The 72,089-nt window shown below is 31.2% G+C and overlaps 1 protein-coding gene across 1 annotated transcript; it reads right to left on the reverse strand.

Moving 5' to 3' along the window:
• Positions 1 to 21,858: 21,858 nt before the first annotated feature.
• On the reverse strand, positions 21,859 to 47,853 carry LOC113380904 (cohesin subunit SA-1-like). The gene is made up of 10 exons (XM_026619957.1): positions 47,841 to 47,853; positions 47,087 to 47,134; positions 46,804 to 47,030; positions 24,700 to 24,878; positions 23,869 to 24,064; positions 23,563 to 23,778; positions 22,802 to 22,981; positions 22,399 to 22,623; positions 22,144 to 22,320; positions 21,859 to 22,071 (listed from the first exon to the last, which is right to left on the reverse strand). The coding sequence occupies exons 1-10, from the start codon at positions 47,851 to 47,853 to the stop codon at positions 21,859 to 21,861; spliced, it is 1,674 nt and encodes a 557-aa protein (XP_026475742.1).
• Between the last annotated feature and the right edge of the window lie 24,236 nt (positions 47,854 to 72,089).

Consider the following 72,089-nt stretch of genomic DNA (forward strand, 5'->3'; position numbering starts at 1 on the left):
CACTTGTAAATTGATTTAATATGGCACCAATAACCTAGTACATGTTCTATTCAAGCATTTTTTCAAGATGTTTATTCAAGTATGGATCTAAATGGTAACCAGCACAATAATCAAAATCAAATAAAATGATACTGTTCTAAATTCATTTTAAACATTACTCGGTTATTAACTACTCCCCGAAGGAGAAGTTTGTTTTCATAAAAAAATCCGATTCTCGACGATTTTATGTTTTCTCGACGTTTCTAGCCATTCTGTATAGAATGCGACCAAATTCGGAAAAAGTAGGTTTGTGTGTGTGTGTGTGTGTGTACAGATTTTGTGCCATCAGTGCCGTTCGGATGTCTATTTCTCTCAAAAACTGCCATTTTTCGAACATTTAGCTCGGTATCTCAGAAACGGCTGGATCTGTCTTTGCCAAAAACTAATCAGCACATCTCTCTAACAATAGGAATCGAATATTTTTGAACCATTCAAATCGGTTGATCCGTGCGCTCGAAAACGTGGGCGAAAAATTGTATCCATACATACACAAACACACATCTATTTTTTCTGATGTATGCCAAAATGTTTAGAAACCTTCAAAACGTCGAGAAATGCAAAAATTTTCAATTTCGATTTTTGGACGATTACAATAACTTACTCTACGGGAAGTTAAAAAATAAAATTTATTTTAATATAAAGACTATTTACAGATTTACAATTGTCTACATATTATATATTAGCCAAGCTCAATATAATGCAAGGTGAGATTTCTGTACTAGCATTTCACTCCGCAAAAGATGAACTTGAATCTGGCGCCATTGACATTTTGCCTCCGTTGGCAGACCTGGGTCTAGTCGAGTGAGTGCATCTATTAATCTGTGGTCGTGTTCAAGTCACGTGTTCTGTGTGATCATTAGTTGCTTCGTGCTGCGCATTAGTTTCAATGTTTTTGTGTTTTGGTGTTTATTTCTATTTTATTTAAATTCAGTGCTTTGGAAGACAAATAATCAAATGGCCTAAATTGGCGATAAAATTGTTTGCAGATTTTTGGTTAGTATTTCGATGAATTGTTAATTCAATACGTGAAACAAAAACAAAGAATTTGACAGCATTCTATTTCGTATTCGCTTTGATTTTATATATGAAATATTCGTTAAAAATGTTCGTGCTTTTCTGCTTTTGTTGCAACACGCTGTTGATTTAATATAAAACACAATGTTTGTTTTATTTATGATTATTATGTAAATACGCACGTACTTTATTTATTGATATCATTTCCAATTTCATAGAAACGCTATGACTAATGATGCATATTCTATTTTAACACTGTAGTTGACATTAATTTTCTTCCTTTTGAGACTATTTTAAAATATTTTATTTCTATACATGAATTACTATAATATTCTTTACTTTCAGATGTCGTGAAGAAATTTTGTTTAACATAATGGAGAGTCCTGTTAATGTCTTGTCGAACAAAATATCCTACATTTTATAGCAATGCAAGGTACATGAGTAATAATTTTTAGCAAGTAAGTGCTTGCAAGTTTTTTTTATTGCGATGGATATAATCCTGATTAGTATTATCAAAAATACTTAATAATAGCAAAAATGTTATCGAAACACTTAAAGGCACATTCTGCCAGAATTCCATGAATGAAATTCTAGACATTTGATCTGCTTTTATTGTCGGATCCTGCAAGTAAAAAGTATGTTTATATATATAACTTTATATTTTCTCATGTTAAAAAGTAGACCTCACATGAACTTTATGATTTTTTTTTCACATAGTCTCTACTATACTTAGACGGTACTTTGCTTTCTGGTCACCCCATAAAATTAATATTAACAAAAATTACACTTACTACATAACATTTTCTCAATTACCTTCTTTTAAATTTTGATTCCTGATACATTTATGAAAATATTTTCAATTTAAGACATACTTTTGCATTGTAAAAATTGTTTAGGAAAAATTTGTTCGATGCTATAAAATTTAGCAGAAGCTGCCATTGAATATTTTTTTTTCCATTACCATATATATAAGTATATATATATATATATATAATATATTAACACACACACATAAATAAATTGGCTGAATTTTTAAAATTTATAATAGATGCCACTCTATTGAGTGCACAACTAATCTCTTTCTGGTCACCCCATAAAATTAGTATTACAAAAATACACTTACTAACATAACATTTCTCAATTACCTTCTTTTTAAATTTTTGATTCCTGATACATTTATGAAATATTTTCAATTTAAGACATACTTTTGCATTGTAAAAATTGTTTTAGGAAAATTTGTTCGATGCTATAAAATTTAGCAGAAGCTGCCATTGAATTTTTATTTTTCATTACCATATATATAATATATATATATAATATATATATATATAATATATAACCACACACACATAAATAAATTGGCTGAATTTTTAAAATTAATAGATTGCCACTCTATTGAGGTGCACAACTAATCTAGCTGAGGTATATATCGAGGGCAGAGTCAGGTCTTTTTCGAGATTGATCTATCTTCATATCAAATGGAACTTGGATTGAAATTGAAGTGTATTAACAGATACTCATTGTAATAAGTTTATAATAATGGTTTCTTTTTTAGGCAATAATTGAAAATGATGATTTAATAGTGAAAATCAATGATCGATACTTATATCTTGCACATGTAAACATAAATATAAATATGTGGTTATGCGTAACTAAATTCTTCTGGAAGAAAATTATTGATATTTTATTTTAAACAGATAGGTAATACCATATTGAATCATTACTAAACACATTTCAGTTTTGGTATGAGATTTAGGAGAAGTGCTTTATCCTTACATATAGAAACACAATAACTTATTAAAATTACAGTTTGTTGTACACTACAGCACTGTTATTTTTATGCATACTCTCAGTTGATCAAACAAATAAATCGCATTCATAGAGCATCCGCGCATGCATCGATTGAATAAAATACAAATGCATAGTGCTGCATTCTATTATTCCCATTAATGTTTTTAAGGTTAGATACATTAACTAATATCATCAAAGCCATGGTTGGTCGCCACCAGTAATACAATCAGCCCCGTTCTTGTGATATTGAACTTCGACAATTTTTGTTAGTTTTCTATAGCCTTGGATTTAAGTTCCAATCCATACTGCATATTTTCCTTTGCTTGGTCAATAGGATCTCTGTTGTTTCAAAAAAATGTTGATTATAAATTCAATACTTTTATACCTTTGGGTTCGAGTTCCAAACCAGAAACTCAACTGAATCATTGCCATTCATCTTTCCAATTTTCTGCGGCAGTGGTAGCACAAACGATCATTTTTTAATAATTCACATTTTTCAAGAATTGATTTAGATTCTAAATTTTAGAAGGACGTCGTAAATTTTATCTGTACGAATTGATTGGCCAGTGGTGTCTCTGAAATTCAAAATAAGCATTAATTGCATATTTGATACTACTACTTTTCTCTTTTCATGTTTTGATTTGCAGAAATTCTGTAAGTAAAATAATAGATCCAATCAATATTTGTTCAGCTGATAACACAACATGCGAATTATAAAATTCCGATGGCCATGGCACACAGCTTGTCGCAACTCTGGATTTTCATATGATCTCAATAATTATCTAGATGTTGTGGTATTATATAGGAATTCTGTTCAGCAGGTTCTTCTACAAATTGTTTTGTTCTACAAATAAAGCAATGAAAGTATATCAGTTTAATATTACAATATCGTCGAATCACGAAATATACAGTACAGGCCAAAAGTTTCCGGACACATGAAAAAAATCTCATTTTCTGAGTTTTTAGCTATATTTTTCATATAAAAATAATTTTATTCAAGTGCACTCTTGCACTCTTTGCTCCGTATGTCCGAAACGGCTGGACCTGCTTTTACCAAAAACTAATCAGCTCTTCTCCCTATTAATAAGAATTGAATGTTTTTTGAACCATTCAAATCGGTTGATCTGTGCGCCCGAAAGCGTGACTGGAAATTTGTGTCCATACATACATACACACACACACATCCATTTTTTCTGAGGTATGCCAAAATGTTCAGAAACCTTCAAAACGTCAAATGTAAAAATTTTCAATTTCGATTTTCGGCCCATTACAACCCAGTAAACCACAAAACGTAATGAAAACGTTAATAGAACGTTACATATGTTACGGGAAACGTAGCGGTTACGTAACCTAGGAGGCACACAGACGTATCTATTTCCGCCTCAAAAACGTAACGGCCTATTTCGTTACGCGAAAACGTAACGGTTTCATTTTTGTTACGTTTCCCAGTTGCGCGAAAACGTAACGGTTTTGTTTTTGTTTCTAAATTACTAAATTAACGTGTAGTTGTCTTTGATGTAACTTAAAAATTTAATAGAATTTGTTGTAAATATAAAAACCATTTTTTATATTATTTTTTTTCATATTTTAATTAGGAATTTACAAAATTTACATAATATATACTTAAAATTACAAAACTACAGAATATAAATTTGAATTTTATAAATTTAATTAAAGTAATACAAAAATTAACAATGCTAACAAATTTCTACTTAACAGGATGAAATTAACTGTTTTATTTTAACTATAAAATTTGAAAATAAGTATTATGGAATGTTCTTGGGAACCTTTGTTTATCCAATTGAAACCATTTCACTGCGTTTTGTTGGTTAATGTATCTGAAACAGAACCAAACAGGTTAGAAACAATTGGAACAAATTGTTTATTGATAATATTGAAATTTTTTGTAACTTTACCTCTAATAATATTCATTATTTTCAAGTTATTGACAGCTAGGCAGTCCTTTCAACCATACCAAAAACATATTAATTCTTCATCGAATTACACTTTAGGCAATAAAGAAGATTTTAGTCCTTGAATTTTTAAATATTTTTTTGCTGAAGTAAAAACAATAGAAAGTTATGATTTGGAAATATTGTGATTATTAATATAAATTGTAACAATACTTCTAATTACCTCTAATTACTTTCATTATTTATTAAGAACATATAGCAGCTTATTCTTTTATGAACATATTGCTCAAATATTGTGTTAATTGTTTCTTGTCAGTTCAGCCGAATTTCATCCGCCGACCTTTAAATCATAATTTTGCTAACACTAAATCATAATAAATTAATACTAAATCATCAAATCATCTCTAACTACCATAATGGGGTATACCAATTCCACGACACACAACACGAGTGTCATCATTTAATGTTGTAAAAAATGTTATTCTTCTTCATATCATTTTCTCTTGATGATGGTGGATTATTATTTTATATTCTAACTTTGCATTCATATTCTTTATTTGAGCAGGTTATTGACAGCTAGGCAGTCCTTTCAACCATACCAAAAACATATTAATTCTTCATCGAATTACACTTTAGACAATAAAGGAGATTTTAGTCGTTGAATTTTTAAATATATTTTTCTGAAGTAAACACAATAGAAAGTTATGATTTGGAAATATTGTGATTATTAATATAAATTGTAACAATACTTCTAATTACTTCTAATTACTTTCATTATTTATTAAGAACATACCCAGTAAACCACAAAACGTAATGAAAACGTTAATAGAACGTAACAGATTATACGTGAAACATAGCGGTTACGTAACCTAAGAGGCACACAGATGTATCTATTTCCGCCTCAAAACCGTAATGGCCTGTTTTGTTACGCGAAAACGTAACGGTTTCGTTTTTGTAACGTTTCCAAATTGCGCGAAAACGTAACGGTTTCGTTTTTGTTAGGTTTCTAAATTACTAAATTAACGTGTAGGTGTCTTTGATGCAATTTAAAAATTTAATAAAATTTCCTATAAATATAGAAAATTTTTCGAATATAAATTAAAATAAAAAATATATTGACTGATTTTATTATTTTTATTTAGAATATTCTAAACTTAGATATATATATATATATATATATATATATATATACTAGCTGACCCGGCAAACGTTGTTTTGCTACATAAGGTATATTCTAAACCATTTCTAGAGAATCAAAAATATTAATACTTTAAGTGCATAAAGATGTGTTATTTGAATGCTGTATACAATTAGGTATTATAAAAACAATAAACCCCATTAGTTTGTCTATATTTTGTCAATACAATCAAACTGCAAGTTTTATACACTTTCTATATAAAACATCGTATAATCCAATCCGAGTCCTTTTTGGTCTTTCGGCTTATTAATTACTTTTCAAGTTTTTCAGATTCTTTTTTGATTCTGGATTTTGTGTATAATTCTAAATAATACTACTGAGCTTATACAAAATTTTCAAATTTTTGCGAGGAGAGATAAAAAATAAATTAAGTATTTCTTCTTTGACCTGCTTTTTGAAAAGTTTCAAGTTACATTCGATGAATTAAAGTAAATTTAATAAAAAGTATATATGTAGAGCAGGGCGAGACACAAAGGTCCAATTTGACTTTGAGCAAATATAAACTATATTGTGAAAACCATAACAATTATATCACAACAAATAAGACATATCAAACGAACAATTATCTGACTACGTTCAGTAAACTGACTTCTACTTCATCATTGTAGAAATGTGCTTGTTTGATGTCTTCCAAAAATTTGTTATCTAGACCTTTTTATCCTATATGCGTGGCAAAAGGTTTAAAGCCTTATTATAATTTTAAAGGTATTTTACAAAATAATTACATTTTTAACTAATGCTAAAACTACCAACGGAAGAAAATACTTTTATTATGGATTTTCAAAGATTACCGTTTATCTCCCCCATTTCAAAGATTATCGTTTTCAAATCAAGTTTGTAGCTGGCTATACATCTTTTTTCCTCTACTTTCAAATATTGTTGTTAAACAATGCTCTACTTTACTGATTTTTCATATATTACTTTACGGACCTTCATATATTACTATCTATTCTGCGATAAATTCTGGGAAATTATAACTGGAAAAATGTTATTAGACAAAATGCCCATTTGATCGATACCAAATTTAGGTTCTGAATTTAAATAAGATAAACAAAAAATAATATAACCTAGAAAATGTTTTATAAATACCAATGAGTATATATTTATACAATGAAATCTTTCAGAGCACCGTGTTTGAGAAAAATATGCCAAAAAGTGCATTTTCATATTAACATATCAAAAAAGTTTATATTTTGAGTCTCTAGTAACACTTGCGGCCCGTTTACTAACGTTTTTGTATATAAATAAAATATTTTGTATATAATACAAATTTATCATAAATAAATAATATTCGCGTAAAACATCCTATTAAACGTAATTGAACATCATCTGTCAAAAGCGTTTGACATTTCACGAAATTGCCACCGTCCATTGTTTTATTTACATGATGCTTCAACAAAAATTTTCAAATTAAAGATGTAAAGTTTCTACGCGATTTTGAATTAATATCTCACCGTTCCGACCATCTCTGGATTGGCACGAATTTTTCAAGACTAAGACTGGCCAAATCGGTTTAGCCGTTTTCGAGTTTTATTCGGACATTTGAAAGAGAGCTTCATTTTTATATATGATATATATATATATATATATATATATATATATATATATATATCCAATTAATTATATAATAATTAAACTAATAAAATACCTAATAACAGTAATAAATTTCATATCAACATGACCATAACTAATGCAATACAATATTAATGTAATGTAATAACAGTAACAAGATACACACACACACATATATCTATATATGGACCAAGAGCCAGTGAACCTTTTGAATAACGGTGTTCCTGTAAGGCTAAAAAATTTTGTACAGATGATTCTTAACGTGCTACGTACGGAAACGACAGTCTGGCAGGTTTTAGCCCTGCACATCATGGTCGTCCAGGCGTTTGAAAGTGTAAAAAATACCCGAAAATTAAACTTGTTCCTGTAAGGTTCAAATTTTTATACGATATAATTTACTCATTGAGAAGTTCGAAAATCAATCTGCCAGACCATTTCGACCTGCACAAGTACCTGCCAGACGAGCCGGAAAGTGAGCAAAAAATGCCCCAAAATAAACTTTGTCCTGTAAAGCTGAAATTTACATATGTGTTTATCTAAGCAATTCTAAAAAGGTCTGTGCCATTGCCAGACCATTCTGGCTAGCATAAGCCCTTGCCAGACGAGGGCAAAAATGCTATGGCGGGAGGCGAGTAATAGGCGTTGCGTGAAAACATAGCATATATTCAAACTATATTATGAGAAATTACAAATTATGGTCAAAACTAGTGGGGTGGGTGGCATCGTGCCTTAAGGCAAATTGCTGGAACTTCCCGTACCGTAACGAAATGTTCAAGGAATACTGAATGTTTTCAAATAGATTATTATAAATATTGTCTAATATTTATAAGAATTATATAAACTGAATTGCAAAGTTGAAATTATTTGTTTCAACAAAAAACTAAAAAAAAAAAAAATGGAACAAAATTTTTCCAAAATCAATTATTTTGTTAAGACAAGCAGAAAGTTTTTGAATCATTCAAATCGGACGCTTAGTTCTCTCAAAAACCATTTTTTACATATTTAGCTCCGTATCTTCGAAATGGCTGCCTTTGCCAAAAACTAATAAACACTTTTCCCAATCATTACTAATTGAATGTTTTTAGATCATTCAAATCGGACACTCCGTCTCAAAAATTCGATTTCTATTTTCCGCACTCTTTGCTCCGTATCTCCGAAACGGCTGGACCTGCCTTTGCCAAAAACTAATCAGCTCTTTTCCCTATCAATAGGAATCGAATGTTTTTTGAACCATTCAAATCGGTTGATCCGTGCGCCCTAAAACGTGACTGGAAATTTGTATCCACACACACATACACACACACACACACACACACACATCCATTTTTTCTGAGGTATGCCAAAACGTTCAGAAACCTTCAAAACGTCGAGAAATGTAAAAATTTTCAATTCCGATTTTCGGCCCATTACAATAACTTACCCTACGGGAAGTTAATAAACTTAATTAGTCACAATAAAATATATATTATCATGAATTAATCATCATTATCAGATATATCGCTAATTAATACTTCATTGTCATAAGATTCGGCATTCCTGACTTATCGCCTATAAAAAAAAACAAATTTAAATATATTAATAATATAATAAATATAAAATATTACAAATTTAAAAATTTTAACATTACCGCCTATGTGTTGATCAGCTCCGTTTGCATCCTCCTCAGCAATACGAGAAGAATGTTGTGATATTATTTCAAAAATTGAAGAAGGAACGGTATCTCCCACAAACTAATTGAAATCAAATATTTTTTTAATCAATATCCAGCCAGTATTTTGAGGTTCAAGAATTGTTGGTACTTTTAAATGACTATTTGAAAACTATATCTACTCGTGCAGCATGTGCTGCCGTTAAAATAGACATTATTTTTTCGAAATATTACCAAATGTTTTTGGTATATTTTTCATTGAGTGCAGTAAATAAAATCCATCGAAAACAATATTTATTTATAATTAAACTAATAAAATACCTAATAACAGTAATAAATTTCATATTAACATGACTATAACTAATGCAATACAATATTAATGTAATGTAAACAGTAACAAGATACACACACACACATATCTATATATATTTATCTATAATTAAACTAATAAAATACCTAATAATAGTAATAAATTTCATATCAACATGACCATAACTAATGCAATACAATATTAATGTAATGTAATAACAGTAACAAGATACACACACACATATATCTATATATATTTATTTATAATTAAACTAATAAAATACCTAATAACAGTAATAAATTTCATATCAAGATGACTATAACTAATGCAATACAATATTGATAAATTTGTAATGTAATAATAGTAACAAGATACACACGCACACACACCTATATCTATATATATTTATTTATAATTAAACTAATAAAATACCTAATAACAGTAATAAATTTCATATCAACATGACTATAACTAATGCAATACAATATTGATAAATTTGTAATGTAATAACAGTAACAAGATACACACACACACACACACACATATATATATATATATATATATATATATATATATATATACTACTGCTATTAATAACTTATTTTTGTTTTTTTTCTGTTGTCTTATCAGCTTCTGCTTTCCGAAACGAAACCATTCCACTGCTATTTTGAAAAATTCTGTTTCTGTTATTTCTAATTTATTTGTTAATGTTTCTAAAATTGAATCAATCAGATTATAAACATTGTCAACATATTGTGAATTAGAAACATTTGTACAATTATTTGTAACCTTACCTATGACTATTTTCATCATGTGAAGGTTGTTGACTGCTACATTCTGCTTACGACCAAACCACGAGCATGTGGCAGCCAATTCTTTTGTTAACATTTTGTTTAAAATGTTCCTAACATAGTCTGCAGGTGTCTTACCACCTACTTTCAAAATATAATTTTTCTAAAGTTAAAATATAAAAAGTTAGTGCAAAATCATCTTATTTATATTATATTTTAAATACAATGTGAGTATACCAATTCTGCAATGCAGTCATCCTCTTTGAGCAAGTCCTCACAACAATTTAATTCCTGTTGTGAATTTATAGGAAATAAAGCATTAAACATATTGCTCTGGTCTACATCTGGTTCTTTGGTAGAAGTAAAATTCTCATTTATTTTTTGGAGTATAATTTTTATATCTGCCAGCTCTTTCATTAAATAATCGAATTTTAAATTTATATGTTCACCTCCAGTACATTTCACTACAATTGGTTCGGAAGAACAACTATGATCCGTCTGCGTTCCCCTTTCACAAACTTCCTTCACTGGCAGAACATATGGCTCTGGAGTTATTATAAGAGGGCTTAAATAATCGCCCACATTTGATGATGTAGCACATAAAGGCGCTTCGTCGCTAGTACTACACCGTGGAGATTCATGAAACATAATTAGTGATGGGTCAACATGATGGCAATCTAAAAGTTGTTTTTTATTTATCTGTAAATATATATTGCATTTTTTCATGATATGAAGGTTGTTTTACTTACTATCTTCAACATTGAAATCTAATGTTTTAGGTTTTTTAATCCGGCATCCTTTTCCCAAATTTTCTTCTTCCGAAGTGTAATCGCTGTCTTTGGCGCAAGACCTCGCTTTGAAGTAAGAAGCTAAACAATGCAATTGTTTTTAAACTGTAACATAGTTGTTTTTCTTTGCTTAAACAAGTACACTTACTGAAATATCGCATCACCGAAACGACTTGCACCGTCCAAGTAGTTTGATCTGGCACTGCATTTTTTATAATTAATGATGATATTACTTTTGGCGGCCACCAGCACTTTGTCACCTGATCCCCTTCTTTGATCAACCATCCAACAGGCACTTCTGACCTATCAATCTCATTTGCAAAATTTACTACGGCGTGCGTGTACATTTTCTGCTTCTACTATAAAGAGGTTACATAAACATTCGAAAATGTTGTAAATAAGAATAGTCACGTTTGCTAAGATGTTACCAACATTTTTATCTATGAATAAACCAAGAAAAATTAACTGAATTTACTTATTAAACTGGATGATTTTAAAGATAATTTAGGATTACACAAACTAGAAAACCATTCGAAACTAAAACGAGCTCAATGAAACGAATCACGGAAATCACGTAGATGTTGGATGCATAGATGAATAAGCAAGATGGGTGGATGATCATGAAGTCAGGATGACCAACGTTCGACAACACATATAGAGAATGTATAGAGCATGTATAGAGACTTATTTTGTGGCGTTTTATAGAGCTGTCAACTACAAGTAATATCAAACAAATAACAAATCATTTAAGTATTTTTTAATAAAATAATAAAAAATGGATCGTAGGAAGTTGAATACACGCAAACCATTAAGGGATTTATCCAAACGGAGGATTCGACAAATAATTTCGCAAAGAATGCAAGAATACAGAAGACATTGCTATCAAGAAGCGAGCGAAGAAAATATTGCACATATTAAAGATGTAAATAGCGAGGTTATAGTAGAAAATAGTGTAGAGATTGCTAACATTAACATTAACATGCCTTCAACGTTGTATAATAATGATTTTGAATCACATAATATTAATAGTAATTTGCAACAATCGGACAACAATAACATGGAGTACACTGCGTCACAAACCCTTCAGGATGATTTGCGTAATAGGGTAAATAATCAAAACAATACCTTGCATAGCGTAAATCTTTTATTGAAACTTCTTCGTAACCATCATGGACTTGATGATTTCCTTCCATGTGATGTACGAACATTAATGGGAACACCAAGGCATGCTACTGGAATTATTCAGGTAGTTAATGGGGGTTCATATGCACATTTTGGCGTAGCAAGTTCTATTATTAGAGCAATGACTAAAATATACAAAAATTGCCCTAATAATATTAAATTACAATTAAATTGTGATGGTATGTCTATAACACAAAGCTCTGGTAGTACGTTTTGGCCAATCCAGTTAATGATCGAAGAACAAAATAGTAAACCTTTTGTTGTTGGGGTGCATCATGGCCAAGCAAAGCCAAATGATGCCAATATATATTTATTGGAATTTGTCAGTGAGATGAAAAGCATTTTATTGAATGGTATAGTGTTTGAAAAAAATAAATGTCAGGTAGAGATTTCGAAAATTGTTTGTGATAGCCCTGCAAGGTCTTTCATCACATATGAGAAAGGTCATGCAGGATATTTTAGTTGCCCAAAATACATTCAGGAAGGGGATTTTGATGACCATGTCATAATGCCAGATATGAATTGTCAACTGAGGACCGATGAAAGTTTTAGGCTGCGCCTTCAACCCGAACATCATACAGGTAGTTCTATACTAGAAGAGCTAGACATTGGAATGGTGTCACAAGTTGCATTGGACTACATGCACTTAATTTGTTTGGGGGTGACAAAACGTCTCCTTGGGATTTGGATAAGTGGTCGCAAAGATTTGCGTTTAAATGATATTGATAAAAGTAATGCCATCAAAAAAATAATTGAATTTAAATCTTTCATACCAAAAGAGTTTTCAAGATTACCTCGAGTTTTGGATGATTATAAAAGATGGAAAGCAACTGAATTTAGACAATTTCTGTTATATACTGGATTGGTTATATTAAAGCCTTATTTAGAGCATTGCAAATATATAAATTTCATTCATTTGTGTTTAGGTATTAGAATATTATGTGATGAGGAAATTTGTTTATCCTCAAATGAATTAGCCAGAAAACTTTTAATTCGATTTGTTAAAAGTTTTGCTGAGTTATATGGACTAAACAAATTTACTTTCAACATTCACAATGTAATACATTTGGCAAATGAGGTCAAAGTATTCAATTGTAGTTTAGATAAGTTCAGCTGTTTTCCATTTGAAAATGAATTAAAACGCTTGCGAAGAAAAATAAAAAATTGTAGGAAACCGTTAGAACAACTTGTTAATAGAATGAACGAAGAAAATAAATTATCTGTAACACAAAATATTAGTATTGCATATCCAATTGTCCATCAAAACAAGGATGCAAAAATAACTAAAATTGAATTGAATGATTTTTTAATTTCTGATCAGCAACCTGATAATTGCTGTATGACATATGACAATAAAATAGTTATGATAAAAAATATAATAATGCATGACAGTGATTTATTCCTAGATTGTAAAGAAGTTATTGAAACGCATTCTTTGTTTTTGATTCCAATCGATTCAAAATCACTTGGTATACATGTTTTTAATAAAGCGAACTGTACAGATGTAAAAGTAAAATTAAATAGTATTAAAAACAAATGTATGAAGTTACCACATTTTCATGAAAATAAATATATTGTTATTCCATTATTGCATCATTATAAAAATTGTTTTATTTACACATATTTTTTGACAGGTTTCATTTTGATTATTATTACAGATCATTCTTCCACTAATTTATAAAACTAAATATACTCTGATTATATAAGCATTAATATGATCGCTTCAATAATTAAAATAACTTAAGTTATTATAGACTTAAATGCAATTATCTTTAAATCTTATATAGTGCAAATACACATAGAGTTAACCTAGTTTGATTTTTGTTATACGTACGCACAGTTGTATAAATTTTGACATTTCTGTCCAACAGCTGTTTCATATTCGCCATTTTGTATGTTAAATTTACGAAACCATGTAACGTAACGTTTACGTTATAAAGAATAACGGTGCGTTACGTTTAAAGGTTATAATTAAACGTAACATTTACGTTTTATTAACGTAACCATAAAAAACGTATTAACGTTTCTTCTGTGCTACGTTATTTTTACTTTTTGTGACGTTTGTGGTTTACTGGGTATAGCAGCTAATTCTTTTATGAACATATTGCTCAAATATTGTCTAATTGTTTCTTGTCAATTCAGCCGAATTTCATCCACCGACTTTTAAATCATAATTATGCTAAAAATAAATCATAATAAATTAATACTAAATCATCTAATCATCTGTAACTACCATAATGGGTTATACCAATTGCACGACACACAACACGAGTGTCATCATTTAATGTTGTAAAAATGTTATTCTTCTTCAAATCATTTTCTCTTGATGATGGTGGATTATTATTTTATATTCTAACTTTGCATTCATATTCTTTATTTATTAGTAGAACACGTATTTATCTTTTTGACAGTTTTGTGAAACAGCTGTACCACACCGTCCATTATGTATGTTCAATTTACAAAACAGTGTAACGTAACGGTTACGTTATAAAGAAAAACGATGCATTTACGTTTAAAGGTAATAATTAAACGCAACATTTATGTTTTATTAACGTATCTTCTGTTCTACGTTAATTTAACTTTATTTGACGTTTGTGGTTTACTGGGAATAGAAGTTAATATTTAAAAAATAGGTAACTACTTACTTGCATAACCCACCATGATAACTGGATAATATTTCCAATTTTTGGATGGACTTTTTAAATTCTCGAGCCATTTACGCATTTTCTTGTATTCGAATGGCTTAGGAAAACATGTAAAATCTTGACCTTCTTCGTGGAATAACCACGAGGATGGCACAAGATCTACCACATTTTTTTCTTGTTCATGTACGAATTGCACAATCGTTTAAATTTTATCGGAATCCATTCCTAATAAATAATTTGCACACTTTCTGCACTAAAGTCTAAACGCAACTAAATCGAGTAGACGAACATGTGCTCTTGCTGTACTAAATGGTCATAATACACCAAAACAATCCCAAAACAGTATTAGTATTGAAAATATGCAGATCGTTACATGAAAGTAAATTTAAAAAAGTTCTAAATCATATGTAACTAAATATACTACTGATTCATATAAACAAAAATTAATCATTAATAAGTTAATATATTGTTTGTTATATTGTTTAATGTAAGAAAGCTATGTTGTGGTTTGTATCTGCATTTCTTTTTCTGAAAATTGTGTTCAACATATATTCCTATATCCGATGCATGTGTTGGAAATGTGAAATAAGGTTTTTCAGGCGTCATTCTATTTATGCATACAATGAGATCATTCATATTTTCCTTTTTACAATCACTCCTTTTAATTTTTTTTTTATTTGTGCTACTCCATTAGGATCTAATAAGATAATGTTATTTGGAAATTTATTCGAAAATATGTAAGATTTATAAAAGAAATTTTGATGAACGTCTGTTTCATTCACATTATCTAATCCTAGGGTGTTTTCTGTTCTAGTAAAGATCTATGTTCTGTGTATTTACTATAAATCTTTCCTAAATAAGTATTGAATGCTTCAATTTGTATTAAATGATTTGCTCGTCATGTATCTTGCGAACGTGAAGATATAAGAAGCTGCTGCACTTAAATTGCTTGAGGCAATGTGAACACACAATTTTTACTACTCATGTTACGACGACCACTATAATGCAGCCTGAGTAAGAATTATAAAGCCTTTAAATAAGCATTATGAGAAGAGCTACCTATCACTATATATAAAACTGAGCCTTAACCCATTTAATAGGAAAACCAAAACCTACTTTGTAGTTTAACAAGATAGCATATAAAATTCTCAATGTATTAATCTAAAGAATAGTAATAAAATAATATAAGTAATCTTAAAAATACGGCATATAAAATTATGTATCTAAAAATAGTAAATATAAGTATTCTAAAGGAAAGTATAAACTTGATAATCTAGAGGTTTGTGGAAAAATAATCTATCTAAAGGTTTGTGAAAAAAACGGCGATACTTAAATCTAAAATTGTTGTCTAAAAATTTAGTAGAAAACTATAAACTATCGATACCCGTCTGCCCTGCTACTAGGGACGCCGACGCTAGGTAGGTTTGCAAGATGGCGGCCAGGTTCGCGCGCGCGTAGTATATAAGGTAATCGGCTTACTTACTTTTTCCAGTGTAATCGGCTTACTTGCTTTTTTCCAGTGGAATCAGCTCCCTTGCTTACTTTTCTGTGATTTCCTCATTCTCCAGGCCTGTTTTTTCCGGTAGTTTAAGGTTTTATCCCACCGCTGCCACCAATGTTGTATTAAGTTGCCTTGCATCGGAGATTTAATAGAGGAAAACACTTCAAGTCCTTATAGACTAATGGACAAACTTTTATTTAGTTTAAGTACAATAATCTCAAGAATAAATGATATAAAATGCTATTTAGTTTGATTTGGTATCGCCGATCCGTGATTCTAAGAGATAGTGAATCCTGCATGTGAATCTTAGGTCTGACTCCTTTGGATATCTTCGGGTATCTCCGATACCCTTCGCTTGTCCTAGCTAGTGGTATGCATACTAATACAATATTCGATATAGGGGTGTGCAGCGGGCGCAACAGTGCTAATTATGAATGAATATACTACGAAAAACTAATATGTACCTATATTTTCTTCGTCAGATTTCTAATTTTGCACTAATGGAACTTAATCCCACGATTATAATAGTACTACTAAAATAATTTTAAGCAATGTTTTCTATATATAGGGTTCGCCAAATAACTTTTTTTTTGAGAATGCTATAAAAAAACAAACTACTGAATATTTTCTCAAATGTCTTTTTTTATTTCAAAGTACAATCCTTCCGGTTAATAATGGAAAATAATTTCATTGAAATGGCTGCCTCGTCGGTCGGTCTAATTTTTAAGTACATTATCGATTGTGTGCAGCTGTATTTCACCAATGGCTTCACGAATATTGTCCTTTAAAGCGTCAATTGTCTCTGCCTTGTCGGCGTAACACTTATCTTTGACGGCACCTCACAAATAATAGTCCAACGGTGTCAAATCACAGCTCCGAGGTGGCCAAACGACATCAGCTCTGCGGCTGATAATGCGATCTTTAAAAACAGGGCGCAAAACATCGAGTGTAGCTTCGGCTGTGTGGCACGTAGCGCCGTCCTGTTGAAATCAAATGTTGCCAATATCCTCCTCTTCAATTTTTGTGAACAAAAATTCGTTCAACATGGCCCGATAACGATTGCCATTAACTGTAACGGCCACTCCTTGATCATTTTCGAAGAAAAATGGGCCAATTATGCCTCTGGACCAAAATCCGCACCAAACAGGGTGCATCGGCTTTCCAATGTATGCGTGCGGGTTTTCTGTGCCCCAAATGCGACAATTTTGCTTGTTTACATACCCGCCAAGATCAAAATGAGCTACCTCTGAAAAGATGATTTTTTTTTGGCAAAATGTATATATATCCCAGTATACAAAATTACATCTAAACAATGTGGATACAATATTGCGCCTGCGATGTGAGCTATCGCCACGCCGCTGTCATTTTTGTTGCGTAGAAAGTTAAACGAGCGCCAAGTAATGTTACATTTGCGATTTTTGACGCGACATTTGCGATTTTTGTAACGCGTTTAATCGCATGTTGAACTGATGTTGATGAAACATGAAAACAACGTAATTGTTTACATTAACCCAATATTAATAAATTAATGCTTTAGAATATTCAATTGGCTAATAGTCCTTTTATTCAGAAATTATTTATTTAATATCGTTACAAATTTAATTTAATATTTACAAAGTTTTGATATCAATTTATGAATTAAGTTATAAAGGGTCTGGGCGTGTTTCCATACAGAATTGGCCCCACCCTGGTATTTAAATTATTTTGATGCCATTTTATAGGTATTTTCGAGAAAATTCGAAATACCAAATTTCAAATCAGTAGCTTATCATTTGGCCGAGATATCAGTGAAAACATGTGAAAGTGGCCCCTTTTTTCAAACTCACTTTTTGTCGGAAATATGATAGATATCTAAAAACTGTTTACGTCATTCCATTTGTACTGATCTTGTCTATATTACTTATAATGAATAATGTTAAAAAATTGTCAATTACTGGATGAAAAGTTGAAAATAAATTTTTATTTGAAATTTTCGACCAGTACGGTTAATTTGACTACTTTCTAAATAGCATCATTTTAAAGCCTGTATATTTTACTTTTATTATCCAAAATTATATTTAAATAGAAAAAATTATAAAAAGTTGAAAAAACCGAAGGTAGTACACGCGGAACCCGTAGAATATCCGTGTAAGTTGCGTCTCTCAATAGCAAACCAGTGCACATTGCGCTTGGCGCGCATCGGAACATATTCTATATAAAGGTAATACTTATTTAAAAAATAAAACTAGATATATACATTTATGTCTTCTTTATTCATATATTTCTGTATATAATTATTGTGGTTATATATTTATATACAATGTTTTTTTTTGTTTTCAAATTATACCTAAAACTTTATTTGCTTTTTATATTTTATATTGTTACTGTATATTATTTTATAACGATAGAAATACATAAATAAATAGTCACTATATTTACCATAGTAATATGGAAGTTAAGTTACGAAGTTATTAAGACACTTTTAATCGTAGCCGCTATCATTGTTAATAGAAACTGTACTTCTTTCTGTTATAAATATTTTTGATAATATTTCAGCCGGGCGAATAATTCGTGCTAAATATCTTGCAAATGACAGATAATATATAATTGCCGCAGTGTGGGAGCAGCAACCAACAGTCCTTAATCCATTAGGACAACTGCAGCAATACCTCAAAATACTTTTATAATCGGTTCCGCCTGGAAAATAAAAAAAAATATAAAAAAGTATAAAAAGCAAAATTTCCAAAATTTCAAAAATATATTCTATATAAATTACCTCATTCAAGATATAATTTTATAAAATTATTTATGAATAATTTTTAAAACATTTGTTTTTGAAATGGTTAATGTGTTCGTAACATATAAAAGTAATAAAATTCAAAATTGTGTTCTGGAATTTTTTCATACATTTCTCTATGTATGTTGTTAAACCCCGTATATATATATATATATATATATATATATATATATGTGTATATATACACATATATATATATATATATAAATTATTATAAATAATAATTTAAATTATTTATATATATAAAAAAAACTACAGCCTAGTACAGTCATAGCCTCAGAATATTCTAAGGGACATGAACATTCATAATATTTTTAGCTCTTTTCATGTAATAAATGTAATTAAAATAGCAAATGGTGACAGTTTTATTCGTATGACGACTATACTCGTCAATACAAAAAATTCTGCCACATCTTCATGACGAGTATATCCGTCAATTGCAGTTATCTGGTTAAATTGCATAAGTTTTGTACATTGGACTATTCAATTTCATCAATTTTGAAATCAGACTATACAAAATTTAATTTTCTGAAATACGTGGTTCCAATTACGTTGTAATATTATTTCGTACTAAATTATTAATACGTTAATTAATTAATGTGCATTTGCATATATTTGTTTTTATTATATAAATAATATAAATTATTATTTCAATGATAAATTATAATTTTTCGACTTCATAAAACTTAATTTTTTTGCAGTTTTTGGTATAAACTTGAAACCGTTCAAGTTGAATGCACAATCTGTGTATAGTTGTTTAGATGTAAATATCTTTTTCGATATATAAGATTTAAAATAATTTTATGTGGATATGTTGACCTCGCTTACATTGACATTTCGCTTATAATGACCCATTTTTGAAAAAAAATTTGGTCCAAGTATAATGACCGACATGATTTTACACCTCCGATAGCATAGAGTTCATGTTTTTCATTGCACATTGTTATGGTATGGCACCACTGTGAACTACCCTTGTGTGTCAGGTCGCTACATACCTACCCACATACCCACAGGTCTCTATGTTGCACGAGATTCGCGCTATGGAAACTTTGGCAACTTCCGGCATGGACGACCTCGTGCAAAAAATAAGTAGGCTCATTCTTGGTGTTCAAAATTTGGAAGCGATAACATCTGCTATAATTTACTGAATTAGTAAAGTTCTATATTTTTTACTATTTTTACCCAGTAATTAATACTCAAACAAAAATTACAGATTTTTTACATTAAAAAATGCATTGTTATGTCATATTTTTAATTAAATTTGTCAATTTGTTAGTATGTGTCATTTTTTACCTTAATTTTTGTATTAAATTACTGAAATTAATAACATATTCGCCAAAAATTGTTTTTTTTTTTCAGTACGCTTAGTATGACGACCGCTTAATATGACGATTTTTCGCCGTCCCTTGAATGTCATACTAAGCGGATTCTACTGTATATATATATATATATATATATATATATATATATATATATATATATATATATATATACATATATCTTACGAGGTCCAAAGCAAATTTTTCATTTTTCAACCTTTTTTCAAACTCCTCTATTTCGCTTAGACTCTTCAATGGTATCACTGCCAATTGCTCCTCTTCGTCTGAAACTGAAAACATACAAATTTCAGTTTGATTTTCCTTCATTTCTTGAAGATGAAGTGTAATTTTCTCCAACATTGTCGACAAGTGATTCAATGGCTTTTCGGGCTTATCTTTGCTTGATAAAATGAACTTCACGATTAATATTTTAATACAATAAAAACGTTGACATTGAAAAATTTAGTGGCAAATTGTTCAAAATAACTTGAAACGTTGAGAACACAAAATTAGCAAATAGGATTTGCTGATAAAAACATATTCTTTTTCAGAAAGTTGGAATGAAATATTGTTTATTAAACATTATAATGGAGCAGTCATTGCAATACCCCAGAAAGGGGCTTCAACCCATAGCGTCAACCATTATACACATTTATATAATAAAAAATTATAAATTATGTATTTATAATAGCATTAAAAATATTTATAATATTTTAAAAACAATAATGTAATTAAAGTCATACTTCAAATATGACATGATCGGTTTGTCATTGTAATTATCATTTAGAAATAAACCTTCATTAGAGAAATGAAGATGTCGTCCAAACCTGACATGACGCTTTCCCATACATTTTTGATTAGGCTTGGATTGGACATAGTAAGCGTTACTTCAATCAATATTTTTACCAGAAATGGTTAAAATTATGAACAAAATAAAAATCATTTGGTATGAATTAGCCCAATCTACTATTTATGAACCTTATTGATAATACAATTTAATAAGGATACTTTTTTTGGACAACCCCGGAGCCACCGATTATTGGATTTGAATTATTCAAAAAGCATTTGATTCCCATTGATGAACAGACTGATAGAGCTAAATTGGTTTTCAAGTAGACTTGTAGGTAGCAGGTTCATACATAGACAGGCAATCAGATGGACAGTTAGACGTGCGAACTGAAGAGTTGTGAACAGGTTAACAGGTTAACAGGTTGGATAGTAAACAGGCAGCAAGGTAAAACTGTTGACAAGTTGAAGGTTGAAGAAGTTGGAGACAGGTGGACAGGTAGACAAGTAGTTCATGTATAGTTTAAAACAATATTGAAATTTGCCTTACAATTAGTATTGCTTTAAAATTTTGATTTTTTCAAATCAACTTACAGCTTGTTGCAGATCATCATGAGTGACATTTTTTACGATGTCCTTGCAGATTTCAATATATTTTTTCAATTTTAACTTCAATACATCGGCTTGTTTCATACAAGCCATAGCATTGAGTACCATATTATTTAGATCCATATCTTTTACTTCCATCAATTTCCAAGATAAACATGTGCCGTAGGAAAGTAGGCAGTATATCGATCCCTAAAATATATTTTGATAGTAGTATGAATTAGTTAAATTAGTTATGTTTAATCTTTGATCTAATTGACATACCTCGATAGGAAGATTTCTTTCAATGACACCATTCCTAAACACTTTAAATTCTTCTAAAAAATCATCCCATATATTTAAATAATTTATGTTATGTAAATAGTGGAAAATGTATATTTTCTTCAGAGAATTTACAATCCGATGAAAATACTCTTTCTTAGCATATTTTGGATCCATTTGCTAGAAAGAAAAATTATTTCTGTTCAAGAGATGAATTGTTTGACAACTTTCTACACATGACAAAAATGTAATTCGTACCCCATTCACAATACTTAGCCATACAAGATATGGCTCCATATATACAAATGCGCATTCGTCGACAATGGTCGATATGGCGGCATCGCAATCTGCAACAATGCTTCTTGCCCTTTTCTTTATTCTTTTATAAAGGCAATGCAAAGTCTTGCTGCAGTTGTCTAACACTATTGTGTCGGTACACTCCTGGGCGATGTTTTGCAGAGCGCCCAATAAATTCCTTAAATGCTGTAAACATAAAACACTAGATTAAAACTAGTAAGTATATATTAAAAAGTCAGAAAAACTACAAATGCAAGATGCATCAACATTCCCATATGCAATTAAAATTTCTCGTTAAAATATATACTCCTGCTGGTGGCAATTCAAGCACAAAGACAAGTAATTAAAAAATTAAAATACTAACCAGATCTTCCATCTCACTTATATTTTCGAGGTCAAAATATTGAGGTATTCTGATCAAATGAATAATACAATTCACATTGGTTTTGAAGCGAGCCAACAGAATTGCTATCATAGGCATTAGATGTTTTGTGATATTTAATTTTTCTTCCTTCATTTGTTTTCTTTGTTTTAAACTTGGGACCTGTAAATATGAAAACTAATGAAATTTAGAAATAAAAAATAATGTTTAAACATATAATCAACACACTAGAAGAAGAAACAACTGGATAGTTTTACCCATTTGCATGTACTGACATTAAAACCAGGGCAGGGTACTTTTACTTCATCGGTTTAGATTTAGTTAATGTTGTACTTCTAATTGGACTTATAAATTATTGCCTTAAACGTTTGACGACTATCATGCTATAATATCACATCAAGGAAACAGATGTGTAGTACTAAAAGCAACAAACTGATTCCCACAAAACTATTCCATTGGTCATGAGTTCATACACCGTCCAAAAATCAAAAAAAAATCAAATTGTCTGGAGACCAAGAGCGTTTTGTTTATTTAATTGACCAGAAGAGCAGCTGCATATCAATTAAGTAGAGTCCTGTACTTGTAATTATCGACCATATTCGGGTTCGTTGCGAATATTGCAACTTGAGATCATTTCTGGAAAATGCTTATTCTTGTCGCTTCCGTAAGTACCCCCCGCCAGTACATTAAAATAGGTCAAGTTACCTCAGTTTTATATATGCATCATTGAAATGCAATATTACCATATTATCAGTTGCTCTCTCCCCTGGATATTCACCAGTACTTGAAAGACTTGCACACCAAAACATAATTTCAATTAAAATTTCTTGGGGTTGGGGGATTGGGGTCAAAGGATCATCATTTTCTTGAGTTAAAATATGTATCATCGAATTCCAATCTTTTATTATCTCAATGTTTGCAACTAGGGCATCCACTAGATATGAAATAAAATTTAAACCCTGAAAAATAATCAAAATAAAGAATAAAGATTCAAAACAAAATATTTATACGACATCCACATGACTATCATATATACATATTTTACTTACTTGCAATTCAATGGTGGAAGTTGAAACATATCTGAACCATCGAACCCCAAACTCGGCCCCATTTGAATCTTCATCCAATCTTAAAAAGACATGATGAAAAAATGTGCCTGCTGCCACTGCAACCTTTCGATTTGGAGAGAACATCAAACTTGAAACCGTGTTCAAGTCTTTCCTACTGAATAAGTACGGATAGGATCTGAATGGACAAAAATGGATAATTAGCTATATCAGTCTTAGCAGGTAATTACAGGGCATTCGTAGAAGTTGGGTTAAGAAGTTGAAGTACACCTTTCGTAATGGGGAAATGCTAAAATATAATAAGCGGCAGTCATTGCAATACCCCAGAAAGGGGCTTCAACCCATAGCGTCAACCATTATATATACACATTTATATAATAAAAAATTATAAATTATATATTTATAATAGCATTAAAATATTTATAATATTTAAAAACAATAATGTAATTAAAGTCATACTTCAAATATGACATGATCGGTTTGTCATTGTAATTATCATTTAGAAATGAACCTTCATTAGAGAAATGAAGATTAATAAATTGCTGATTAATAACTTCTATATTTGTTGAGACAGTGGATTATGTCAAACAACGCCTACACAAATATTGTTTTTGCAACTTCACTCTTCAATTAGAATTAACATACATTCATTCATTGCTTGTATTTTTTTACTTTATCGCTGGCAATATACTATTATTTTTTGAACAGCTGTAATATAAGATTGCTACTACCGTTGGGTGTTTACTGGGTTATCACCATCAAAAGTTTCATGCATATGTCTATTAAGTGAACATTTTTATTCTGAACTCTCACCTGAACATGGCTGTGACTAGCTTTATTGCAATCGCTTGATTGCATCGGCTCTTGTCCCAAGATAAACTAAGAAGTCTTTGTTGATATTTATGTGTGAACAATTTTAATTTTCTTCCTAGTTCATCGTCCTCATATAACGGGATCAAGGCTTTCAAAGCGTTTGCTCGTACTGATGCAGCCTGTGAAGATATGGAAAAAATCATTATTAGTAACTGCCTGAGGAGATTTTTATGTTCTCTTGACATTTCAAGATCGGCCTTTTCAAGAATCCTGAAGAAAGAAGGAAACTGGATTGGACCCGTTCTGTTCTAAAGAGTGCCTCCTGCACGACGTCGTGGATGGTAAAATAGAAGGGCTGAAGGGATTGGTAAAGAGAAAATACAGGGTACTGAAAACCGAAGTGCAGGATCAGGAAGCATGGATGAAAAACTACCATTTATATATATATATATATATATATATATATATATATATATATACCTCGTCATAGACGAAATATGCAATAAGTCACAAATTCCACTCATTTTGAAACAGTCCCGGGTGTTATCTCAACCAGCGGCCCAATTCACATATGCACACACTTCTTGTCACAGGTACAGTATCTCTGTAAATAAACTGATGTTTAAAAAATATTTTTTAACTTATGCGGTTCAAGGAATTATGGTAGGTATAACAGCTATTCCTGGTGACATATTTTATTTTATATGGCAAAATGATTGATCTAGTGGTAATATCAAAAAACCAAACCGAGCTGCAGAACATGATGGACAGAATCGTCGAAATGGGTAGAAGATATGGAACGGAAATCAGCATCAACAAATTGGAAGTGATGAGAGTATCAAAACGAGATGATACTCTGAAGATAACAGTAGAAAATCAAAAATTGGTAGACGTTGATCATTTCAAATATTTAGGAAGCATTCTGACCAGAAACGAATACAGCACGAGAAACATCAGGACAAAGATCGCAAGCGCCAAGGTGGAGTTTGCGAAGTTGAGAACACTACTGAGAACCAACCAAGTCTCGACTTGTGGATGATATTGATAAAAAAAATGTTATGTCTAGAGTATAGCTCTTTACGGATCAGGGACACGGACTCTAAGAAAAGCCGACAAGAACTATTTAGAGAGTTTTAAAATGTGGTGCGCAGGAGACATGTGAATGGAGAAAATAAAGTGGACTGACAAGATAACAAAAGAATAAGTCCATAAAAGACTTCACTGAGAACGATCATGAAAAGAAAAGGAAACTGAATAGGACCCATTCACTTCAATCGAAAAAAGAGTGCCTCCTACACGACGTGGTCCAAGAATACATAATCCTGAACATATGCTTATTTAAGACATGATATGTTAAAGCAGGAGTCTACAAACAAAACTTAGCTGTGTTATCCGAGAATTAGACCATAAATGTCAAAATATCTTACTTCATGCGTTTATAAATTATATTCCTGTATAGGGACTTGATACACAATTCTAGTTCCCTATACTTTTCATTTAATTTATTCCTTTCTGAGTGAAGGGATTTTAAAGCGACTCAGATCACGCTTCGTCTCCTTCGCTTCTTCGGCCTAAATTAGCTTCGAGTACCGATTCATTTCTGAAGCCGCTTGTTGAAGTAACCCTGCCAACTCTGTAGTTATGGACAAGCCTGAATAGACATATAAAAAATCAGTAATTCAAATGGTAATTTTAAAATATTTTTTCAACTCTTTTGCCAATGTATTAATTTTTAATGTCTAGTGATGTTTAAATGTAACTTAAAAAATTTTAATATGTACAAAAATGTCTAGATATACATACATAAATGTATATGTCGCCTACTGGCAAGGGTTAAAAATGTACAAAAATTTAAAAAAAATATCTATAAATGGCTACATATTTTTGAAATTGTCTAGAAATGTGTAAAATATATAGATATCTAAAAATATCTAAAAATCCATAGAAGAGTCTACGTATAAAAATCATTCTCACGAATACAATTTACCTGCCACTGTTCTCGTGTATCGTATATTTTTCTGACCCAATCTTGACAAATGTTTCAAGATTGAGGTCAGATTTTGTATAAAAAATCATCATAAATTATTTCTTTTCCACCCCTATTTATGACATTTTTGAAGAACTGACAAAACTCAATTTTAAAGCTTCTATGTTTTTTATTTTTTGAGAGGAGCGAAGGAAATCCTTCATCTTCCTACAAAAAAAAAAAACAATAAAAATAATAGAAGTGATACTCTGCAAAAGAAGAGAAACTTCGTAATGTGAAAATGAGATCGCAATGCTTACGGGCAGTCTGCAAGACCTTCAAAGACTATGCAACACTTTCAAACAGTTTACAATGTTCTAATAAATATTCTACAAATTATGGAATAATCCATAACATTTGAAAAACATTTTACATTCTAAAAAAAATCTAAAACAAAATTCAACATTCCTAATCTATGGCATTCTAAAACAATCATTATTCAAATATTAGCTCACTTTGCATTGAACATTTAAAGCAACCTTGTTTAAAGTCGCCTAAGAAGTTTCACTCGATAGTAATCGTTTGAGACAAGTTTTGGAATAAGTATGTTTGTGAGCCATTTTTTGAGCTTTTGTCGATGTTTTGTCAATAAATGCTGAACCGATTTCAAAAATTTAAAAGCTTTTTGAATTAGCACGACCAGGATTGATTAGTTTTTATTGAATTCTTAACTGGCCCAAGGAGAAACAGTATGGATAGAGGATCTGCTTTTTTCTATAGCAAAGAAAATGAGTTTACCTATACCAGACCAGTGTTTTTTTTTAAATTATAATTTAAAAGAAAGTTCTCGGATTACTGCTATAGCAGAAATTGACACTATGATATATATACATATATATATATATATATATATATATATATATATATATATATATTGTCTACTTTATTAAATATTTAAACTCACACATAAAATGCTATCACCATGCCTTAATGCTGAATGAAGGCACACTTCCTCAATTTCAAATTCATCAAAACCTTCAAACATGTCCATTGATAATTTATTTGGTTTGCTGCCTCAATATTAAACTCATCCTCATCTAATCTTTCAGTTTCTCTTTTCAACCGAATTATATTTGGAATCATTCCTCTAGCATATATTTCTAATGAAGGTAAATGCATTTGCAAATCGTTTACATCTACGCTTAATACCTTTTGCTGTTTGGCATTCGAAATATTTTCTATCGTATTCAACTCTTCGTTTGAAAGTTCCAAATATATCGGTTGAATGAAACATTCCAAAATTGTCCCATATTTGCTGTGAATATCATCTGATCATATAAATTTTGATTTTTCTGCCCGCATTTCTACATTCAAATTTACGAATATTGGTAGAGCAAATCGCAGGAATTGCAAATATAATTCTGTTGTCGAGATTAGAGATTATTATTATTAGAGAGATTAGAGATTGCTATTTATATATGATATATTGGCGAAACAGGACTAAAACTTTTTAAACGTTTGAAACAACACGACAAACGATGATCGCAGACATTTAAAACATAACAACCATACGTTCAATTTTTTGACGCAAAGGTTTCTTTATCATGAGTCGAAAGTCTCACAAAGACGCTATGCGGAATCGACTTTTATTTTCTTAGCCAAACTTAGTATTAATAAGCGAACTGATACTCCCTTTCTCTACGAAAATTACCAATATGTTTCAAATAATGTTTCCCAATTTGTATGTATCGAATACCTAACACCGCTCTATGCTTGATGTTACGCCCTTCAAGAAATTAATTTATAGATAACACAAACTTTTTAACAGTCATCTATTCAGATAATGAATAGAAAGAAAACTAAGATATGTTTCTTAAAATACATTTATTAGATCCATACGTTTCGAGTTCCAATTTGACTCTTCTTCAGTGGAAACAAAACACACTAGTAATTAATACGCAAAACGCAAACAAAAACATGTCTAGAGAATGTTTCTTTGTAACAAAGCATGTTAGTGTAAAAATAAATATGAGTTATACTTCGTAAATGAATTAATTGGAACAGTAATAATTCGGAACATCATATCTTGCAGAATAACAATAATTAATTAGTACATTCCTGAAATAAATACTTCAATTATAAATATATCACAGCAATAATTACAGCAATATAGAACTATAATTAAATAACAAAAATTTGCAAATGTTTTTATCAGAAGCGCGATTTTCGTTTCAAAACTTCATATGCAATTTGTTAATCCATAATGTTCGAGTTTTATGAGAGTAACAATTAACGATTTTAAGTGAAATGTAATTTTTGAGGAGGCGACAAATCATGTACCCAAAATGTTAAATTACACATATAAAAGAAACTGAAAAGTTGTATGGAAAACAAAACCTGAAATATATTAACCAGTAAAATTTATTCAAATGTTAAATTTGAATAATATTGTATATCGATTTGATAGAATTTTGCAAGGCAGACCACCACATAAAAAGCATAACTTTTTCTCGAAAATGGTTTGCGAGCGACAAATATTTCCTCATAGATAATTAATTATTGAATCGTTTAATTTTATGTGCTACTGTATGAACGTATTGATTTTTATTTGTTCATGAGTTTCTTGTTGAGCGTAAATAAATCTAAAAATGAGTTGTTAAATTAGTTCAAGTACAATATGCCAAAGTGTTCAAATTATGTTTTGTATTGTTAATCGTAAAGTGTCGGTAGTTTTCTCGAATTATGATTTTCGTTTCGTGATGTGTGTGTGGTCTTTGAATATGTAAAATTGTTAAAAAGCATGGGAATTGAAACAAAATTTTATTTGTTGAACGCAAACAACAAATTTGAAAATATTACTAACAGGAGATTTTATAATGAAACGAATTTTAATGGACTAGTGAATTGAAGTGAAAGCAATGTTATTAATTATACTACTGCAGTTATATCAAAAATAGATACAATAATATTAATTTTAACAACAATTACTAATGAATGATGGATATTTAATCTTTTAAATTGTTCGACAGTAGTAAGCAAAATGATTCATATTTATTATAAGGACACATTCATTTCAAGATGAAAGACGGTATGAATATGGTATAAAGCTGATGATACACCTCTTTGCTTCTACATGAAATAATATGAAAAATAAAAAATGTCATGGAAGGAATCAATATTAATTCAAATGATACGAGGATTTAGTGCGTAATGCAAGGTGTTTTCCGCACAATTTGAAATTAATATATATTGTAATTGAATTATATATCAAATGAGATGTGATCAGAAACTTTATGGCTGAAGGTCATTAGAATTTTTCATTTGTTCATGAGTCACAAGTTCAGGTGCGATGAGGTAAAAAGAAATTTGATTTATAATGATTGCTATGATTGCAATGATTGCTACGATGTGCCTGACTATTTGACACATGTATATGTTATCTTGGTAAGCTTTCATTCCAGTCCAAGATATTCAAAGGTTCTCTCATTCCTAGTGATTATGAAATTAGCTTTCAATCAGATAAGAAGACACCGCTCTGTCTTTGTCAATTTGTCTAGGCGGGTGCCTAGAATTTCAGTTCTTATTGTGAAGGATATATTTTTCATTGAACATAAAAAATTGTTTCCCTGCTTTGATCAATACAATATATCAAATGAAATGATAACCGAAGAAGGAATTTAAAACATCCAATGGTATTTTGAGGTATGAGGAAAAAATATCATTACAATTAATAGTATTATATCAAACGCATTAATTGACCGACCATCCATATATAATCAATCAGAAGGATATTTTTAATTTGTACGGACTTCTTAACCATGGATCAAATACAATTTATTGTCAAACGAAGGTATTTCAATACTTTCAGAAATTATTCAAGTTAGTGAAGATGGATTTGTCCAACTCAATTGTAATGATGATAAAATTTTTGGACCTTCGCCTGACTTGCCTGATATCTGGTACAAGTTATTTTCAATCTTCAACAAAATACTCATTTGTATAATATAAATCGCCAAATTTGTGAAATTAAATTAACTTCGAAGGAAATTGAGAATATCATGCAGCATGGATGTTATGTAAAGAAAAAGTAATATTGAATAAAATCAATTCGTAATCACTCGACAATTGATAGCTGGAAGATAATTACTGATGCAATAAATTACATTTAACGAATTTTAAATATTCAATGAGCAACACGATGTAACGCGTAAGATACGATGGTATTTTCTTTTTTTTACCAATATTTATAAGTGGAAAACTACCAACACACAAATACTAATCAATAATACATGCAATTTTTTCCTGTTTATTAATATAATTAACAAATCTAACGTCACATAAGATTTATTTTTGCCGATATATGATACTGCACATCGCGAAAGTGAAGTTTGACTTTTTATGTCGTTGCTTGTCTCATATAAACTTTAGTCGAATATGTTATTACTTTAGTCGAATAAGTAACATCCACGTGCACGTGGATAAATAAAATACATATTTCAGGTTATGTTTATGGTACAAAAAGCTTTAAGGTTTCAATGAAAAGCAAAGCAAACCAATTTTTTATAGGCCGTTTTGGATATACGTTTTGTCTTCTGCCTCAATAAGGGTTTCATAAAATGTTTAAATCGTTACACCCAGCTTTAATTAATCCTTTTAATGTGCAACTGTAATTTGCGTTCTCAAATTTGTTTTTTTTTTTTAACATGAGAGAAAATGTTGTCTTGGAACAGTAGGTAATTCCGAGCCAGGAAAGTAAACGGTGAGCTTATGTCGAAGGCATGGATATTCAACATTATTTTTCTACATTTAAATGTGATTCCTTTGGATTCCTCACTATATGACTTCTAAGTCAAGTGGCACTTTGCCGTTTATTGCTTGGAGTACATTGTTTGCCGTAGTACGACATGCCTTATTATTTAACACAATTCTTTCCAAGTCATCTCTGGAGTTTCCTTCGATCACAAGCGCCAACTCATCTGCTTATGGAACTGGTTCTACATTTTCTTCCACCTGAGTTAGGCTCTTTAGAAGAGCGTCCATGCAGAAGTTCTATGCAACATGTCAAAATTTTTTATTCTTGTTGACATCTCTTGTGCATGTTCTTCTTAACCATTTTGGTGTTGCCTGTTGCATAGGCTTTATTCTTTTTAAAGTAGTCTTTAATTATATTTACCATGATGGCGGGCTACCATAGTTATCAAAGGTTTTCTAAAAGTTAGCAGTGCGTCTTCCGTGGAGGCGCCTGCCTTGAAGCCAAACTGTCGTGCGTTGCACATACTCATTTCTCTATACTTTTTGTAGATACGCTCTACCAGTATTTTCTCGAAGACCTTTTAACACGTTCACGTCGGTGTGTACCACCGGTGTACCACATGTGCCATCGGGCGGCGTGTACCACCGGTGGCCCACGCTCGACTGTCTCACCAATCGCAATTGTACCACATGAGGTACAAACTTAATTTTACTTTGGGGTGCTGAAAATTAAAATATTAAATATATAACACACCTTTTATTAAAAAATATTTATTTTTTGTTATGGTATATAACCCTTAGTTATGCAATGGGATGCTGTAAATTAAAATATTAAATATTTAACAGATTTCTATCAAAAAATATTTATTTTTATTTGTTATAATGTACATAACATAGAAGTTCGATAGTTCAATAATATAAACATGGTCAAATAGTTGTATAAATATATTGCAAGTTTTACAAAAACATTATTTGTATAATTTGTTGAAACACTGTAAACAAAGTGCTGGTTTTCCCTTGCAATGCGCGCAATAAGTTGTAACTCTTTTTGCCCTACTGGCTGCAAATGTTCTGCCCTTTTTCAAAGTTAATATTTTGTAGCAATTCTTGCAGCGTTTCCGAGACTTTCTTGCCGATTCCTCAAATGATTCCAGCATATGTTTATTTGATTGGCCATTGCACTGATTTTTTCTTTTGATAAAAGCCGATCAATGATTTATTCTCTAAATTTTAAAATATTTAAACTTTTTGTGCCCCATTTTCTATGAATGTACCAAGCATTTGCAATCGATGTTCCACAAATTAGTTGTATCACTATTTTTCGATACCATTTTATTGTTTTGCGTAGGCAACTATAATACCCCGATAGCTGATCCGATACGTCTACGCCTTTTTTTTTGCATCGTTATAATCGAATACAACATCGGGCTTTATTTTGCCATTTGATGCTTCTATAAATTGGTATTGATGATGGTTTGCAGTGGTCAGCATGCACACCGATCTTTTGTCCGTCCATTTTAAAAATTTGATTCCGCTGCGATTTTCCAGAGCCAATAATTCACCACGTTTTTGATTTTGTTTTGCTTGGGGTGGTAAATTCTTTATGTTAATAAATGTAATATTATCTAAAAGAAGTTTACCTAAAGCAACACTAGTGTAAAAATTATCGATGAAAAGAGTGCGCCCCTCAAATAACAAGCCGTTCAGCAATCTCATTACCACATCTTGAGAGTGGCATTTTTCAACGATCGTTCCATTTTTTCGATATTATGCGTATATCCTTCTGGTAAACATAATTTATATAATTTTACGCCATATTTGTGTCGCTTTCATGACGATCACGTTTCATTGCATTTTTTATTCTAGTGTTTGCGTACATGTCGTTTTTAGACCAGTACAAACGAATTTCTGGTAACTGCACGATACCCATGATAAGTAATATGCCTATGAAAGTATTCATTTCATCCGTTGTAACATACTTCCAAGGCTGCCGATGCATTCTGTTGCAAGATGATGAATTAGTTAGGCATTGTGTAGCATACTTATTCGTTTCTTCAATAATTATATCTAATATGTGATCCGCAAAAAAGTTTATATAAAGCAAATGCGTTATCGCAGTCAATACTTTCATGTAAAAATTCCTCCTTTTCCGAATATTCAATTATTGTAGAAGCTTTTTCACCTATGCCTTGCCATCGATACTCTGATTTATTGATTTCGACACCAAATATTCATTATCAGTAAAATAATCATCCACCTCACTATTTACACAAAAATCTTCATCTGAAGATGAAGAAAGTATCCGTAATCTTGATGCTCTTTTTCTACTCATATTTACATATTCATCACAGTTACTCTTTATTATATCCATGTTGATATTTTTAGACATACGAAAATAAAAATACCAACCAACACTATTTGCACTACTTGCAATAATGATTGTTAAAGCAAAATTTAGGCATTAAAATACTATTATGAATAATGTTGATTTATAAGGTAATTTATAAAATGAGTCAGCTACAAAATTATTCCATCTAACAACAATGCATATATTCGGAAATAAAACTAACGGCAGTTTACAGGTAAAAACGGTCAGTCTAACCGCGTTTCTACACTAAGCTTTATAATTCTACCTTTTATAAAATAAAAGGTTCAAATATCAGCAGAGTTACATCCTTATAATAAAACGGGTTCATAGAGTTATTTAGTTCATCATCAATCTCATCTAAAGAAATAATCTTGATCGTGAGCACATATGCAGCGCCTATGCAAATCTGAACGAGCAAGAACATGCACGCCGCCCGATAAAGCGTATGCAAAAATCGGCCCCGGCGTGAACGTGTTAAGGTATTTCTGCCAGTGATGGGAAAACGGTATGATTTTGCAAGCTGGCTGTTATCACTACTACTTTTGGGAATTCAATCGACAGGAAAACTACCTTCTTGGAAGCAGTTATTTAATATGACTACTAGATAGAATTGCTTCTTTATTTTCAGAAGGCAGTTCAAGTGAGAATAGGGAAAATCCTTCTTGTTTAGTTTATCACACACAATTTTGTATACTATATTCCAAGGGTCTTCGTTACCTACGCTGGTTACAAAGCCTCTCCATGAAGTTGTTTTGTGTTTCCTTATTTCTCTAACGTATCTTTTTCTTGCCTTTTTCTAAGTCTGTGCTTTGGTCAATATATCGTCAAGACGTAGTCTCTTGGCTCGCAATATTATCAATAAATTTATAAAGAAATCCAAAAGTTTGAGAAAGTATTAACTCGGGCAGTTAATAGCTGCAGTATCAAGTATAATGCAGTAAAAATTAATTTGAAGTCAATAATTACAAGTCAATTGAATGTCTTCATCTCCTTCATGCTAATTTATTTTCGGTGGCGTCGGCGACGTACACTAAGTTCAGCAGGAAAATCTGGCTCTGTTTCTAATGCTTTCGGAAAATTTCAATACTTTCTTAATTGATTCAACACACGAACTAACGTTCCAAGAAACTTTTTACATCATTTTTCCAATGAAATCTACCTTTTCCAAAATTTCATGTTATATTATTATTGAATAACTAAATTAATATGATTTAATTTAATTCTCATTCACGCCGAACTGTTCGAGTAGAAGATTACTCGGCTAATTTCTATAGTCTATTATTTATGCTCAAATGGTCTAATCGCCTTTATTTTTGCTTCCCATCGAGTATCGCAAACTTGTTTCAATGTTAATGATTTTATATTGCTTTTTAATATTTGCTACCAAAATGGTGAACCACTGAAAGATTGTAAATATCAATGCTGATAGTTTAGTTACTTGTGCCACATATAGTGCCAACTTCACAAATCTCTCTAACTAACATGACAAGCGACTATCGTTATCACTGACACACCATGGTAGTATAATTTGAAAACGGTACCTGTTGTGTTTTGTTTTGTAACAGGAGTTTTACCTCGTTTTAACGTCTAATATTAATTTTGATTGGTTACCCTATGCTTTCGATTTGTGCTTTTCTCAGCTTATCGGTAGTCATATTATTCTTTTAAAAATAAATTTTGATACCTCTAGTTTTTTGATAACATTTGTTACTTCCAAATCCGAAATGGTTTTTTGGGCGATTAGAATAATGGCATGGGCAAAATGCGAATGATATTTATCACTTGCATTATGTGCCATATTACTAATGTTAGCTGTGACAATTGCGGTTAACTTACTAACATCTGGCTGCCAATCCACCATTTCTGATGTTATTTTTTCCTGTATGCATTTCCTTGTTTATGTTTATGTTGTTAGTTCCTAAATCAGCCAATTTTAAAATTTTAACGCTCAAATAATGGATAGTTATACCAAAAATAGCTGACCATTTTTAATGTGTCGGTTCATATATCGCACCTATCAAAAATCTTTTGATTGAAGTTCGGACTTCAATGAAAATTTCATTAAATTGAACTTCGTAGTCGTAAGATTTTTATAATCGGTATTCGATGGTACTTTGTAGCTACTATCAATCGTTTTCAGAAGTTTAATAAAACCTTTACCATTTACATTATTAAACGGTTTGTGGTCCGCACAAATGTAATATAACACCGCATTTGTTATTACAATATGTCTATCGCCATCGAGTTTAAAGTTTTCTCCATCAGAACACTTTTGTCTTTTCGCTGATATTTTATTACAAAAATAATAATTTTGAATTATCACTAAAAAAACTACTTTAAGAAATGCAGTTTGAAGCAGGTAGAACTAGTTTGTGTACTTTCAGATGTTTTCCTTCTGCCTCTAATGTACTAAACTTTCATTTTCTAATAATGTGTTCAAATGAGCAATTATTGCTTCTTTTTGGATGATTTCCAATAAAATATCAATTTATTAAAATCAATCAATTAATAAAATTTTAAAATAAGGCTAAGAACTACAATCAAAATAATACTTTTAAATAAATATTTTAAACGATGTGATCGCTTCGGTTGCCGAAACTCGACTGCTTCCAGTATCAGTTATTCCTAGATATATTGAATTGAATTCAATTTAATTTATTCTACTGTATTATAATGTTATATATTTCTTCTCTGAACGCTGTGGTTAGAAAGACGTTCACTATCTATATCCGAAAGGTTTTTAAGCCTTATTTGTAAGTTGATTTTTCAACACAATTCTGCGATATGTCTCCCAATTAGTTTTTGCTGAGTGAAGTTTTAAAGTATGAGGAATGTTAATTACTGATGAATATGTGCTAGCTATTATGGGAGAGTGGTCAGAAGACAGATCATAACTTGCTTCAATTTCAGTGAAATTGGTATTGATGCCATTCAGAACAAAAAAGTCTAACAAATGGGGTTTTTTATTTGTGTCTGTATGCCAATAAGTGGGACTGCCTGTAGAAAGAGGTTTAAAGTTACATTGATGAATTGCTTCATATAATTATCTACCTTTACGGTTGATCAATCTGGATCCCCAATAAGAGTGCTTGCTGTTAAAATCGCCTCCAACGACAATTTTAGGTCCTATGGTTGAGAAAAATGCACAAAAGCGAAGCGAAAATGCGAGCAATTTATTATATGCCGTGGTGGACAATACACAGCCGATAGTGTGACGACATAAGACGTAAACTTAACTTGTACAGATGCTGCTTGCAAGTAATCTTTTCACTGTATTTTTGGATTTCAAAATGCGAAATATTTGACTTGATTAATATGGCTGTACCTCCATGGGCACTACCATCTGGATGAGGTGTGTGATAAAGGCTGTAATGAGGTATAAATAGGTTTGAGAATTTGGTAAAGTGTGTTTCACTCACCAGTAAATTTCATTTTCAGTGAGAAAAACTGTTAATTCGTTTTTGACTTAGCCCATTAGCGTTCCCTAAATCAATCCTAATGAATTTAGCCATTTTGTCTATTTAACTTTGTTAAAAAGAGTGGATAACATATTAATAATCATGCTATTTTGCTGCATGAGCTGATTAAACATCATTTTAAATTCACCCAGGAATTGTGACATTGTTGAATTGGACTGACTTTCAGATGTTGAAACTGAATTTTGCGATTCAATGGCCTGTGAGTAGTATATGTTGAGAGTTGGCAAGTCTATTGACTTGTATTCTGGAGGTAGCACTCCTCGGAGTAGGAACAGAGTTGTTTGTATTTATTTGATTTTTGTTAGTATGACCGTTCATAAGTTTTTGATAGTAGGGACAACCTTTGTAATTTGCAGAGTATGATCCTAAGCAATTAGCGCAGACTGCAGGTGATCCAGACGGCTTTTTGCAAGCTTTAGTACAGTGAGTACTAGGTTTTATTTTTACCTAATTTTATGTTTCCTTTGCAAATTATATTCCAAAAGGTCTGGGCGCCGATTAAAAGATCTATTTTATTACTTTTGTTAAATGTTGAATCTGCTAATTTTACAAATTTTGGAATTGATGTAATTTTATTAAGTATTAAGCACGATAAGTCTAGCGTATAATTACCTACTAATGATTTCAAAGTCACTCTCGTTTTCTCATTAATTTCTGAAGAAGTTTGATTAATGCTTTGGACTTGCATGTTTGCTGGTTGTTTAATTCAAGTTCATCAACACATTCTTTAGTTATAAAATTCGATTGAGAGCCGCTCAATCAACTATATGTAAAACTCTATATGTCTTTCATTCATTATTAACATTTAAAATTTGAACTAAAGCAGTAGACAATAAAGTTTGACTTGATTCGTTTTCACTGTGACACGAAATATTTTGCAAAGGTTGTGTTTGTGGTTTTGTTGTATCAGTATGTAATAGTGTATGATGAGTTGCATTACAAATATTACATCTTTTCACTGAAAAACATTGATTATTAATATGATTATTACTTAAACAGTTCGTGCACAGATTTAGTTGTTTTGTTTTTGCTAAGCGGGTTTCGACGGTTCAAGATTTAAAAGTTTCACATTTAAATGGTGAATGAATAGCAGTTTTACAAAAGACGCAATTAGTATTGATTGATGGCATAGATTTTGTAAAACGTTTATGATTTTGTATTAGTTTCTCGGTGTTACTTTCAACAAATGTTGGAAAATAATATATATTTCTTCTTATTAGTCTCACTACATGTAATCAAGCGATAAGCGGAGAGTGAGAATTATTCGTTAATACGTCTGGGTTTTATACCCAAACCATAACCACGTGGACGTCTGCTATTGGCCATGGTATAAGAGGTTGCCATTCCTAAGGTGGTCAATTGGAAGTTCGCTACATACCATTATATAAAGGAAATGTGAGTAATTTGGATTTTGTATGTCTATTTTATAATAATAATAATACATTTCATTATCAAATAATCATTTGAAACATTATTGATACTACAAATTAAATAAATTCAATTAATTGTAGGGAAAAAAAACACAAAAACCGTACCACAATGTTAATTCATGGAGGTGGCTTATAGTATTATTTTTTGAGTATGGTTGTCGGTAGGTTGTATTTATTGTACCTGAATATGTCTTGAGATATAGAACTAATAATAAGTAAATTTTAGTAGTGGAGCAAATTTGCTCCAAATTAGGTTAAGTGTGCCATATCATTGGTAATATGGATACAAAAGAATCATACATCATACAATAGAGTCTGTCCGTAGGTTTTAAGTGTGTCTCGTTAATCAATACTATGTCCTGGTCATGATTTGTTATTGTCTGCCTCAGTTCGTCCACGTTGTTTTTAAGTCCGTTAGGGTTAAAGTGCATTATGTGTAAGTGGCGCGTTTGATTTATGGAGATGCTACTAAAAAGTTAAGTATTGTTGTATATTTCTCGTTAAATGTCATATTGATGTCTAGTGACTTTTTGTCAGTTTGTAAAGCTCACTGAAAATTTGTTTTACTTGGGGATCAGCAAACAGCATCCTAATCTTGCCCATGGCAGCAAAAAGTCACTCTGGTGTATAAAAATCTGGTGATAGGCCGGGTTGGTGATAGTTATTGTGCAGGCCGGATCGGTGATGATGATGGTGCAGGCTGGATCGGTGAAGGTGAGGACTGGATCAGATTTCGGAATGATGACGGTGGAACCGAGAGTTGAGGATACGCTGATTTGGCATTTGGGCCAACGTTGGTGTTATTTAAAGCTGACGAAAAACTCCTTGTCAGCGGCACTGGCGTTGGTGCTGGCCTGTAAATCTGTTTTCCCCTGAGAGCATCACTTTTCTTTTTCTCCTTATAGTTGATATCTGAAATTGATTTTGGTTGTATCTTGGATATAGCGGATGGTCTTCAGCCCTAATTCAGCTTTCACAATGATAGGCGGAATTTTTTCTTCCTTCATATCGATTTTTTTCAATGGTGCTGCCTGTACGCCTGATGGCTGCGATTCAACATTGATTTTTTCGAGCTACTTGTTTTTAGCTTTTTTCCGCCGTTTGATCTTGTTGTATTCCTCAAGCTCCCTGCCCGTGTCCATATCAGTCCGATCAGATAGCGCATTGTATTTATTTTTGAGGGTCTCGCTCGTTAATACTTCCATTTTCTGCGTTTTCATTAGTTTTAATTTCTTCCCAGGCACCTGCCTAGGGATATTCTTGGATTTTTTAATACACTCAGCACTGATTTTATGAAAGTTAATCTAAAGACTTACAAAAATTTAAATTTAGAAAAATAAAACTTTCTAATATTGCTTATCCTCTAACCCAGTGATTCCCAAACTTATTTCACCTACCGCCCCCTTTCCAGAAAAAAGGTTACTCAGCGCCCCCCTTACAAACTTTCCGAAGGAGAAGTTTGTTTTCATCAAAAAAATCCGCTAATTTTATGTTTTCTCGACGTTTCAAGCCATTCTGAATCAAATGAGACCAACATTTGGAAAAAGTATGTGTGTGTGTGCGTGAACAGATTTTTTTGCCGTAAATCGACGTTTTCTCAAAAACGACTGGACCGATTTCAAAAATCTAAAAGCCATTCGATGTATCTCGATGAGGACTATTGTTTGTCAGTTTTGTGCGACGATCGGCCAAGCCGCTTCTTTATAAATAGCAGAAAAGTGAAAAAATTTTCGTCTACGTTTTAGCCCGCAATTCTGAATCTATTTTAAAAATTCAAAAACCGTTCGAAAGATATTGGTTGGGAATCGACCTGATTAGTTCTTGGTAATGATCGGCCAAGCCGTTTTCTTGTAATAAAGTGTTTTTTTTTTAATTTAAGTAGTAGTAATTAATAAGTAGTAGTAATTTTTTAGACAATTTATATTTTTTTTGGCGGTAGATACCACAGTCTTATAGATCATACTAAAATATTACGGTCCTACGACAAGTCGTTAAATTTTGAAAATTCGTCAAAGTTTGCAAAAAGTAGTATCGTTTTTATGGCGTTTGTCAAAATTAGAATTTTCAACGATGCTTAAAAGCGCATAAACCGATTTTAAAATTTTAAAAGCCAATCGATGTATTTCGATTATAATTTTAATGTGAGGGAAGAGGAATGACGGGGGGTTTGCTCGTACCTACGGTAAATTTGTTTGCAAAAAGTCATAAAGGGAATCGCGTTAAAATTCAAGCAATAGCGGATTTAGACTCGGAAATTAATACAATATCAAAATCGCTATTCCAAAAATTACGCGTTAAATCTCAATCCAGAGGCCTTAAGCTCCACGGTGTTGTTGGAATTTCAACGAAATCGAATAATATTGAGTCTACTACCCGCGCAGCAAATCCAAATTGCTGAACCAAATCTTCCTAATGGATTAAAACTTTTGGATTCACACTTAAATATTCCGCAGCGAAGTAAATATGTTGATAGGTGTTGATACGTTTTTTGAAATTTTAGGTAACGAAAGAATTATACTAGGACCCGATAAATCTATTTTACAAAACGCGGGTGGACAGTTACGGGTAGATATCAAAGAAATATAATCAATAGCACGACAAATAATCCGCCAACTTTACAGATTCTCTTACAAAAAATCTCTTAAAGAATCCCTTACCAAATTTGGTAAAGTTACACGCTTTGAAAAGTTATATAAATTATCGACATACAAAGAAACATATGAACCATTCTTTTCATTAAACCTTTTGCGAAACAAGAATTGGCAGTGCATAGTTTTAAAAATTATTTACTTACTAATACACCTATGCAAATATGGTTGATTAACTTCAATTAAAATATTATCTTTATATAATTCAGTGTTTTTTAATATAATTCAATTTTAATCATTTATTTATATATAATATTAATATTATAATATTTTTTTAGTTTTGTGCTTCAAACGCCCTTTACAACTAAGCATCGCCCCCTAAATACACCAAAGCCCATCACCGCCCCCCAGAATAGCCGCAGCGCCCCCAAGGGGACGCTGGCGCCCACTTTGGGAATCACTGCTCTAACCATTACCAACACCAATCCGATGTTTGGAAAGAGGAGTCAGCAGAAGGCACGTCCACCTTATAATTTTGACCGATATCAAGATATTTAATATCTTGAGAGAGTTATGCCCGATTGCTTTTAAAAAAGCACGATTTAAAATCGATATCGGGTGAATTCTAGACTTTATACTTATTTCACAAAAATCTAATGACAGAGCGCAATACCAATTGGGTCTGTTTTTTATAATCATATCCGATAGTAACTTTTATCAGTAGTAAATCGATATCATTTTACTTTTTGTACTCCGCTACAGTTCATTCAACAAAAATAAATTTATTTATTTATTTATTCATTAGCAAGCCTTAATCAACACTAATAGATATTATTTCAGGCTTTTGTCAAGCAAATTGGATTTAGTTAAAAATAACTGCAATTAATGCAAGATATAAGTTTTAGCAACGCTTCGGGAGCTGGCGACTCAAGTGTTGTGACAGGAATCAGACCATTTTTACATTTTTTTATGCCCAATGTGCGATGATAGGTTCGGAATGAATTTTGTGATGCTGCTGCCTCTGTCGGTGGTAAAGATACCATGTTAAATTTGATTTTGAATACTGATTTTTATAAGCTTGTATATTTGATATATTGTATAATTTGGAAAGAAATCGTTCTCCAGCTGTAGCAATGAGCTGTGGATCAGCATTTCCATTTTTGAATATTTCGATAATTTTATTTAGGTCTTGATTTTTCTGTAATACGTTGATATATTTTATTCTGCCTTGACTGAAAATTGCGGATGTCGTATCACAGCAAAAAAACAGCGATCTGTGGCTGTATTAACTATGATACGGTTTTTATGTAGGATGTAGATTTGTCGCAAAAATTTTCCTTTTCCTGGTTTCACTAAATATTATTTGTATGCGTTAATAGAGCCGTCAAAAGGATAAGAAGATTTATATCCTCACCAATAATTATTATGGAATCAAATCTCGTCGCCAAGCTTATTGCTGTATTAACTATTAATGCATCCGCATCTTTCGTGGCTTGACCTAAAGTTTTCTGCTTCAACATTTTAATGCGCGCTTCATGTTTATACCGTTGGCCAAGAACTTATTTTGTGGCGCACTTGGAATTATTGTCTCGCAAAAAATTATATCTACTGAAGCAGTTTTTCTTGATCTTTGGATTCGCTCTGCATGTTTGGTACTACGATTTACATCTTCCGGATATCCATCAAATACAACAATAGCATTGGATGTATAATTCGATCGAGCGAATGCAACAAAATTTGAATAAAATCGATTCACTGCGATGCCAAACGCGACTCGGTTTAATAGGTATCCACCGTCGATGATAAACATTTTGTCTCCAAAATTTATATCTTTGAAATGTGGTTTAAATACCTCATACATAGAAGATTTAATGCACTTGCACATACCTTCATCATTGAAAAGGGATAAAGGTAACGGGGCAAGTTGGTGCGGAAGAAAGTTTTCAAGTTCTCTTTCGCTTTTGCAACGCACATTTTTTGGAAAATCAACAAAGGATTAATCGGGACAATAACGTTTTTTGTTCGGATACCTGCATTCATATCACCAAGTGATTTTACTCTATCATTTCGTTTGAATTTTACGGTACAGAAATCGCTGCTGATGATCTCAGAAATGCTAGAAAAGTGTTGAATTATCAGCAGAAAAACAGAAAAGTATTTAAATTATTTTATTCCTAGATCTTATTCGCTTAATTTGGGCGACTCGACGCGAAGGTAGTACCCGGTGTTGCTGTGGGACTTTTCATGACTTTAAGATCGCCTGTCAGTCCACTGAATTGTAGAGCAGCTTAGCCCATCTGTCATCTAGCAGTTTAATGGAACCTATAATAGTCCCATTATCAGTCAGGCGTTTGGAAGCTTCAGTCTGTCCATATCACATTCATAGGTCTGCCCCTTCTTCTCAAAGGTACCAATCATCTTAGAGACGGGAGAGATAAACCCTCATCTCCGTCTTTGGCATAAAAATATGCGTTGGTCGAGTCAGTCGGCCAAAATTCTTATGGCTTTCCTAATCATAGTGTCGGACTAATGGGATCCGAGTGCCAGCTATTATAATGGAGTCTCGTCCAGCTGTTCCTATATGAGTTCTGTATGCATCTACTAGGTAAGTTGTAATATTTCAAAATGTCTATTAACGCATTGTGTGAAATTGAATCAAAAGCTTTCTCCATGTCACTTGAAACTATAAAGACAGGTTTGAGTTTCTGTCTGTGGTATTTATATATAGTTTATAAACTATAAACTATTTCAGAAGGTAGTCTAGTGCAAAGATGTTTGCACAACCGTCGACCGGTTGAAAAGCGGTTTCTCTATCATTAATTTTAATCAGTGTTGGCATCCGCTTTGCTAGGGTTTTATTGAAGTGTCTCGTTATACAACTGATGGGATAGTGATAGGTCTGAATTCACCGGGATTTTCAGCATTTTTTTTTAGAAATCAGAGACGTGTAGGATTCCAGTAATTGTCTAGGGATAAGTCCTGTGAACAAAAATAAATTGTATAGGTTGACCAGGGTGTTTGTTTGCATCGATCATAGTAGATTGGCGGATACACCATTTGGTCCTGGCGCTGAATTTCTTGGCGGGAAACAGTTCTTAATTTCTTCTACGGACTCTATATCAGCGAGAGATCTTTATTTCTCGCACCTTCTGATCCAAGTGATAGGGTAGAATGTTCGGTCGGGTGGTGGCTTATGTGAGACATCTTTGTAGTCCAAAATAAATTGATCATATTTAATAGGGTAAAATTCGACCAGTGTAATTGTATAGTTTTGAACTGGATTCTTCTCATTTGTCTTCTATTAGGTTTTGGCATATAGGTTTCCCTTTTGATTCTAGTGTTTAATAGCCTATTTTTTGCTGTAAAAGTTGACTTAAGGTAGTTTGCAACCATTCCATTCAGGTCATTCAGTGATATTTTACTTACTAAGTGGCAGGTGTTAGCCAACATTTTATAATTGAACCTTTCTTCAGTGCTGGCGACTACTGGTCCCAGCGTCAATCGTAGGTCTTCTCCGGAGATATCTAGTGTGGTGAAAGAGCAAAGCTCGGTACTGTCTTGGTTGGACATCGAACTAACAAATTTGGCAACCAGGCTTTTATATTTTGGTGATCTCCTTTGGCCTTTTAGAGCATTCAGAAATCGACCGGGTGTTACAGCAAGAAGCAAGAAGAGCTTTGTTAATGTGGAAGGTTCCTTTAATCAATAGTGCCGCTTCTTCTTTAGCCATTAGAGCTTGCTCTTCCTCAGTCCATCTGGATTTCTTTGACTCTGTTTATGCCATTCTTTATGTTGTTTCTATTCGAGCACTCCACGACCCACTACGGTTTTAAATGATTTATTGCATTGTGGGTAGCGGCAGAGATGATTACCCGTATCAGTCAGTTGGAAAGAATCTGCGGGTCCACCCGAGTCTAAATTAATCATCCGAGGCTTTATATTATTCATTGAACCGAGTGGTGTACAAGAACGAGGGTGTTGGCAGCATTCCTGGTTCACAAACGCAGCGGTGATTATTAGTTTCCCCCGGAGAGATACTAACCCACGAGAAGGGGGCCACGGGCCACGTGCTTGACTACGGTTTCGATGAAACCATAGCCTTTTACACGACCAGCCTTATGGAGGCCACGTGCTTGGCCTTGGATCTAAGGAAACCGCAATCTCTCTCACCAAAGTCATAAGAGAGTCATAGTTACTCCCGCTTTACTTGCGCTTGCTTGATTTTCTTCACGATGACATTCAGAGCACTGGGCACAAATCACATTGCGTCAAAACCCGCTAGGGCCATCGCAATGCTTTATTTTAATTAGACAGTCAGATTTCCCTAGAGACTGCACCCGAAGGTAATACCCACCAAACCTTTTTTTTTTATTTACCATTCAAATTACAATCTGTCTTAATGAAGACATTTAGTAATTGGTATGTTATAATATATGGTTTATTTAGAAAGATTACCCAATGGTAATTCTTTCTAGTGTGGATAAATGCTGTTACTATTTGCTGATTACTATATAAGTACTTAAATAACTAATGCTATATAAACTCATATCTATAACTATCCTAGTCTAAATAAAAAATAAATAATAAATAATAAAGGAATGTAATGAAAAACAATGAAGATATGCAATCAATGTGTCAATTCTGATAACTCCGTCCTCTTCAGCCCTTTTTGATGCGTGACATTATATAGTAAAATTATATGCGGTAAAGTAGATTGTTTTGAAAAAGGTGCCGTCCCGAAAGTGTTAAATGTAAAAAATAAAATTCTCTCAATGTTTTTGCTTTTAGATTATTTTAGGTACATGCAAGAACTGTTCATCATTGTTTTCAAATAATAGCATGCTACGGGCTCTGCGTTGTTCAAAAGTATGATTAGTTAACTTTTGCCATCTGACGTATTTTTGTTTGCCGTAAATAGATTAATAAATTTGTTTTTCTTAATTTTTATGTTAGGTTGAATTTATATTATGATTTTTACAATATTAATACGTTAATTAAAAAAACAGCTTATTTTTTTTTATCTCCCTTCACAAAAGAACCTTAGTATTAAGTGGTTAAGTTTTTCTAATTTCAGATCAAATTAGCGTTGTCCATCAAATTAGCGTTCAAAGTCACTCAGAAGTTGAGTGGTAATGTTCATGATTATATAACGGACATTAATTTGTTTAGAGGAGAAATTCTTTAAAAACTTTCACTAAAAGCATTCACTAAACTATAAACTAAACTATTCCATAGAAAAACTAAAAGAGTTATGGTTTGTTTATATGTATTTAATGAATGTATAGCATGTTCAAGCCCTTACAAATGTATCACATATAAAATTAAAAATCAAATATAAACTTTCAAAGACAAGCAACTCTAAACCAAGAATTATGACACATATACATTCAATGAGTATGAAGCAACATTTTCAATGCACATATTCCTTAATTATAATTTATAATAAAATAAATTAAAAACCTAATATAAACTTTTATTTATTGATAATGGAAGTTTGTAAATTTACTAAAATGGCACATACAGACACATTGTTATCAGCTAAAAATAATCTAAGATCCTTTGGCATATGATGCAGAATTTTAAAAACTCTCAATCTTTGTATAACCCGTTCAACATTCATGCGCACGCTACCTATAGAGTATGTTTCGATATCTTCTGGCTGAAGTAATCCGTTTTGGACAAACAGGGGATGAACAAGTACAGACATATTCCTTAATTTATCTAATTCTGTTCGAATTGATGGAAATCCTGAATACGAAGCACAATTAGAAACTATATATGTCTTTCTTTACTCATGAATTTACCTTTGTCAGCGAATACAGCATCTCCAGGTTCTAATTTACTTAATATTCCTGAAAAGTAATTTGGGTGTCAGTTATTCTGCCCAAACCTACATCACCTACAAAGGAAATAAAGCCATCCGGAGTGCAACCAATCAGCACCTATGAATAAATAAGATTAATTTAAGTACTTTCAAAACATTAGTTATATAGTTGCTGCAACAAAAATTTATACAACTTTACTTAATACATTCTTTTATAATTTGAGGATGTATGGGCTGCATTGTCAATACTAGATAGCGTGTCAGTCTCAATCTTAAAACAATCAAGAATAATTCTGCATTTTGGATACAACTTCTAAAATTGTTTTGGCATATTCCTCAATATGCTCTTGGTAGGCCAATGGATAACATATCCACATCCTCTTCGAATCACACTCAACATGTTTTCAAATATCCTGGAAACCGTCCGAGGATTAATCTGAAAAATAGCACTTGGGGCAGCATAACTAATTCCTAACTTTTGTGGGTATCTTCCACATATCGATGGTTTTCTGACGCAACCTCGTATCTCAGAAACTACTACTTTTCATGAGAGACAAAAAACGTTTTATAACAAATTTTTAAACTGCTGTTGACAATTTTTTTTATAAATTTTAAAAGTATTCAATCTTGTGGCAATTATTTGAGACAAGTATGATATTACAAACAATTAATAATTATTTTTTCTTCAATTCTTTGAGATACGTGTTTGTCGCACGGAAAAAAATGTAACGTACGTGGTTGCGTCATGCTGTTTTCAAATAAGAGTACATGAATAACTTTTTTCAATTGTTTTATTTTGAGAATTGATCAACTTTTTGAATAATTCTTAATAAAAAACGAACATTATTAAACTTGTGGTATATGTTAGTTTATAATTACGATAATATAGTATCTGGCCATAGTTTAGGTATTTCAATATCTAGTATATTTAGCTCTTTCATGGATTTATAATTTACTACTTTGTGATTATCATTTTTATTGTTACTTTTATTCTTTTTTTCTATTATTTCTTTATTTAATTTTTTATTTGCGGATGACACATTATCTAACTCTAAAAAATACAAAATTTAATTTCATGTGAGAATTTATTGTCAGTAAGAGTTGTTTAATTTTTATTGCTTATTGTGATATTTGTTCTTAACATAATAAAAATATAACTAGTGGTGCATAGCATCGTGCCTTTATGCAAATTGGTGGAACTTCCCGTTCCGTAATTAAATAGAATCGAAGAATAATAAATGATTTCAAATAGATTAATTTATTATAAATACTGTAACTTTCGTTATTCGTATTTGAATGACAAGATATAATAATAAATTGGACAACGACGTTTATATATGTTTACATAAGAAGTAAATAAAAGTAAAAAAGAACATATCTCATATTTCTAAGAATTATATAAACTAATTTGCAAATTTAAATTCATTTATTTGAAGTATATAAGAGAGTTTTAGAATTTTAGCTAGCATTAAAATTAAAATCCGAATCATTTTTCATATTTAAACAAAGAAATAATTGTAAATTTAAAAAAAATAGACAAAAAAAAATCTGCTTTCCTAAACTAATCGATTCTTTATACTGCAAAATGTTTTTTGAATCACCCGAATCGAAAGCTTTGAAACGACTGGGCCTGTCTTTTCCAGAAACTAATCACCACGTCATCAATATAAATTGAATGTTTTTAAATAATTCAAATCGGATTCTCTGTTTTCTCAATAGGAAACGATTGCTTTTTGAATGTTTCAAATCGGTTGATCCGTGCTCCCGAAAACGTGGACAGAAAATTGTATCCACACACACACACGCACACAAACACATACATCCATTTTTTGAAGGTATTTCAAGATATTCAGAAACCTCTGAAACGTTAAATATGCAAAAAGTTTCAATTTCAATTTTTGGAAAATTACTATAACTTGCGGTAACTAAATAAATGTATTTATTAACTATCGTTCATTAAGTTTTAATAACAATTAACTTAATTAAATAATAATTTTTATTAGAAAGATTGAACTAAACAACATTGCTGACAGCGAAACTTGTTTATATACGCCACCATGTATTAGATACTGAGATACGTGGTTGCGCATGGCACATTTTTCTGAATTGAGATACGTGATTGTACTTTTCTCAATAAAAAACGTTCGCTTGATTTTTTTTACAAAACTTCACAGATCCATGCGTCTATATTCAGTGATTGATTTTCCGATTAAAACTCAAAATCGTCAAAAATCGAGTTACGAGGTTGCGTCAGAAAACCGTCGATATATTTCCACTTGAATAACTCAAATACTATAATATAATATTTATTATATTAGATATATTTACATTGAAATTATAAATTATTATTTTCTTCTTCTGGCTGGCTACTGTCCGTGGTCCCAGGTCAGTAGTTGTTGACTCCTCGAACGGTTGAGGTGAAAGAGGATTTGTCTGTGTTGCGCTATGTGTTAAATACCTTCAGCAACATTGAGTGGGGATGTCTAAAGGTATATTGTGGTGCCATCTGGTGCAATGTAGACGGATCCCACAAGCAGTGACACAATTGAAGTCGAGGCATAAACTTATGACGCCATTAGTTGTCAAACCTCTTATTTAGATGGTTCACACACCTTAATATATATATATATATATATATATATATATATATATATACGAGGTCTGTTCAAAAAGTACCCGGAATTTTCGTTTTTTCAAAAAAATATTTATTTATTCGTCTACATTAATGTGGTCCCCTTCAAAGTAGTCCCCCCCAGATATAATACACTTATGCCAGCGTTTTTTCCAATTTTCGAAGCACCCTTGATATTCACTTTTTGATATGTCCTTGAGCACTCTCAGCGATTCGGCCTTTATTTCTTCAATCGAGGAAAACCGCCGTCCTTTCATGGGTCTCTTCAACTTTGGGAATAGGAAAAAGTCACACGGAGCCATATCTGGTGAATATGGAGGTTGGGGCATGACTACGGTATTGTTTTTGGCCAAAAAATTACGAACAAGCAACGACGAGTGAGCAGGTGCGTTATCGTGGTGCAACAGCCATGAATTGTTTTTCCATAAATCGGAGCGTTTTTTTCGGATTGCTTCACGCAAACGTCGCATCACTTCAAGGTAATACTCCTTATTAACCGTACGACCTTGTGGTAAGAACTCTTGATGCACTATGCCGTTATAATCAAAGAAAACAGTAAGCAAAACCTTGACATTCGATCGAACTTGACGTGCTTTTTTCGGTCTTGGCTCACCTGGGCTCTTCCATTGGGACGATTGGGCTTTGGTTTCGACATCATAACCGTACACACATATATTTTTGAAGAATTATAAACTAAACAGAAATAACTGACTAATAATTATTAAAATATATTACAGACATATTTTTAAAGAACTACAAATTAAAGAAAAATAACTTAATAATATTAATTATTCAATGACTAATAATAATATATTAAAAACTTAAAAACTAATAAGAGAAATGCGCAGGAGTATTGACGATGGAATGACAAATTTAGCAGGAATGGAAAGTAATACAATAATTTAAGAGTATAAAACGTACAGATAATTTTTAAAAAGAACAAATACTTTGCAAACAAAAGAATCCTAAAAACATAATATATATATATATATATATATATATATATATATATATACTCGTATATATATTCAATAGATAAGTCCTGGATTTTTTCAATATATTGATTGTTTCTTTTCCGAACAGTAAATCCAATAATAAAAAACAATTTGTTTTTTGAAGATGTTTAATACGACTTTTCGGAACTAGGTACGTTCCATCATCAGGTTTATTCTGTAATAATTTATATATCCATATCACTAATATTTTTTTGTTAAAAACACTCGATTTGTTTTTGAGGATATTTATAGATGTTACGACTACACTAGACTTAAACACACACTCACACTTGCTATCAGTGTGTTTAAGTCTTGTGTAGTCGTAACATCTACAAATATCCTCCATATATATATATATATATATATATATATATATATATATATATGTGTGTGTGTGTGTGTATGCGAAATATATATAAATATATTTTATATAATAAATATATATAAATATATAATTCGAAAACTAATTTCTTAGGATTAAAATTCATTCATGAGACATTCTTCTTCATTATCTCTGCATTTAATAGTTATTTTGCTATCAATCATTAATAAAGCATTTGACAAAATCTTAGATTAGTTTGCGACTGGAACCGCATCGGCGCTGTATGAACAGTATGGCAATGTGTGCCGGCACCCTTACAACTTACTCCGCTCTCCGTTTGCTTGCTTTGTAACCTATGTCGTGTGGTGATTCACATCGTAGAATTTGCAGCCATGGGTTTTTGTAATGTTAATTTGATTTTGTTTAAATTGAGTGCTTTAGTGTACTTTTAATGATCTAATTTGGCGATAAATTATTTGCAGGCTTTCGGTTAGTATTTTGGTGTGTCATAGTTTCGTTTATTGATTCAGTCTGTCAAGAAATAACATTTGACAGCCTTCTATTCTGCAGTTTCTGTGATTTTAGTTGCGAAATATTTGTTAGTAACGTTCTTGCTTTTTGCTTATTGCTTATCGATTTAAGTTTAAACTGCATGTTTAAATATCCGTATTATTTATCAGATTATTGAGTACGTACTCGCATTATTCTTTATCGATATTGTTTCCATCCACATGGTAGTTATATTTTAACAATTTTTTATATGGGCATTTCATGTTTTCTTTCTTTTCATATGATTTTCATATTTACATATGTATATATCAAATATTATGTTTTATAATTTCAGATGTCGATAAAGAAACACTATTTATGACGAAAGGTTATGTGAATGTTTTGGCTGTATGGCCGTACAAGGTGATTTGGGTAACAGATTCTTAACGTAAGTACCTTTATGTTTTTCATATCAATCTGGAACACTACAATTAAACACTTACAATATCAACTAAAACAGTAGCATTTTAGAAACTGATATGTATCATATATAAATTTTGCAACTAAATAAAGTTACAAATGTTCGTTCAATAACATTCCTAGCCTTTTTGTGCAATTCATTGTATTGCTCCTCAGTATACTCACACCTTATCGGTGCCCTGTGTGGGGTGTGTAGACAATGTTCTAATGGGTAATCTGAAACTCCTGTAAATGTACAACTGATAGGTTTTTCTTTCTTGATTTGCTGTATTAAATATATCTATGAATTACCCACTAAATAGGTAAATAATTCAGTATGGCTCTAACTACTAAGACCTGAAAAATGCCAATGTCATATGTGGCGGCAGGATATCTACTACTCACAAACGATATCCTTTCATCAGCATTACATATCTGATGATATTTATTATTAAGTCAACATTCAAAATACTTAAGTAATCAAATAAATAATACTTACTACTTCAACATTGATGGAGTAATTCATATAAATTCTTCCGATTCATATAAATAACCGCTGGTGCCACAGTGATCTTTTCTGGGAGCTTAACTATCTTCTGATTGTATCTTATTTCTTATTGCAGCTAAACTTCATCTTTCGGTCTTGATTATTAGTCCTTGGTAGTAATAATATTTTATTTTATATTGATAAACATTTGTATTAGTAGCATTTTGTTTATTGTTAAAAAGTTATTTTAAATAGTACATGAAATAAAAGTATTTTATTAAAGGAATTAAGTTTTTTCAGAAGATTTCATCTTTGGATTTAGTAATTAAGCACCTACTGCTACCTTTTGGTGACCAAACATAAAAATTACAGATATTTATATCAGACACATACATTAGCATTTTCTTTTTTTCTCTTTTTTAAACATAGTTTCCATTATCTATATTTGAGTAGCCAACATTAAAGTGTCCAATCTTCTCATCAAAGATATCATATTGAATGGCATTTAATTTGTACAATTTTTATTAGTTTGTTATTTTTAATAACTAAATAATCTGTACTAGTGCATAACCAGGATTGTAATGGCTTCACTAACAATCCAACTGGGATCACATCAACAGGGTATTTGGCTATTGCTTTTTTTTTATTTTTCAAGCCATATTTTATTGTCTTAGTTGGATTGATTAGATCAAGGCCAAAGTTTTAAAATTGTTTTTGTGACGAGCTGAAAACCACTCTGAACTTTCACTTTGATCTATTTTTTTAAACACAACAATTTGGTAATTATATAGTTGACTTCATATTTTGATAGTAGTAATCATACAGTTTGAATCAGAAAATATATCACGTATAATACTGGCTATGTTTGGAAGTTTTAAGTAAAAGTTTCATTAGATTTTCGGTATTTTTCACAGCTATTATTTTAATGGCCGTATCACATAAAGCAGTGACAAAAATTTTAGCAGCTGTTTGTTTTGCGGTCTCAGACTCACATTTTAGAATAGTGCAAAAAGATCAGTTTATCACTGATACATTATTATCTTCTATATAATAAACTAGTTCATATTTTCTTGTGTTTGGAAAATCATCAGCAATAGCGAGAGGCTTTGAATAGATTTCCTTTCCCAACTTCTCCAGCCTTCAGATGTTTTGGACTTACTCCTGTCGTTGTTTATATAATGAATAACAGCATAAATGTGGTTACAATTAGCAGTTCTGTTTTAATAAAGCGACTGACAGAAATTCTCGAGAAATTCATATAGCAATTGCCTATATCAGTTTGATATGAATCATTACCAAAAAAATGAATAGCTGCAAGCACCTATAATAAAAATTTAGTAGTTAGTTTAACAAAAAAAAAAAAATTTCAAATTCAAATACCTGATAATAAGTATACTATTACTCCATTAATTCACAGCAAAATGATTAATTTTTTAATGATTGCTAAAATTGTTAATTGATTATTATTTTGAATTGAAAGCAATATTCCTGAAAAAATGTTCACTTAATAAACTTGTAAAAATTTCAGTTAATTGTCAACAAATTTTTTCTTGTCTAAGAGGGCAAAGTTGGTCTGGTAGTTTTTAATACAGCTGATTTCTACATTGACTTTAATTTAATTCATCTAGAGTGCACAATTACAAAATTGTTTACTAAATATGTATGTTGATTTTTCAAATATATAAAATACATAAACTTACGCACTTTAAATGTATAATGAACAATTATTTCGGAATGAATTTGTTATTTGACGAATTTTAAACTTCTCGTAAAGCATGTTCGTAGCAAATTATTATTTCATATCATAGACCAGTAATTCTAATATTCACTAAATATTCATTAAAAATTTGCGGACAAGTGTTTTTTTTTTAATTTTACACATTGACGTCACACCCATCTGCTGTTCAGAAACAATCTCTTAAAACATGATTGGTTTAAGTTATAAGTAAATCATTTAATGTATTTATAACTACCTTTTATTAAGTTTACGGTTAGTAAAGTTGAAAAGTTAATTAAGGTTTTACCTCCTACCCTATTTTACTCTTTTGCTACCACATCCGTTTTCGGTTTTCTTTAATTAGCAATCAGAATATACAAATTCTATGAGCTAATGTGTGGCATCAATACAAAAAAAAAAACAAAATCAAAATACGAACAATGATAAGCAAATACAAATAATAATTATATGCAAATAAAGAAATAAATATGTTGGGATGCCTCCATTGAGTAACTATTCGTGAAGAATGGCAGGCAGAGATTATTTGATCATGTTAGCTGATCTCGGATCGGAAGATATACTTGTATATAAGATCTAGATTTTTTTGTTTGACCTTGAGACATTTATCTTTATATTTATATCTTCATTTGTGTGCCCCAAATTCGTGGTGCCACATTAGAAAAATGTACACGTCCTGAACAATAAAGAATTGGATTTAAATTATTTACAAGGTCATTTTCTCTATTCTTGATTTTGTATGACTCCCCGTAAACAAGATCAAGACCTCCTCCGCAGGTATATCATGTATTGAAGAGAACGTCCTCAACATTCTCGCAGCATCTTTAGTTGAGACTAGAGAAAATGCAATATCAGAAATAAGACATTTATTGTAATTAAAATTTATTAAAATCTATAGCATACAAAGTATTAAAATTAAAAAAAGTTTGACCAGCAATGGCATACACATTACATAATAAAATTGCGTTAAAACTGACAATCAAATTAAATCAATTATTCATTAGCGGAGATGAAGAACTCCACCTTTTTAGGTTTGAAAACTTCAACACGAAATTTGACGAGACCAGTAAAGAATTCAGACTGGAAATTTGTTTCAGTCAAACAGATTTTGTAGTTGGCAGCATTTTCAATTTCGTTCTCATCATCCAAGAAATCTCCATTTTGGAAGCACCTGTGTTGTAATTGGAAATAGTTGAAGTCTAATTTCCAGTACGCAGAAACTCGCCTTGGTGATTTATTCATGGCAATGTTGTTGTTGTCGAGTTGTATGGAATGTGCTGGGATCATCGAAAAGCAAAGCATTTCATTGTTGCCATTATGTAAACAAGCACGAATAAGAAAATATTCGCCGGTCACAAGATTAACACCAAATCTATTGTTGTAGAAGTCCCAGCTGCAAAGAGCCTTGCTATCATACATTATCAAATCTTCATGACACTCGTTGAAATGTTCGACCATATTTTCTAGTTTGCCAACCCATGAACATGAGTCTCCATCAACAATTGAAGCAAAGCACCGTCTTTCCCGATAAATGCATGTTTTCAAATGCTCCTTGTAGTATTTTGTAGACATTTGTTCTCGGCAACCATCACGTTCATATGCACATCGAACACTTATGTAGTTCAGCAAACTTTCTAGTGTGTAGTTTCTACCTCCTTGGAATAAACTTCCACAAATTGTGCAATTCTGCGTTTGTTTTGTGCAAAAATCACATGCACTGTGTCCCATAGTACAAATACTTATACGGTCGTAAAGCAATTCGGTGCAAATCGGACATTCAAAATGAAATAACATTTTATGAGAAACTATTAGGGTTTTGTTATTCTCAACTAAAGTCACCTCCATTGTATTTTAAGCCGTAGTATTATGTCACCTGCTTTGCCTTTACTGGAAACGATTGCGATGAACTATCATCATTACTATCATCATGTAATATCATCAATATCGGATTTTCTCGCAAAGACAAAGTTTGTAAGTGAGAAACGAGGGAGTAATCATTTCAAACTCAATTATAAACGTTATAAATTAAAAAAAAGCGTCTGTATGTGTGCGCAGATTTTTTTTAGCAATTTTCTTGAATTTGTTTCCTTAACAATGCGACGAATCCTTCTTTTCTGCCTCTCATAGAAGGTGCGCCATCAGTGCAGACACTAACTAAATTACTTACATTCAATTATAATTTATTACATACTTCTTTAAAGTTTTCGAAATTATCGGCCCCGCGTGTTCTTCCTGATAATGTACCCCCAAAGCTAGTAATTCTTCGTAACATTAAAAATCTTTAGTGACAGCACGAATAAAATATAAAATTTGTGCTGAATCTATTTTATCAGTGCTTTTATTTAAAGCAGTGATTTTCAACCTTTTTTGTGCTATGCCTCACCTGAACGTTTCTAAAACCATTTAAAATTTTGTTTCTTAAAAATAATAAATAAGTTTTAGGAAACAATTACAATTTAATCGTTTTCAAAACATCACAAATGTTAAAATTTTGAAACATGTAATAAAGAACTGAAATTCAAATTTATTTTATTTGTGATTTTTTCTAAATATTTAATGCGATAATTGAGCTTGATGTTTGCTACACCAAGATTTTATATTGGGTTCTAATTTGCTAAGCTTCAATCTCAAATCTCTGCCTCGCCTCCTTCTGCTATAGCAAGTCTATTTTTTTGATATCAATAAATCATTCAAAACACTAAATCCACGTTCTACTAAATATGAAATTGGAAACGGCAGAAGAAGTTTTCTTTCGCACATTTGGGTATTTGACTTCAATTTCTCGACAAAGCCATTCCATTGCCCCTTTTATATTAAATAAAGTTTTTGCTGACTCATGATTTTGAAATTCAGCAAGTTTTTCTTGATACTGCATATTCGAAATATCAATCAAATCCACTAATACTGGATTCAGCAGCATCCATGCTGGGAAATCAATTAATCAAATTAACTTATCGATTAATTGGTTTTCAATATCGTTACTCATTTCGTCTATCTTTCTGCGAACAGTATTATTACTGAGTGGCATGGCTTTCAATTCTATGTCATCTTTTTCTAAAACTGTTTTAAGAAATGCTGAAATTGATGGTTTCATCAAATTTTCTCAAATGGTGCAGTTTTTTCCACTTTTACAAATTAATAATGACATTTGATAATTCGCCTTATGATGACGATTATTTGTTAAAGAAGTGCAGTAAATAGAGACGGCAATGTTTTTCTTTTTTCGAACTTTTCCTTTAAAATTTTAAAATAACTCAAATCTGAATTTACATGATTACGATGTTTTGCCTTCAAACGGGCCTCAAGACGACCTGGTTTCATTGATTCGTTCTACAAGCACTGCTGACAACAGACAAAAGGGATATCCGCTCATCGTGAACAGCGGCCAAATTTTAAATATTATTCATCCTAATATTGACGAGTTTTTCTCTTACTTGCTACACTCTATACTATTATAATAAGGCTTAAGTCAATGTTTTATAGGTTTAATATAATATAATTAATTATTAGCTATTTTATTATTTATTTATTATTTAATTTATTTACTATAAACTTATTTATATTTAGTTCATTTTAATTATTTATAAATATAACTAGTTTGTTTGTTGCAAGTAATCATTAAACGTTTGCCTATATTTCAAAAAGTAAATTTGAAACGATAAAGTACCATTCCGTTTGGATAGACGCTCTAGAAATTTTAATCTATTGAATGATATACATAAGCCCTTAGTGAACCAGGGCAAATTCCGTTTAGGGGCCTGGATTTTTTTTGAAGAAGGGAAAGCTAAATTAAAATTGTATAGAAAGAATGACATGAAATTATTAAATAAAGCATTAGCATCATTATTATCCTGAAATACGAGGCTATCTTTTTCCAGTAAGACTTTGAAACATAGCTTATTGGCTGAGTCGAAAATTCTCGAATAACTTATTTTATTGTTGAATGGTTTCGCCTTAGATGCAATCGCAAGGGATATACCGTAATGATCAGATAGAGTGGTGTTTGTGACAGAGGAAAATTATTTTATCGTAGGGTAGAGTCGGGGTAGAGTATTTTATCGCAATGTAGGGTAGAGCGGGGCTAAAAGGTCCGTGGGTGAAAAGTATACGATCGATATCTCCAAAACTAGTAAAGTTAAGATTTTTTCGACAATTTTTGAAACTAAAGGGAAAAAGGTAAAACCAGCTATTATCTTGATTTTTACGACTTTGCTATCTTTTCTTCCTGGTAGTCTTCTTCTACAATCTACATCATACATAATTATTTGTGGTTGTAGCTTTTTGGGCTCTTCCACAACTAATTTTTGCGCACTCAGATTTGCTTTCTTCATTATTTCTATATCTCTCTTTGTTCGAACTTCTAAGACAACTCCTTTATTTTGGAGTTGCCGTATACCTCTAATTTTTATCTGCTTACTAATATCTTTTAGACCAGTTTTTACGTGATCCTTTATTTCATCATTTGATCTACTGTCTGTTCGATCACATTCAGGTTTAATGTATATGTACTGGCTTTTTGGTTTTTGTTGCGCTATTTGCGTTGGGAGTTTATTAGGTGCTCTAGATGCCACATTTGCATATGACATGTTGGTAGTTTTCTCGTTATATTTTGCCTCTGTGTTTTCGTGCTCTAAAATTTCTTTTTGAAGCATTAGCTCCAAATTTGACCATTTTTCGAGAATGAACTTTATTACGCCTTTGGACACTTTGTTCGACTCATTAAAAAGAAAACTTTCAAGTTTCTCTCTTTCAATTTTAACTTTATTCAAACTATCCGCGGATAGATTGCTTATGCTTTCTTTAGGGGTTGTGTCCCCCTTCTCTGCCACTTTCTCTTTAGGGGTTGTATTCCCCTTCTCCACCACTTTCTCTTTAGGGGTTTCATCGCCTTTCTTAACTACTTTCTCTTTAGGGGTTGTATCCCCCTTCTCCAGCACTTTCTCTTGGTTTTTGGCTTCTGCCTTTTGGGCAGCGGCCGTTTTGGTTAACGAGTTACCCGTTTTAATTTTGGATTTTTGGGTGTTCATTATTGTTCCCACGAGTATAGGAGATTAGCAGTCGACCCAGGTAGCGCTCAGTGCTTGGGCAAGCCTGTTACTGTCGAGGTGTTGGCTGGTGCCTCGGAGTTGGTCGGTCAGAACTGTATTTCCTCACAGCCATTCACTCCTTCGTCGCGCGCCCTACCTTAGTGTTGAGGGTATTTTTTATAGAGGATCCTTCCTCGTGACCCGGGCGATTAAGCCAAGGACCCCGTTCTCTAGTGACATGACCTAGAGCTTGCGGTATGTGCCGCTTTTATGTGGGTATCAAAGATGTTCTCGCCCCACGACCTTCCTCCTTTACCCGGGCTTAGGACCGGCAGCAGCGCGCAAGGATACGTCTGCAGGCGGAGTTAGTAGATTGGGACATTCATTCATTATTTACTCTTATTCCATATAGCTCGAGCTTTCACTCATTGCTATGTAGCGTCTGCTTGATAATTGATTATTTCTTAAATTTTAAATAATATGTTTGTGGGTGTTGTGCAGGACTTTTAGCCGTCAGTGGAGTGACGTTTCCATCCCTAACCCCCTGGAGGCGGTCCTGCCTTTCTAGCTTTCGATTTATAGGTTCTAATTTTAGTTTTGTACTGCATTTCTGGTTTTAATGGCTTGTGCTGCAAAAGCAACAATTCATTTATTCAATACTTGTAAACAATTTCCGAGAGTGCAGCGATAAAATATTATTTGGTGTGGGTCTTGTAGGGGTCGTTTGTAAGAATGTGGGCGTATGTAGAAGGAATAGGTAACGAAGGAAGAGCATTTGATAGAATGTCTATGGAAGGAATTAGAGAATAAGGCAAAGCATAAGAATGAAGTGCAAGAGATGTTTCAGGATTAATTCTAAAATTATTGTAAAATGTGCGGCGGATATTGGAGTCTTGTAAAGAAATATTGGGAGTTGAGCAATGGAAGGTTTTGATGTACCTTTGCAAAGAAACAGGAGTATGTAATATCTTTGGGCAAAATGTGCATTGAAAATTTCTGTAAAACTGTTTTGGCTGTTTTCCATGTATTAATCTGATGTAGCGGGAAAACTAACTAAATAAAAAAAACTTTGACATAAGCGTCTTCATTGTCTTGGTATTTTTGAGATTGCAAATAGAATGAAAACATTTTTCATTACTATTTATTATTATTCTTTTAAGTATAGTATTTGGTATTATTAATCATCTATAAAAAAGATGTTTTTGTTATGACTGATAATTGCCTGAAAAAATAATTTTATAAAAATATGATAAGGTATATATAAAAAAAATATAAAAAATTATAAAAAGCAAAATTTCCAAAATTTCAAAAATATATTCTATATAAATTACCTCATTCAAGATATAATTTTATAAAATTATTTATGAATAATTTTTAAAACATTTGTTTTTGAAATGGTTAATGTGTTCGTAACATAAAAGTAATAAAATTCAAAATTGTGTTCTGGATATATATATAAATTATATAAATATAAATTATTATAAATAATAATTTAAATTATTTATATATATAAAAAAACTGCAGCCTAGTACAGTCATAGCCTCAGAATATTCTAAGGGACATGAACATTCATAATATTTTTAGCCCTTTTCAATAAATGTAATTAAAATAGCAAATTGTGACAGTTTTATTCGTATGACGACTATACTCGCCAATACAAAAAATTCTGCCACATCTTCGTGTCGAGTATATCCGTCAATTGCAGTTATCTGGTTAAATTGCATAAGTTTTGTACATTGGACTATTCAATTTCATCAATTTTAAAATCAGACTATACAAAATTTAATTTTCTGAAATACGTGGTTCCAATTACGTTGTAATATTATTTCGTACTAAATTATTAGTATATTAATTAATTAAAGTGCATTTGCATATATTTGTTTTTATTATATAAATAATATAAATTATTATTTCAATGAGAAATTATAACTTTTCGACTTCATAAAACTTTGTTATTTTTTACAGTTTTTGGTATAAACTTGAAACCGTTCAAGTTGAATGCACAATCTGTGTATAGTTGTTTAGATGTAAATATATTTTTCGATATATAAGATTTAAAATAATTTTATTAGATAAATTTGTAGATAATTTTAAAGTCTTTTGAAGTATATTACCAAATGTTTGACACTTTACACATTTTTGCTGAAATTGGGACATGAACTTCAAAAAATGTCCAAGCAGACTGTGTAAATTGACTTTGGTATTTCAGATGAGTAACTTTTATGTAAAAGATTTTATTGATATTGTTATATATAACAAATAATATATATATATATATATATATATATATATATATATATATTTCTTACCAGGTCCAAAGCAAATTTTTCATTTTTCAACCTTTTTTCAAACTCCTCTATTTTGCTTAGACTCTTCAATGGTATCACTGCCATTTGCTCCTCTTCGTCTGAAACTGAAAACATACTAATTTCAGTTTGATTTTCCATCATTTCTTGAAGATGAAGTGTAATTTTCTCCAACATTATCGACAAGTGATTCAATGACTTTTCGGGCTTATCTTTGCTTGATAAAATGAACTTCACGATTAATTTTTTAATACAATAAAAACGTTGACATTGAAAAATTTAGTGGCAAATTGTTCAAAATAACTTGAAACGTTGAGAACACAAAATTAGCAAATAGGATTTGCTGATAAAAACATATTCTTTTTCAGAAAGTTAGAATGAAATATTGTTTATTAAACATTATAATAGAGCAAGAAGTACATTTTTGAGCTATTTTCAATAAGCTCACAATAGCATAGCAAAAATAGTACTCGTATGTACTGATTTAGTACCAAAACTCTGTTTTTCTCTCCAACCTACCAAAAAAGCAGAAGACTAAGCAAATTGTGGGCTTATGTACAATTTCTGATATTATTAAGAAAATAATGATAAACAAAATACTTACTTGCTAAAGATTCAAGCTTTTCCTCAATGTTCGGTGGTATACTATTTTGAATGGCTGGCTCATTATTTCCTATTGAATATGCAGCTTTTATCAATACTTTTAATAATTTATTACTTTAATACTTACTTATTATTTTAATACTTACTCGCTACAGATTGCTCCTCAATAGTTGAGGAGGGATGATGGTAGTCAAGAGCAGTTGCGATTTGAGGTTTTTCATCTTTTTCAATCATTTGTGCAATACTCTGCACATCATTGGGTAAGTTAGCATCAAAATGTTAATTTATTATTGTTAATAATTTATTCGCTTGATTTTCTTGTATTTGGTTTTCCTTAATCCAAACATATAGATCGTTTAAACAATCGTTTAAAAAAAACCGTTTCGTTGATTGATCTATTCACTTAAATAAAAAAGCGGACAGAATCTACTTTCAGCCTACCACTTTTCTCGAGAGGGCAACTCAGCGGTCAGCCACTCTTCTGATTGTGTTTATACTATTTTATTATATATGTATATTATATCTAATAATGTTGGCATATACTCGGTGCTGGGCCCGGGCCTAGGGCGGCCTAATTTAGGAGGCGGCAAATTTTTCAGAAGGTCAAAATTTTAAACTCGATAAAATGTCACGACAATTCATTTTAGGAATAGATCCTAAACTTTTTTTGTAAATTTAGAGATCATTTTCTATGAAATAGAACGTAATACGTTTTCTAATCAAATTTCTTATTCGTGGGTGCCGCATATATTCAAATCAACATTGTTTTCATATAAAAATGTATCTATCACATATCTAAAGACCATACACTTTGCTAAATTATATTTTAATTCTTTTTTACGCAAAATACTAATATATAGAAATTGATGAGTATTATTGGAAAATTTTGGAAAATTTCCTTAACAAACTTCAGAAAGATTTATCAAAATCCGAATAATCGTTTAGGAGGAGTATACAGTGAGGGCTTGTAATTCAATATGAACTTTATATAATAGCAATAAAGCTCAAATTGATTCTACGTTTGTATGTGAAAAAGAGAAGGGCTGTTTTTAGGGTTTTCCCGACGATTATTCGATTTTTTCTCGCCGTAAGAACCATCCTTGGGCATCGACGAACATTTTAAAAAAAGAATTGGCCAAATTGGTCCAGGCGTTGTTGAGTTATGCGCTTACCAACACATTTTGCGATACATTTTTATATATAAGACTAGCTGACCCGACAGACTTCGTCCTGTCGGGTAAAATAAGTAAAAAGTAATATTTTAAATAAGAACAACTCAAATGCAAAATATAATTTATTGATAATTATGATTTAGCCAATTCATTTTCGTCCTATGCTCTGATAGAATATTGTTAATGCCATGACACATCAATTGATGTATTAAACTAATTGCGATTTCCTTTTGTCTCGGATTCATCAATTCGAGAGTTTTTCCGAAAATTTCTGCCATTTTCATTTCTCGAGATTTTTTCTGTTCTATTTTATCAATATGTTGTAGAAGGCTGTTCGTCAATTTGTCTCGTTTTGTTTCTTTACGACGAAACGAAGTCGTCGGCATTTCATCAATCTGCTCTAAACTAAATTTAAAAAATCTGAACTAAATTTAAAAAAATGCTCCTGGAGCATATTTTATATCTAAATAACATTTAATATAACGGTTGATCGGTGCAAAAATGCATTATTATTTTTAATGCTTTTTATTTTTATGGTTTCAATTAATTTCAATTTTCTTTCTAATAATTCACATTTCCTAAAGTATTACATAATATAATTTATAAATTATTACAGTTTTAAAAGAAATGTTACCTTGAAGATTTTTTTTTTATAATTTTTAGTCGTGAAAGTATATATATATATAGATATATGTAGAAGCTCATGGAACGTACAAAACACTATTATTATACAAATAAATACTTATATACGCTTTTTTATGTAAATTTTTCTTAAAAACAGTAATTATGAAATATATTTTAAGTAATTCGCTTCTTGATCAAAATTGATATGCTCTCAAACTTGGCTTTAAAACTTTTTTTTGCAGCTTACGAAGGTTAACAAATTTGTGCAAAATTCTATTTCTGAATTAGTTGATTTAGATTCGATTATTTGATTTTGGGATATATTTTAAAATATATTAATACAATGCTTGATTTGCTCATAATTTGATTTGTATTGAAATTGAAAATTGAATAGTATTTAATGGTCTTCGAGATTTTGGTGAATTCCAAAAAAAATTCATGGTATTTGTTTATATATTCGGCAAATATTTATCATACCGCAGATCCCGAATAACTGTGAAATGGAGACCAGCATTGGTTAAATATGGCTAAAAAAACATCAGTACAATATGAAATGATAGTACTGACAATACAGTTAAGCTAACCATAATATGGTGAAAAAGTTCTTATCTGATTGGAAAAATAATTAAGAAAAAATTATTGCTTAGATCACAATATCATATCAAGATTATTGCAAGATTAAGTATTGAGTCTCTCCTCCGATTAACTCAAGATGCTAGGTTAGTTTAACCTTCGTAGCAGTGGACTGTGTGAAACACTGATTTATTGTCATAATTTATGTATTTGGTGCTGTTCTAATTACACTATTAATTTGTCACTAAGATCTAATTGAAGAAGATATATTTATTGATTATTTATTACAAATGTTCTTATGCGGAGTTTTGGAAGTAAACAATTAGTCCCATGAAACTCTCTGCTACCTCTCTACAAGGATAGTAATTTTCAAGTACAAACTCTCAATGCCAGGAAGATTACATATATATATATATATATATATATATATATATATATATATATATTACCAAGCTTCAACTGTAAATACATTCAATGTACTCAGAATTCTAGAAGAAGGTCTCCTATAGTTGGCGATTTTTTTATATGGTTTTGACGTTAACTGCATTTACCAATCACAGTTTTAAAATTCATTTCTACGTTCGTTATTCTGCAATATTATGAATATTATGCATTATTATCCATACATGGTCTTATTCATTGTATTAAAAACATAATGCAGTTACTGGATGATGTGCAGCTCAAAAGTGTATAAATATGATTCTATAAAATGAATTTTATGCTAGATATACTGTCTTTCTACGTATGAAGATTCAAATGTATCATATTCTAGTACATATTGTAATTTAATATTATGTATACTATCAGTAAGTTGCTAAACATGGTATAATAAAATTATTGTTAGTAACAGGAGCAGAATAATTCATTATTAGAACAAAGCTGAAAAAAAAGCAAATAAATAATATGAACAAAAATTAGCAGAGAATTAATCTGAAAATAAATATATAGCTCTGAAGTAAATAAATAAACAAATTATATAGGCTAATACAAAAAAAAATAAATACATGGAAGAAAATGCTTGGAAAAGTGTAACATAAAATTACCAAGAATGGAATCTTACAGTAGATCTCAAAATAAAACAAATTATGAGCAAAATCTTCCATACTGTATTCGATAGTGTTAAATTATGTCATAACCACAGGAGTAGTTTTGTCTTCTTCCATATTTTCTGAAATAGGATATAAAAAAGTTTGCACAAATTTGTACTATATATCAATATTTAATGTGTATCCATATATTAGTCGTTCAGTTCACAATAATCAACTTCATGAAAACTAAACAAAGTCAAAATACTTTTTTTTTCAAATATTTAATATATGCTAAATATATGTGTATGTTTATTCATATATGCAATACTTTTACGTTTACTGGACGGCTATTATAATGATCATATAAATACAACGAATTCATAAATGAATATGACTTGAGCATTCTTCTTGATTAAGAAACGAAATTTTTTATTCAATTATTCAGCTATGGGTTTAATTAAAAATTCTAGTTTTATAGTTTGTACATGATAGTGTCTAGTATGTTACCACAATTCAAGTTTTAATTCACATTTGTTGATCTTACAAAACATCGACTACATGATGGTAAATGCACAGATATTCTTATCATATAAGTAGGGCTTTATGTAGAAATGGAAATCTTTAGCTACACAGTTATGATACAAATCTATTCTAATTCTGCACCAGAGTCAGCAGAGTTATTCGTGTTCAAGCATTTATTTAAAGCAAAAGTGTTTTTCTTGCATAGGTAAAAATTGACTGAACTTTTAGATTTTTTGTTTCATGTTTCCATTGCATCTCTCACATCTACTGTTGATATGTCATGGTCCTCATTTACATTTAATGTCTTTGTATTGCTTTTTTTTCAAACGTTTAATATTGTTTCAAAGTTTCAAAAAATTCAAATTTTCGAAATTTTTTATCCTTTTCAAAAAAAACTAAATTTTGTAAAATTAAAAAAAAATGATTATGAAGCATTATCAAAAAAATCTAATTCATAAAAAATTAACTCTTTTAAACGTACACATAAGTTGTTTATAAAATACGCTCATCGCCCTATTTAAAAAGAACTTATAAATTTACAGTATGTATTTATAATAAATAATCTATTTGAAAATCTTCAAAACAATTATTGATTATTTTCATTCTTCAAATGTTTAATTACGGTACGGGAAGTTCTAGTAATTTGTCTTAAGGCACAAGGTTTTGATCAGACTGTACAATCTCATTTTCTTTTTCTCGTATTTAGAACATGCCACTGATTAGTCAGTAGTATATTGTTTGAGAACAATGTTGATGAAAATGTTTAAGATTTTCAAAAATCACCTTTATTTTCAAAAAACAAAACTATATAGCAAAGAAAAAGGCTAAAAATACTTTTAAAATAACTAATAATTATTTTTGAAATACAATACTGTATATCACTGCTTTATCAAATCTATTCACCGTTTCGATGCAAACTGAGTGATTTGTTTACAAAATGGTCTGTACCTCATAGGTAGCCTAACACAGTACGTTTAGTATTTTACAAATAATATTTTAGTCCAGTAAAAGGTTATCCATTTATACAAATTCATTAAAATTCAATCATAAATATAATTCATCAATAAATATAAATTTGTTAGGATATAAGATTAGGATTAAAGGAAGAAAATAATAGATCATAAATAGGAACATTTCTCAAAATTATGTATATTTCTAAGCTAATCTAATTTTATTATGTTCTGAAACGATTCTGAATGACTAGAAACATCGATAAAACATCAAATCAGCAAATGTAAAAATAAATATTGCAGATTTTTACAAAACTAGTACGGTTTAAATAAAATATATTTAAAAGGCATTTTTACTCTGATGACAAGAAATATTTTAGTCCCTGAAACCTTGGAACTGTATATATATTTATTTTTGACTGAAATGATAAAAAACAATTACAATATTATATTATTGATTATTTAAACATTTGTTATTTACAATAAACAAATTAACAGATTTGTGACTAAAATATTTATTGCATAAATTGCAATTAATATCCCACAACTAATTCAATGTATTAATAAAAATGCTTTTTCAATTAATTGAATAGTCAAACATATTCCTGAAAGAAAACCAACATTTCATAATAACAAATCGATTAATGAATTGTTAATAATTCTAAATAAATAGTATGTATTTCGAAATACTTTTTTTCACAACTGTTAAAATAAAACTGTTATATAAAGATATTGATTATAATACAAATTATAATAATGATATAGTCAAATAAGATGTATATACAAAATGAAAACTTTACATAATCACTCATACCCCTGTCTGACAGATATGAAAATAATATATAAATATACATAAGTAAATAATAAATAACTAATAATAAATTAATATAATTCTTGGAAAATTATAAATATAAATTAAATGATGGTAAATTCACAATCATCGGAGTTATTATTTGAGATGCACTATTCGGTATTGTTTTAATGTCTTTTTTTGCGTGAACTGCTTTTGACATATTTCGCACTTAAAGGGTTTTTCGTCCATATGAATTCTCTCATGCTGCGTCAGATTCCATTTCGTTTTGAAGGTCTTGTTGCAAGTATTGCATTTATGAGGGCGTTCATTTGTATGAACCTTCTCGTGCTCTTTTAGGGCGATTTTTTGCCTAAAACTTCTATCACATGTACCACATTTTAACCGTTTTTCGCCTTTATCAACATTTACATGTTGTTTAAGGTTGCCCTTTGTTTTAAATGCTTTTTTGCAGAAATTGCATTCACACGGATATTCATTCGAATGAATTTTTTTATGCTTTATTAATGTCATCTTTTGTTTGAATTTTTTATTGCATAAATTACATTCAAATGGTCGTTCCTCTGAATGTATTCTGGAATGCTGTTTTAAGTTAAAATTTCTTGTAAATGTTTTGTTGCAAGTTTGGCATTTAAAAGGGCGTTCTACGGCATGTGTTGTTCTATGTTTTAACAATGTGATTTTATACAAAAGCATTTCATCGCATGTACTACATTTAAAAGGCATATAAGCAGCATGAGTTTTTAGATGTCTGTTTAAATAAAACTTCTTTCTGAAGGATTCGTAGCAAATATTACACTCAAACGGACGATCATAACTATGGACCTTTTCGTGTCTTTTTAATATCATTTTCTGTGCAAATGTTTTATGGCAAACATTACATTTAAATGGTAATGCGTCCATGTGAATCACTTTATGTCTATTTAAGTTGTATTTTGAAGTAAAAATTTTACTACAAATTTCACATGTAGGGATGTTCAAGTTATCGGACATTTTCAATGTTTTTTTAATTCTCAACAATTAACGCAAGTCCTATGAATGGATAATAAATATGCTTTAATATTTATTAATTAGTTTTTTTTAACATGATATAATATTAGGGGGACCGGAAAGTAATGTCGTTTTCTTACGCTAAACTACAAACACATACATTTTTAACGAGTCTTTATTTTTAATCAATGATGTATTCCCCATCATTGTCAATAACCTTTTGCCATCCAGTGAGTAAATTTTCAATCCCTGATCGATAAAAATTAATTGGTTTTTCGGCAAAATATCTAGAGATGGCATTTTGGATATCATCCAAATTTGCAAATGTTTTGCCACTTAAAAAGTGTTGCAGCGCTCGGAATAAGTGGAAATCCGATGGTGAACATCGGGCGAATATGGTGGATGAGGCAGCACCTCCCACCCCAATTCATTAATTTTTTCTAGAGTTCGCTTTGCGCAGTGCGGTCTTGCATTGTCATGTTGGAGAATGACGCCTTTTCGGTTGACAATTGCTGCCCACTTTTCAATTAAAGATTGATTTACTCGCTGCAATTGTTCTCTGTAGAGGTCTGCAGTAACAGTTTGTCCAGGTTTCAGTAATTCAAAATGAACAATGCCGCGAATACTCCACCAAACACACAAAAGCGCTTTTTGGGGTGTAAACCTGGCTTAGCAGTACTTCGAGGGTTTTCTTTTGGAGAGAGCCACTGCCTTTTGCGTTTTGGGTTATCATACAGGACCCATTTCTCATCTCCTGTGATCAAGCGATCAAAAAACGCTTCTGTGTTGTGTCGTTGAAGCAATAAGTTGCATGTGATTGATCGGTTAGCTTTATTCTGTTCGGACAGATTATGCGGGACCCAAACACCTGCTCTGCTTACTTTCCCAATCTGCTTCAAATGTTCTTGGATGGTCGACCAAGGTTGGTTGAGACTGTTTGACAATTCCTCGATCGTCTGACACGGATTTGCTTCCACTTCCGCCCTTAACACGTCGTTGCCTAACGCTGATGGTCTTCCTGATCGATACGAGTGGGAAAGATTACCCGATTTGAACTTGGAAAACCACCTTTGGCATTTACGAATGTCCAGTGCATTTGGATAAACATCGCAAATGTTTTTGGTAGCAACTGTTGCGTTATTTCCCTTGCGAAACTCAAAGAGCATGCAATGCCGGATGTGTACCTCTTCTGGTATTTGGCTGCCATTTTACCCAAAATTACAAAAAAAAAAATGTAATTCAAATGTCGAAATCACTATGTCTCACAATGCTTTTACGCCTTGAAATGAGCTGACGATACCCGATTTGAACTTGGAAAACCACCTTTGGCATTTACGAATGTCCAGTGCATTTGGATAAACATCGCAAATGTTTTTGGTAGCAACTGTTGCGTTATTTCCCTTGCGAAACTCAAAGAGCATGCAATGCCGGATGTGTACCTCTTCTGGTATTTGGCTGCCATTTTACCCAAAATTACAAAAAAAAAATGTAATTCAAATGTCTATAAGTAAAGAAATCACTATGTCTCACAATGTCTTTGGTACGCCTCTGAACCAAACAATGAGCTGACAAATGACAATCAAATGTTGGCATGCGCAGAAACATTACTTTCCGGTCCCCCTAATACTAACACTTACCTTTTTGTAATTATGATGTTTTCGGCTCGAAGTACGATCCCAAAATGAACAAATTTCTTGTTGAACCATGACACTTCTACTTCGTTCAGGTTGGACGACATTAGAAATATATCTAATGGCGCCAAAATTTAAAATCATTGACTATATAGTTGAAGGATAGATTTAAGCAGTGGTTTACAAATTTTGTCGCACAGCGCCTCTCCCCCCAGCTTTAATGAAAAAAAATCTTGCGCCCCCCTTAATTTTTTTTAACAATTTCATTTTATAAATACTCCACTGATATTGTAACAAAGTGTTCGAGGAATATTAAATGTTTTCAGATAGATTATTATAAATACTGTAATGTTATCTAATATTTATATGAATTATATAAACTGAATTACAAAGTTAAAATTATTCACTTAAAGTATATAAGTTAAAAATTTTATGGCTCCAGAATGCCCTTTTTGTTGATTACGTTGAATGAAAGTGACATCATATGATGAAAAGCTGTTTCTCAAACATTTCAACATATGTGGCGAATCATAAAGTGGTATGATTTCCTAATCACGAACAAGAAAGCCTCGAAGTTTGCAACTTCTGTCTTCTTTGAGAAACTGTGCTCTTGTCTCGTTAAGCAACAAGTTAATTGCGGCAACATTTGTAGCATGCTGATCACATACAGTGGCTACAACATCGAGACCAATTTCCTGCAGGCTTGATATATCGTCTCTTATATAAACTTTAAGTTCAGCGCTTTTGACACTACTTTCAACAAAGTAGAATGCCTCTCATGTTTTAAAGTGGCCACGAATGCCTTTATTCATGAACACTAAAGCATGGTCAGCACACTTTGGTCTCCTCTCTGAAACCTACTCGAATCCTGTTATGTTATCCTTACTCTCGTCATAATCAATGCCTGCAGAAATGCTTATTTCGTCAAACATCAGAACACAGTTTCCATTAGATGGAATCAAATTTAGAACAGAAGTACGCAAAGTCTCCATGAAAGTTTTGTTGATACCAGAGCTGATCGGAATATTAGCCAAGGACTAGATAAAAAGGTAAGGTAAGGATGAAAAGGACCTCCAATATTTGTAACAGGATGGACTCTGTTTGTACAATGCGATTCCCAGTGCTTTTTCATCGAGGTTGTATCTTCTTCCTTTAGGCTGTTTCGGCTGTTTTTTCATCTAGCATTTGATCAATGTCGCAGTTATTGAATTGACAACATTTGAAACTTCTTTCATGACGTTTGTACTGCAAGCGTCCTTTAGCTTAGCTCTGGCAATTTCATGACTGTTTATAATTCGTCTGGCACTTCTCTTCATTGTCATAATTATATCATGACATTTCTTTAATTGGTATGTAAGCTGTCTGCGATGCTTTACACCTATAAACTTCAAGAAATTTCTCCTCGAATATCTTAGAAAATGAATGATTTTATTAGTGAAAATAAGAAATATATATTTTCAAGAAACATTGAAATACTTGATTGTGTTATAGTAATATGAGGAACATTAACAGGAACATCTGGAACAACCGGAACATCTGGAACATCTGAAACATCTAGAACGTGCGCAGATAGATCCACTGAAATTTAATTTAAAGTTATAAATTTGTTTAAAATTTCAAGTAAAAG

Source organism: Ctenocephalides felis, unplaced genomic scaffold (assembly GCF_003426905.1).
Source record: "Ctenocephalides felis isolate EL2017-DRISC unplaced genomic scaffold, ASM342690v1 CF-g0.4_SCAFFOLD_02456, whole genome shotgun sequence".
Lineage (NCBI taxonomy): Eukaryota > Metazoa > Arthropoda > Insecta > Siphonaptera > Pulicidae > Ctenocephalides > Ctenocephalides felis.

Coding starts and splice junctions, on each gene's coding strand:
- LOC113380904 (XM_026619957.1), bottom strand. Junction 47,031..47,086: donor TGCTGTATTCGCTGACAAAG/GTAAATTCATGA, acceptor CTTCGTATTCAG/GATTTCCATCAATTCGAACA. Junction 22,624..22,801: donor TAAGTGAGATGGAAGATCTG/GTTAGTATTTTA, acceptor TTATGTTTACAG/CATTTAAGGAATTTATTGGG.